At 37.1% G+C, this 72,089-nt stretch overlaps 2 protein-coding genes and 1 long non-coding RNA gene across 3 annotated transcripts; 1 reads left to right on the top strand and 2 right to left on the bottom strand.

Moving 5' to 3' along the window:
- Positions 1–1,142: 1,142 nt before the first annotated feature.
- On the bottom strand, positions 1,143–4,346 carry LOC135167948 (uncharacterized). Its single transcript, XM_064131686.1, has 5 exons — positions 4,271–4,346; positions 3,933–4,201; positions 3,750–3,886; positions 2,428–3,502; positions 1,143–1,301 (listed from the first exon to the last, which is right to left on the bottom strand). Exons 1-5 carry the CDS (start codon positions 4,344–4,346, stop codon positions 1,143–1,145), a joined length of 1,716 nt encoding a protein of 571 aa, XP_063987756.1.
- Positions 4,347–5,473: 1,127 nt separating this feature from the next.
- LOC135168173 (fatty acid synthase-like) lies at positions 5,474–41,716 on the bottom strand. The gene is made up of 13 exons (XM_064132114.1): positions 38,567–41,716; positions 37,498–37,516; positions 30,765–30,899; positions 30,179–30,429; positions 27,197–27,428; positions 24,358–25,070; positions 21,219–22,713; positions 17,727–18,122; positions 14,116–14,783; positions 11,784–13,085; positions 6,904–8,202; positions 5,989–6,495; positions 5,474–5,917 (listed from the first exon to the last, which is right to left on the bottom strand). The coding sequence occupies exons 1-13, from the start codon at positions 41,492–41,494 to the stop codon at positions 5,726–5,728; spliced, it is 10,137 nt and encodes a 3,378-aa protein (XP_063988184.1). The 5' UTR covers positions 41,495–41,716; the 3' UTR covers positions 5,474–5,725.
- Positions 41,717–41,796: 80 nt separating this feature from the next.
- LOC135168175 (uncharacterized) lies at positions 41,797–45,676 on the top strand. The gene is made up of 3 exons (XR_010300006.1): positions 41,797–41,923; positions 41,995–42,104; positions 42,189–45,676. It is a non-coding gene; the product is annotated as an uncharacterized LOC135168175 (long non-coding RNA).
- The last annotated feature ends 26,413 nt before the right edge of the window (positions 45,677–72,089 follow it).

Below are 72,089 nucleotides of genomic sequence, written 5' to 3' on the forward strand. Positions count from 1 at the left end.
TGATTGAGTCTAAATTATTGATGTGAGGAAAAGGATTAGCGTTAGCATGTGCAGCATCATTACAATTAGCAAAAGCAAAAGAGTGAGAAGGGAAATAATTTAGAATGTTATCTGTTGGATTCCTCGGAGGAGGGTATGGTGCTACTTGAACCCCAGGAGGAATCGGCGCTTCCGTTCCATGTTGAAGAGTCATGCCTAGGACTGCTGGAACTGATTGTGATGTGTTTGGTTCCCTTGAAGTACCCGGTTGCAGAGCCGACGAAAACATTATAGGGCAATGAGGTATCACTGTAGGTTGTGTTACATTTGAAAGTTGACTTGCATTAATTCTTGGAATGGTTGGATGAGGGAGTTCCCCAGAAAGATGTTGTACAGAATTGACAGGAACAGTTTGATTATTATCGGCTGTAAAATTTCCTGGGATCTCTGGGGTAGGGTTCTGGTGGACATCGACAACGATAGGAATTGCCTGATTTCCTGGTGTACAATTTTGAAGAATTCCATGGATATTATGAGTTGTTGAACTGCAGCGTCCCGTAATTGATTTTGGAATTCATTGCGAAGTTGATTGCCCAAATCTTCAATTTCTCGAGAACTCGGATTATGGTGGAGTATTTCGTCATCCAGTGGTGAATGAGGGTGATAGGGGGGGAACCAAAGGAGCATGACGCTCTTCCAAGGTGGCTCGTCTCCGCCTTCCTCTCCCCGACATAATTATTTAAATGAAGTGACTCACCAATAAAGGGAAAAAAATAATTTTCCACAGCTTGACGTCAAATTTAATAATTCCCAAGATTTGTTGACAGGAATCCAAAAGTAGGAAGTCCAGTTAACAGAGCCGGAAGGATAGAGAGATTTTCTAGGCTCGTAGGTTTTGATTAATCCCACTTCTGACACCAATGTTATATCCAGCGAAGAATAAAGAGGACACAGGTTGATAAATATTTGGGACGGTTTATTAGTTACAAAGAGTATTACGATGTGACACGTCAGAGCTCCGAAGAGAGACACACAAGACTGATATCATATCCAAAAGACAGTCGTGATTCTCCCGAAGTTCAGATCATAGACAAATGAATGAGCCTTCGAAGGGGGATACGTAACAATATATAAGGATTTAAAAGTAAGTAATCGCTTTATTGTTAATCATGTGAATCATAATTATTATTATTATCATTGTAGTGCTTTGTGGTACACGATGTTTTTTGTTTGATTACCTGGCGCAGAGATAAACAAATCTGATGGTTTTCCAACACGTGAACAGGCAACATACAATTGACCATGTGAGAAACATGGGTTTTCTAGATTAATACCACAAACACTTAATGATTGCCCCTGGGACTTGTTTATAGTCACATATAATACCACAAGTGGTTCAAAATTATCGAATATTTCCCGATAGATTCGTTGCAAACAAATGAAGGAGTCAAGTTTTTCAGGCTAAAAAATCACGAGTGCGAAGCACGAGTGATTTTTCCTGAAAAACTTGACGACTTCATTTGTATGCAGGGAACCTAGAGGGAAATATTCTATAATTTTGAAGCTCGAGTGGTATTCAGGGGATTATTTTTCCTATCCAAATTTCGGCCAAGAGAATTGTGCCATGACATGAAAAGAGGTTTATTTGGTTAGGTGTCGTTTGTTTATCAAAATTATCAAAAAATTATCGCATATAATACCACAAGAGCTCCGAAATTATCGGATATTTCCCGATAGGTTCGTTGCAAACAAATGAACGTGTCAAGTTTTCCAGTTTAAAAATCACGAGCGCGAAACGCGAGTGATTTTTCTGGAAAACTTAACAAGCTTATTTGTTTGCAGGGAACCTTGAGGGAAATATCAGATAATTTCGAAGTTCGAGTGGTATTCGGGGGATTATTTTTTGCATCCAAATCTTGGCCGATAGAATTGCACCATGAGACATAATTGTCAACGAATTGCCATTTAATCTGTCAGATACAATTGAGGGTTACTTCAACATTTGTTTTTTTTTTATATATATCAACATGCAAAATTTCCAGTGAAATTTCCAAGAATTTCCGCTGAAATACCGTGTTGGCTATACAAAATAACGTCGAATGGTGCAATCCTATTGGCCGAGATTTGGGTGGGAAAAATAATCGCTGATATTCGAGGTAGGCTATACAAAATATCAACAAATGGTGCAATTCTATTGGCTGAAATTTGGGTGTGAAAAATAATCATAGCAAAAGCAAGCCGCACTGGAAACTTTATTCTTTTCAACTCAAATGGCACGTCAGTCGGAATCATTGGTATGCGCGATATGAGAACATCTTCTCCTTTATACTTTCCTTTGAGTAGAGTTGCTTCTATCACTTTGTTTAGTAATTTTTTTATCGCTAACCGTGTACCGTTGCAAAGACGCGGTTGGTTGATATTTCGCAACATTATAACCACCGATCCAACCTTTAATTGAAGATTGTGAGGTGGCAATCCTGGCAAATCCAGCGAGTTTAAAAATTCCGGTGGATAGTTGAGTACATCATCTTGATTAGTAGTCGAATCAACTGATTTATATATCCTCAAATCGCCTGTTATTTGTTCTTGAATTTTGAAATTTAATTCATTTACATCTATGTTTTTTGCAGCCAGTATAGCTCGTTCGCTCAACCAATCATGGTTTCTGTAATTTTGAGAAACATCTGGAAACACCTTCTGAATAAGTTCATCTTTTGATCGGGTTAACTGACAAAAACTTTGAGGAAAGTTAATGCAGCCAGTCAACATGTCTATAGGAAATTTGCCATTACCAATGTCAATGCGTTGTTTCGAGAATATGTTTCCAGATTGGTCATTTTGCAACTCGACACGCATATTCTTGCTTAAATGAAGTACTTTGACATGTTTCCACAAATTGGAGGACTTTAGACATGCATTGAGTTCATCAGCTGGCGTTGATCGTGGAATCACTGGCAATGTTTGACGAAAATCTCCTGATAATAAAATCATTGCACCACCAAATCGGTTATTATTGCTCCGTAGATCTTTTAAGGTTCTGTCTAAAGCCTCCAAAGATTTTTTATGTGCCATCGTGCATTCATCCCAAACAATCAATTTACATTGCTGCAAAACCTTTGCCATTGCAGAGTTCTTCGAAACGTTGCAGGTTGGAGTTTCATTGCTTTGCATATTTAATGGCAATTTTAGTGCTGAATGGGCGGTTCGACCACCTTCAAGCAAAGTTGCTGCGATTCCCGATGAAGCGAGTGCAAGTGCAATTTTATTTTGTGTGCGAATTGTTGCTAATATTAATGAAATCAAAAAAGTTTTTCCTGTACCACCAGATGCATCTAAGAAGTAAATCCCTCCAGTTTCATCATTTGTTACTTTCATAAGAGTTTCAAATACATACTTCTGTTGTTCATTTAACAGTGGAAGATTTGTTTGAATTAATTCTTTCAAAGCGTTGAGATCATACAGTTTTTCTCGATGCAACTCTTGGTTAAAAGCGTCATGCATTGGACGATTGGGGCGGTCAGGCCTAATTGAATTAATAGTTTGTTTGACATTATCAAGCACATGTCCTCAATTGAAATCAATGCTTCATTGTAAATTTCTTCACTGATTTGTATATTTGGATTTCCCATTCTATTCCGTATTTGATACAAAATATCATCACACATATAATCTTTGTACTTGATCCACAAATCAATTGGGTTTGATGGGAAGCATGCAGATATGATTATAGAAAACAATGTTCGTATTTGATGAGCGTGTGATGATATTACAGCATCATTGAGAGTTTGATCCCAATGAGCGTCATTTTCAAGCAATTGCAAACGTTGACAGGCTTCTCTGTAGGATCCACACAATTCACCATCAACAGTTCGTAACTGTTGGAATGATGTTGGGCCACGTACATTGACTAATAGCAGTCATAAATAAAAACATTCATCATTGCTTGGATGTACTGAATAAATCCGGCCAATCGCATCGGTGGAATATACATCTGTATATCCTGGAACTGGTTTTCCTTGTTTCCTTCGTATAAATCTCCTTGAGGATTGATTCCAGGTATAATATTTTGGCATTTCAGAATATAGCAATGTTTGTGCGAAATCATCGTTTTGGCATGTCTCAACAAAACTGGTTAATGTAGTAGATGGTGGCTGAGCAGCTCTTTGTACTGCGTTCTGTGCTGTAAAATACACTACTCTTTGTCCATTTTCTAAATGCACAGCTAAGTGAACAACAGAAGGGTGTCTCTCATGAATAGGAAAAGAAAATATTCGCGAAACTGATTCATTACTACTGACATAGCGGCCCATTTGGTATTGGGTAACTTCATCATTGGAATTCTCTGCACCAATTCCAATCACAGCCATATCACTCCCTTTGGTTACATATTTGCAAATGTATTTAATAGATTTTATTGTTGCGAATTTAAAAGAAGGAAGAGCAAACAATATCTGGTTTGAGAAATAGTAGTGATTTATTTTTACTGTAATATAAAGACAACTCCTCTCTTTTATCGTCTAGGCTCAACTGACTAACAACTCTGTGTCTTCAACGTATTACGAGAATACTGTACACTCTCTCTTTTATCGACCCCAGATAACACGCGCTAAACTACCTCAATAGATTTCACTGAATGGCAAGATTCAACGTTGATGTGTGCTTTGAATGTCTTTGATAAAATGGGTGAATATGGAACAATCCAACGATTGATGCATTTTATCTCGCGTGCCGAAATTAATACAAAAGAAACGCGAGTTTCGGAACGCGACATTAAACTCCTCCAACTATGTATTCTGTGCTCCAACGCACACACGCAGATTGTTTTGATAGATATGATCTTTGACGTTAGGAACACACCTACATTGCTTAGACAACAGTGAGTGCTTGTAATTTAATATGAACTTTATACCATAGCAATAAATCTCAAATTGACTACGTTTTAGTTACAAATCATTTGTATGGGAAAAAGAAAAGGGCTATTTTTATGATTTTTCCAGCAATAATTCTAATTTTTCTCGCCGTAAAAACCATCCTTGAACTTCAACGAACATTTTAAAAAAAGATTTGGCCAAATTGGTCCAGGCGTTGTTGAGTTATGCGCTTACCAACACATTTTGCGATTCATTTTTATATTATAGATATAGATAACATGGAAACTTTGTTTCATGTGTCTATCGTAATATTTTTCCCTTGAAATTTTCCTTGACTTCATATCCTACCAATATAATTAATCTAATTCAAATGGATTCACTGGATAAGATTAATAATTCTCAGTGTATACTGGCGAACGAGTAGGAAAAGAAAATCTTAATAAGAAGATGATTATTCACAGTTGGTTAGTCCAGAACTGACGACACGTGCTTCTCACAGTCAGTCATCTGGTCGTCAAGAAGACCGGGTTATTAACTGCATGAAAAATGCAGAACATCGTGCAGTCAATATTAATTCAAAAACAGACTACATCCTGAAGAATTGAAAAATGTACTCATTGTAGTATTGGTCACATTTATTTCTTTATTTTCGCATTTTCATTGGCAATCAAAACAAGAAATAAATCGTTGACACTTATACTAGTTTCCAATTTATTAATTTATGAACGGAAGGCATGAATGAATGATCTATTCGAAAATGTGCAAACAACTTGCAACGTACTTGAAAACGAGAAACAATGTTCACTGGCGCTAAAACCAGGGAAATAAGGAAGTTCATGAAGTATGAATTAGTAAATAAAACTTTTTTTTTCTTCTTAACTAGCTGATTTGGCACGATTTTCATCGTAGATAGGCGCAAGGATTTTCCCATCTTCCATGATACTAGCTTTGAACGCTGCGGCATCTTCGAGTGGCTCTCCATTTATCGCACATACTACTTTTGGATTATCGAGTATTGTAACATGGTTTCCATCAAGCACATGACACTCCACCTTATCCCTTGTTATCTAAAAAACATAAATAAAAACAAATATAGCAGAAATCGATACTGAAATTTGAAGAAAATCAATAAGTATACCTTGCTGAGATCATAATCTGGAGGTAAATTCTTCAAAGTCTCAATCATCGGTTTCAAAAGAGTTATTGGAGTTCTGAGTGGTGGAAGACTAGAATGATCATAGTTCGCAAGGGCGAGTAGACGATTATAAATACAAGTGCAAATGTTTTTTCGTTGTTCAATGGAAATTCCCAAAGCATCAGCTTGTACACGTTCCATGAACAGATCCAACTTCTGCTCCCAAGTTTTGCACTTGTTGAGTTCTACCAGCAGAGTTCCGCTGTCATCAGGCGCAGCAATATCTGCTATACCAACGAGAATATTCGTTTGGAGCTCATCATTATTCTCCGATGCTAATTGTTGATCTTTGATGGCTTTCATGAATAGTGGAGAGCCATCAATGAGAATTAATTTTCCAGTGTAAGCTTCAGCTTCTAATCTTCTTGCTAATTCGATTGCAACGAGTGATCCGTATGAATATCCAACGAGGAGGAAGTTTCTCCTTCCTTGATTCCTTTCCAAAACGTACTGAAACATATTTCATGATGATAAATTGTTGAGAAAAATACGAAATAACCACAACTTTCAAATTATCCTGTATTTCGTGATAGAGTTTTTGCATCCAAACAAATGCATAAAGTTTGTCAGGTTTTTCCTGAAAGAAAATTCGAATTCGTTTGTAAGTAGGGAATCTATATAACTTCGAATATTGCTCTGAAGAGAGTTTTTCCATCGCAATTTCCGCCGAAAGAATTGCACTACGAGATAAAATCCATCTGTTAGTTTCAATAAGAAGATTTTCAGTACGAGTCAAGAAACAAAATAATACCCCAAAACATCTAAATACTAATATGAATTTCCCAAGTTTCTTCCGATTTTTCATTCGTTGTCGTACTCTAAGCATATACGAAGCACCAAAAGCACGAGAATACTTACTGGTAACAATTGATCAGCCATTTCCGGAATAGACTGGTATTCTGTATTCATATTATTCAGCTGCAAACTACTAGCTGGCGCTCTGATGTTGCTGGCAAGATTCGAAAATATAGCACCACACCCTTCAATACCTGGAATCATGAACACCTCCTGCCTTCCACTCTCCTCTTTTGTACATAACTGCACGCATAATTCCTCCATCGGTGCTTCCCCACCCAACAGTCTAACAAGCAATTTAATACCCATAGGTACCTCGCCTCCCATCCCCTTCATAGTTTTCTTCTTCAGTTCCAGATTCTTTGAATTCATTTCAATCAACTTGGCAAAATTTAGTCCGCGAATATCTTGCGCAGTTAGGAATACCTCAAATTCACGCTCCAAAGTTTGTCTGATTTCCACAGCCATCATGGAGTCCATACCAAGCTCAGCTAATGATGTATGTACACCAACTGACTTCAAGTCTTTAAGACCCATGATATTAAGTACAGTGCCGACGATATTGAGGGAGCCAGAGCCACCAGCTCTTTTTTCAGCCACAACCATACTTGCAACAATTGGAGAAGTTTGATTGAGGAAGCCATCGAGTTCATGAAGACAGGATGTTATTCTCTGCTGAAGGGTGCCACCAATCACAATCTCTTTATCGTTATCCTGCATATCTGCGACAAGACCTACGTCTCCAACAGTGCCCCACTGGATAGCAAGTGCTGGAAAACCCTCAGCCGCTCGTCTCTCGCAAATTCTCTCCATAACTGAATTGGACATTCCATAGTTTGTTTGTCCTATATTACCACGCCCACAAGAAACTGACGAAAAAACAACGAAATGTCGAAGTTTTGGACATAATCGTCTAGAAAGTTTGTCAAGACATCTTGTTGTCCAAGCTTTAGCTTTGAAGGACTCCTCAAACGTCTCTGGTGTTTGATTTTCCCAAAGGCCATCCTTGAGGACAACTGCGAGGTTGAAAATTCCATCTACCGGAGCTTGTTTCGATGCTATAGAGAGAATCTTCTCGCAGTCTTTTGGATTTGATGCGTCTTCTCCGGCGATTATAGTGATTTTTACACCATAACTTTGCCACAGCTTTATTCTCATTCGTTGATAGCCATCTTTGACTCCTGTCCGAGATGTGAGAATCAAATTTCTGGCGCCACGAAGAACCAACCAATCAGCCAACTCCAAACCGAAACCTCCAAGTCCTCCGAGGATTACATAGGAACGATCTTTGATGCACTGGTAGACGGGGAGGGCTGGCATAGGATGGTTCAAATTATTTTCATCTTGAATTTTGAGAATTACCTGTAATTACCAAAAACAATCGGGTTACAGTTGCCGAAAAATCAGTTGAAAACGGTGAATTTGATCGAGATACGCGGCAGCATATCGGCCAAGTAACTATTTTGAAAATCGCACATTGTCTCACTTCCTCCCTCACCAGGTCGAGGGCTCTCGCCTATGCATACACGAAGTAACTACCGCACCACTCGAGGGGCTATTCATTCAAAAATTAGACGACACAGTGATTGCTGATTTCATCTGATTTCGAGATGATTTCTTGAAATCGTCGATTTCATGTGATTGCCAGGGATTTTTTTCCGGTGATTTCACGATTTCACGATTTCAAATGATTCCATATGATTTCAAGTCTTTAATGCGAATGGGGCAGCAAGGGCGGTGAGGGCTGGTAGAGGAGATAAGTTGGATTCAATTAGATCTCCGGATAAAATACTAGCACTAGCAGCAGTTATATCCAAGTCATGTAATGACAAATACAAGGAGAAATATGGCAATCTTTTTCAATAAATCATTTATTCGACATAGTAAAATAAAGTATATCTCTGACATACTGAACTGAATTAAACTAAATGAAATAAAATCTTCACGTCTCAGTAAAGGACAAACAATTTAGAATTAAAAATATTTGACAACGTCTTTATATATTTTCTCATCAACTCGGAGACCATCTTTGAAAATGACTGGAGAGGAAATTGTTTGACGGTATTGACTAATATTTATATAGCCATGAGTAGTCATTGGCTGCATTTAAAAAATCTTTGTTTCTTTAAAATATACCAGGTACACAGTACACCTATTTCTTTAACATTACCCTGTACACGAGCATATGATCCTGAGAACTCTCGAGATTTTATTGTTCTCCCATCCAAATAAACAAAATCAACACCAATCCTAATAAACAAGTTTTATAATTCACTGATTTCATGTGATTTCATTTGCAGTCACCTGAAATCGATGAAATCCCAGAATTTCTCTGATTGCAATTAACTTCGACTGATTTCATGAGATTTCATGTGATTTCAAACATGATTTCAGCCCGAAGTGACACAGTGATTTTACGAATGAATAGCCCCTCGTCACCACTACTCCCTGATGGAAAGCCTCAAACAGAAATGAAAATGGAACTCAATAAACCAAAAGTGATACCACTTTTATCATATAGATCCCCTATACTCTTTTATCTAAATATTTTACATCTACCATGAATATTTAACAAAATATAGCCATTTGTAATTCGGCCGTTCCGATTTTTAGGGGATGTTCATTGCATTCTGCCCATTGAATCTGTGAGATTTGCTTTTCGACGCTGGCAGTGCCCGGAAGGGGGTTTGGTAGTTTATTATCTAGGGGTATCTAAGAATTATCTGGGCACCCGATATTTCACAAAGACAAAGTTGATGTTGTTTCCTATTTCAGTTATTTTAAAAGTTTTCACCATTAACCAAGTCTAAGGAATTTCGTATTCACTCAACAAACGCTATCTTCACAAAATAGTTACTTGGTTTTTTTAACAAAATTATTTTTGTTTTTTTGAGTAGAAAATTTTATCTATTAAAATTCTCTAAAAACTTTATTATGATTCTCTTACAGCAGCAGAAAATTCTGCTTGAAATTTTTCTTTAGTTTTCTGGAGATTCTGTGAAATATTTGCTTGGAAAGTACAAAGTATTGGGATTTACCAATACATCGTTTTTTATCAATGGATATAAGAAGACAATAATGAATGATCGAATCGAGGAATTCAATCTCTCTTGTCTGTCATCCAGACAATGGTCACACGATATCTTGTAGAGACCGTGGTAAGCAGTGCCCAACGTCTGAATATTGAACACTCTCAGCATGCGCTTGAATATCATATTAACCGGTTTCATATCTTTGCAACACGAAAAGACAATTAATTGTTTGACTGCGTAAATCTTGTATCAATATGATACAAGACAATATAAGTGTAGAAAACTGTGAGACTGCTCAGCTCAGCGAATTTCGACTTGAAAAGCTTGGACAGTTTCTATAGACTTCAAGAGAGTCAGAGTTCGAACGAGAGAAGACAAAGGCGAATCCCTGAGTCTAATACCCAATTCGTGATCGATTTTCATAACGCGTTATACCAACCCACTTGCCTAAAGAGTGTGTCTTTAAAGACCTATCCTAATTATACATTTTTGTAATCATCTGCGAGTATTCATTTCACTACCTCTTTCCCACCCGTCACGAGACACCCCTCCCATGTAAGTAAACATTAATGAGGTCACCGAACTACCTAGCCGGTCGGGTTATGATAGCCCAAGAAGAAGAAAAGATTAAACATCTTTGTGATTAGTCCGGAACGATTCGCATTAACGTAAGATCATCCAGGATTAGAGCAATCAATGATCTAATCCATAACTGCATGGAAAGAGTCAATAGATTGTTATTTCTTCATGTAAATATTCCCAAAGAATTTGTTCCATAAGCATGGAGCGACATAAATGTCCTATTTTTTTTTCACTCGGATCCTGCAATACAAACTGAAAATACTATAGTCGAAAAACGTAAAAATTTGGGGTCAATAATAAAGTTGAAATGAGCTCAAGCGAAAAATAAAGAAATTCATGGGATGCGATCATTTTTTAATAATGGACTCGCGTAGGAAATAATTTCACGAAAAAACCCAGTATTTTAATGAAAAAATGTAGTTAAATTTCTAGTAGGATTTTCTAACAAACTACCAACCAAAACATCATTATGCTACTAACTTACATATAGTTCCGGCTGCTTATAAAAACAAAATACGTCAACATATTGCATGAGAACAATCAAAAGAATTTAATTTCTTGCTCATAGAATGATTTGCCCAGAATTACAATCGTATGTTATTTTTTTTTCTCAAAATCACTCGATTGCAGCATGTTTTATCAAAATATCGTCACGATCATGTCGAGTATTAGACCCAGTTATCAAGGGGAATTCCGAGTCACTCCGAGGGGACCGAGTTATCAAAGGAAGAACATGTTGGATCTAAACTTTTACATACAAAAAATTTTCATTGAATACTCGAGCAATCAGGCCAAAGAATTCTATTGGGTTTCTATTGGAATTTTTCTTAATTTTTAGCCAATTGCATTGAATAGAAAATACTTTATAGCACAAATCGATAGAATTGGATTTTTCCGCATAAATTACCTGACAAAATGTCCTTAGTTCTACATTTTTGTTGACAGCAAGAATATCGAGCAAAAAAGGAATCTTCAATTACTGACAAGTTAATAAATATCTCAGTTGATTCAATTGCATAAAGAAATAGCATATTTCGATGCCAGTGCGATGGGGTGGTAACGAGTGGAAAGTTGACTGTCAATCACACGAATTAAAATACCCCGTCGCCCTTGTATCCGAACTATACTTTTTGTTAGTGATCTTACGTTCAGCGAGTGGCAAACTGTACTATTTCTTGACATGGGCTGAACGTAGCAGCAGTGACAAAAATTGTTTTTTTTTTTGACTGAACTAAATTGAATTCATTTTGTACTAAACCTCCGAATAATTATGAAAATTACGCCACTAGGTAATAATTCAATTATTTCTCTCCGCCAGTCAGCCCTTACCTTTCCGATATGTTTTCCAGCGGCCATGTATCTGAAAGCAGGTTCGATCTGGTCCCTTTCGAAAATGGTCATATTCAGAGGTTTAATAGCTCCGGTATTCAGGCCAGCCTGCATCATTCTATTGACTTCCATCTTTTTCTCCGGTGGTGCATTGAAAAGTCTATCAAGTAACACCCCATGGAAGCTAATTTCTTTGAGGAAAACAGCCATTCCCAGTGGACTATCATTAACCATATCGAATTTTCCAATCTCCAAGAACCGACCCCCATCAGCCAGGCACCTGAGTGATGCCTGAAGCTTATCATCAGCCAGTGAATTCAAGACAATATCCACTCCTTGTCCATCTGTATGCTCCATCACCATTTGCTCGAAGCTAGTGTCCCTGGAATTGCCAATATGATCATCCGGAATCTGTGGGAAAGTCTTCCTAATGAATGCCCTTTTTTCTGCAGTTCCGACAGTGGTAAATATCTCACAGCCCACCCAAAGAGCATGAGTGATAGCCGCTTGTCCAACTCCACCAGACCCAGCGTGAATCAACACTTTCATGTCCTTGTTGATCCCTCCGGTTGTGTAAAAAGCGTAATAGCAAGTGGCATAGACACAAGGAATCGTTGCAGCCTCTGACAATGTCCAGCATTGAGGAACCTCCCAGGTAAGTGTTGGATCATTAACTAAATAATTTGTTATTGCTCGATGAGTGTTCAACAGACCCATCACCCTGCGACCGTCTTGAGTTATTCCAGCAAATTCAAACCCAAGAACACACTCCGATGATGCTCGAGTCTTATCAGCAATGTCAGTCGATAGTTTGCCTGTAGCCATCATGATATCTCTGAAGTTCAATGATGAGTAGACAACACTTACGAGCTCTGGATTTTTATAGCCAGCAATTATGGGACCCTCCATCCAGGCGAAGGAGCCGAGGTCACCCTTGACCAGCTGATTCGCCCAAGCATGGTGGACTAGTCGAGGTTGTTGTGCAGGCAGATGATGATGTCTGTAGGATCCCCAAGTATTTTTTGATCGCAAAACGTTGATCACTAGGTCCAGTTTGATGTGATCGGCGTAGAGGGGATTTTGGATGGAGAATTCGGGGGATTTGGGGTCTTGGAGAAGAACTCCACGGATAATTTCACCACCAGGCTCCTTTCGAAGGCAATTGACGAGCCCCAGGAGGCCGTTTTCAAAGGTTCCGTCGCTTATGAGGAACACTCTGCTGGAACCAGAGGTCTCGTGCTCCACTTCAGCTTTGAGAGCTGCTTTCAGGCTATTCACCCAGCTAAATTCGTTGTTGTTTACCTGGGAAATTAATGAATTTTGATGATTTTATCATGATTAAGGTTGAAAAACATAATGAAAGTAGTTTATAATAAACTTTCTGTTTCTAAATTGACTACACATCATGTTTTTTGCATTTATTTTTGCAATTTCTCTTCTCCCAGCACAAAAGCACAAGGAGATTTCTCCCAACGTTCTAAAATATCCTCAGCGAATTTACAATTTGCACTTTCCCGCAGGATTAAGCCAAGAATTTTCAAGGGAAGGGAACATCTTAACTTATTGAACATATTATGGACATTTGTCCTTCCCTGAATGGGAAAATCCTACTCCCTTCCGCAGTAGATTCCGATAGTTTTTAAGGCCCACCCCAATTTAACTCAGAGACAGGAAGAACTTGGCATTCGCAAATCATTCCTCTGAATTTCGAGAGAATATTTTTGTTAAGGAGTTGCACGACACTGCGTATCAGTCCTTTTAATTTTACTAAAATTGCACACTGGCATCAGTTTACTACTTAAATACAAACTATTCATGATTAAAAAAGTACCATTGTTAGAGTGAAAAAAATTATAAACTAGCAATCGAATAAAGACGACAAATAATAATAAGTTGTAATTAATTTAAGTGAATTGAATTATTGGTTCAAACGTTTTGATTAACTGAAATATTCTAAACAGGAAGATTGTTAAAATGAAAAGGTTTAAAATAAGCTTGAGCATTCATGAATAAAAAAAATCGACAGAAAAACCTGGTACATTCAACAGAAAATGGCATTAGAATTCTATCAAACTTTGCTTGACGTTTTGCGTCCATTCTGTCAAATATTTGTAATAAAAATTCAATAGACTTTGATTTTTCTGGATGAATCTATTCTTTGAATTTATTTTATAAACATACTTGGGTATAAATTTCTTAATTATAATGTAACAAAAACCTCACGATTGATTTTTCCCATCGAGTAATATGTTAATAGACTTTCCTAGCAAATTGGATGAGATTTTCTATTCAATTTTTCGATACGTACTCTGATGCAATTGATTACACGTACCTGGATTATGATCGTATTCTTTGGTATTCTTTCAATCTTCCTGAGAAGGAAGAATTTTGTGTTGTTGACGAGTTTCTCCAGAATAATATTAAGTTGGTGACTCGCCAAGGAGAAATTGATATCGTCTGGAGCTGAAGATTCTAGAGTAATGACGAAGGCACCGTCTTTCAGACATGCTAGAAGATCGGTAAGGGCTGATCGTTTTTCAGGTGCTAGAAGATTTCTACCGGCCAGGATCATAGCATTGGTTTCAGCATTTAATTTCTTAACTTCGGTAATGCTGATGTTCTCGGGGAGTTCATCTTCTCCATAGGGATTTTCAGGGGTGACGATGCTCACATCTGCCTGAATCATTGGGAGATCTGCTAGGATGTCTGCGAGAATAGGAGACAGGAGATCGCCGACGGAATATTTTTCACCCGCTTGGAGGAACTCTAGAGTCTTTAGTTTGATTCCTTGGTGATTCTCAATGGAGAGATGAGTGGCCAGGTGAACTGCGTCCTTCATGGATATCTCCGCCCAATCTCGGTGGGCTACAAATTTGTAGGTTTCTAGGACTGGTTCACCTGCTGGTTTTCGTCGAGCAATGCTACTTGCTTTCAAGCCTCGGATTTGGACTCCACCGGAATGAATTACGTTGTGCTCAGTGCTAGTGTACACTTTGAACTCTGTACGGAGGATGATAATCACAGATTTATTAAAGGTTTGGAGTTTATAATTTTCATCTTGTCTGATAACATGTCGTCTACTGCGTGGTGAAAAGATCGTAATAATCATTTTTGAATTTTTTTGGGCCACAAAGTGGAAAAAGGTCGTACGCACCTCAACTAGAGAATATGAAAGCTAGATGATTTGAACTCTTTGAAATTAGGTGAATCCGACTTTGGAGAATATTTTTGTGGCGCACGCGATCTTGTCTCAGAAATGTGTCTCCATTGCTGGAAAAGGGGAAAACGATCGGTTTCACTGATTTCCCTTTTTATTACAAAAATTTCTGTGACGTACACGATTTGGGATAAAAAACGAATTTCACAAATACTCCGCTGCCTATTAGGACCCTCTCCTCCCCATTGAAGCCCGCCGTCAAAGAGTTATGGCCGACATCTTCTCATTACTCAATAACTCAAAATTTTTTATCATCGTAAGTCTGTTTTTTTCAATTTTTTGTAAAATTTAGTGAATTTTTGGAAAATTTTATTGGGAAACTAGGGAAATGCTTTCATAATTATGAAACTTCGTGAGTGCGAGTAATAATGAACCTTTAGAATCGTAAATTATTTTGTGTGAATATGATCAATCGATTCTCAGAAATTTGTTAAAACATGAAAAATGATAATACATCAGCAACAATCTGTTAAAGAACCGCTTCTCATATACTAAAGATATTTTTAATGTTTAGGTCTCCTTTTGTCGAGACACAGACATGTGGTATAGCTTTTGTCATCTCAATTCTTGCACTTAAAAAAATGTTTACGATTAAAATTATCATTTCTGTTTATCCCAATATTTAAGAGACATTTGTGGAAAAATTTTGAGAAATAAAATGTTCTCAATAATTGTGTGGAATGTGTGAAATTGATGACGAATGAATGAGTGAGTTCTTTGTTGTTTTAACTCTAGTGGACGTTAAGATTTGTTTAGACGTTAAGATTTTAAGGTAATTTGTGTTTTGTTTTAATATAAGGAATGCAAGGAAAAGGAGACGTGTGTGTCGAGTATGACAGGTTTGTTATAGTTATGTTATAGTTATGTTTCGAGTTCTAAGGATTTTTTCTAGGATAATGGTGAGTGTTGTCCGGCCATGTGGGGTTACTCATGGAACAGACCCTGCATTGTTGAAGGACTCAGGGAAGAAAACGCGTAATAAAAGAAAGGGACAGAAGACAGTGCTTTTTCGGGTGTGAGCTGCGGAATGAGATTTAGTTTAAGTTGTGATTTGACCGCGGACGCGTGAGGATACTCTTCTCATCCTCCTAAGATAATTTTTACTGTGTTTGACTTTATAATATTCTGTAACCTTCGTAAAATAAACTAGTCATTTATCCTTTCTTTTGATATTGATCCTACAATTGGGTCCCAATGATTCTCGAGAATCCAAATCGTCCAGATTTAATAATCCCTAGATGAGGTTTATATATTATTTACGTTCATATATTTATATCTAGCTCTTTGTAACCAACGACAATGACCGGGTGGGTTAAAGTGGGTTATCTCTGGAATCGTAATTTTTTCCTCAATTTAATTATCATTTCTGTTTAAAAAAAGTTGAAAAATAAGAACTTAACACGGTATGTTATGGGAGAAACAACATTTCCATTCCAGGCAAAGTTGAATTAAAAGTTGAATTTTTGCCCATTAGACAGAAGAAAATCAAAATATTTTTTGACACACCGTAAAATATGATCCACCGTTAGAGACAGGTTCTATTATTTGTTTACAAGAAAAAAATGTTTGAAAAAGTATCACTACTTCCTCAAATGTAATTTAGACGATATTAAATATGGATTAATTTTTTCCAATTTTACTAATGCAATTATTTGGCAAATTCGGTAAAATACCCATGAGGGTAGAGTTATATTCCAGGTGAAATGTTTATTTAAACAAAAACTAGTTCTTATGCCCTCAATAATGACTTTACCCACGGCCTTCATTTTAATTCCCATTCATAATTCATAATTCATAATTTTTCATAATTCAAAAAATTCATAATTTTTTTCCCCAGAATAATCATCTCACCCTACGAGATAATCGAATTGAAATTTTTAATCTGATGGTAAATTACGTGGTGACTTATCCGGTCACTGTGCGGAAGATCCTGAATTGGAATCCCGGCAGCATAATTCTTAGCCTTTTTTTAATTTCTCGATCCATTTTCCAGCGGAAGTCTCGCAAAACAGACGCCTATAGCTGGACAAGGTTTTTCCCAGGAGGTTTTCCCTTCGGTCCTTGGCGTAATTCGAATATTGGTGAGGGGGGGGGGGGGTCGACGAGAGAATAAAATGTAAAAACCCGAAAGAGTATACTCTGAGAAAAAAGCTAGATTTTGCCAAATACTCATTTACTTCAGAGAAGTATTTATTTTTTGCAATATTGTATTTCTTCAGTGAAGCCATTACACTAGCAATAGTCACTAGGTTTGAATTATGTTAATTAGATTAGTCGAGAACATGATTACGTTAGTAATAACCTTGTGTAAGCGACTTCAATAATTATGAGCATTAAAACAATCCTCTCAATTCGTCCGTTCAGACAATCAGAAATTTCGAAAAATGAAAATTCATTAACAGATTTCATTGAAAATTCTGTGCAACATAGTCACACTCGAGAGCAATAAGGTCGTCATTCTTGAAAGTTAATTAAGCTCCTTTAGGAATGACTGAATTCAAGAAATATAATTCTAAGAAATAAATACTTCTTTGTCAAGTAAATGAATATTTGACAAAAATAATTGTTTGTCTCAGAATACGTATCAATAAAGATAACAATATAGTTGTTGTGTTCTTATTTATGCGCAAAATGTTTGCGATTCTTCAACAGAATGACAAGCAAATAGTTTGCAAAGACTGTTCACAAAAAAAGTGAACTTGATAATTGGATAAATAGTGCATTACCTTTCTCATCATCCGGCATATCACGAATCTGCTGCAGATGTGTCTTAGTATCAATGGTAAGCTTTTGAATGGCAGTAGGTACGAGAAGATTACGCGTGTCCAATCCTAGAATCTTCATTTGCAGCATGTTATCCATGAATGCCACCCAATTATTCGCCCAGGCGAGTGTTCCTTTCAATCCATCAACACTGGCACTCTTGATGCCCTTGAACAATCCAGAGTACTGATAACCCCGGAGTTTGAGCTCTTTGTAAATGTCTTTCTTCTGCATGTCTTCCTCCACATCATCACTTAAACGAGGAAAAATTATTTGTTCTTGCTGAGGGTTTGGGGCGTGGTGAACGAACCCCGTGACAACTGCTGCTCCTCCTTCAACTACTTCAAATCTTCCAGTTCCTTGAAAAAACATGAATTCATTATGAATCGCTGATAATTGCCAGTTTAAAAAGTTGGTTGATGGCGTTATGAGCTGTGCGTCGCCCCATTTTCGGTTTTGAAATTTAAACTGCAGCAAGGGCTCAGCGAAATTTCGAAAAAAATTGATATCGTATTTTGAAGCAAGGAACGATGTAAAATGATCTGAAAGGTAAAAACAAACAGGCGACCAATGCTATTCGATGAAAGTGACTTCACTGATACTCGACTTGTTATCATTTTTTTCCTTGGTTTCTATCACTCTATTGGTCGTATGCTTCCAAATGAATCTGCACCAATTCGATTTCAACAATCAACAGATAGATATTCGCAATGTGAGTTGATTGTCGTGCTGACGTTTTCCTGTGGGTTTAGAAAGATATATTGAACCTATTAGTAACATGAACTTCAACGAAACAATAAATTTTGTAACAAACCACCCGACGGATTGCGCCCACCGTATGTGTGATGCTTTTATATCATAAAAGTAATGGCCATACTGAATAGCAACTTGCTCTATCAATTTTTTATTAATTTATTAAGCATAGACTACTGAGAATAGTAAAAAAAAAACCGGAAAAATGGTAATATCTTGCGATTTTTGCACGAACGGGTGCATATATTTTTATAACATTATATAGTGCCCACTGAGGCGAGTATTTGGAAAAGAAATTGGAATCTGTTGAGTGGTTCATGAGACCATCATTCGGCCGATGGTAGCTATCCAAAATAGCAGCTATAAGTGTAAAAAATTTCAGCTAGCTATTATTGAGAGTGTATGGTATGTGTGGACAAAAGTTAACCGTCTGTCTATAGCTCTGTTTAGTCCATGTCAGTATTTTATAGTTTTTTTCGCAGAAAAGTAACGAAATGTTTAGAATCGTTTTAATAAACAGAAACAAAGAAGGAAAGGAAAGAAATGAGAGAACAAGAGCCTCTTGTTGAATGGGTCCAGAGTCTGAAAACTTTGGTCACTAAGGGGTAGTTCCTCTAGAGACATCATAGAAGAAAGATATACCTTCTGCGTGCGATAATAAAGAGTTAAAATTTATAGCTAAATCGTTTGATATTATTTAATAAATCCCTATCCATAATCCAATAACTATTTCTATTTGTTGTTAATTTATGATGATTATTTTTCCCACCCAAATTTCAGCCAATAGAATTGCACCATTTGTTGATATTTTGTATAGCCTACCTCGAATATCAGCGATTATTTTTCCCATCCAAATATTGGCCAATAGGATTGCACCATTCGACGTTATTTTATATAGTCAACACGGTATTTCAGCGGAAATTCTTGGAAATTTCACTGGAAATTTTGCATGTTGATATATATAAAAAAAACAAATGTTGAAGTAACCCTCAATTGTATCTGACAGATTAAATGGCAATTCGTTGAAAATTATGTCTCATGGTGCAATTCTATCGGCCAACATTTGGATGGAAAAAATAATCCCCCGAATACCACTCGAACTTCGAAATTATCTGATATTTCCCTCAAGGTTCCCTACAAACAAATAAGCTCGTCAAGTTTTCCAGAAAAATCACTCGCGCTTCGCGCTCGTGATTTTTAAACTGGAAAACTTGACACGTTCATTTGTTTGCAACGAATCTATCGGGAAATATCCGATAATTTCGGAGCTCTTGTGGTATTATATGCGATAATTTTTTGAATATTTTGGTAAACAAACGACACTTAACCAAATAAACCTCTTTTCATGTCATGGCACAATTCTCTTGGCCGAAATTTGGATAGGAAAAATAATCCCCTGAATACCACTCGAGCTTCAAAATTATAGAATATTTCCCTCTAGGTTCCCTGCATACAAATGAAGTCGTCAAGTTTTTCAGGAAAAATCACTCGTGCTTCGCACTCGTGATTTTTTAGCCTGAAAAACTTGACTCCTTCATTTGTTTGCAACGAATCTATCGGGAAATATTCGATAATTTTGAACCACTTGTGGTATTATATGTGATTATTTTTTTCATCCCAATTTCAATCAACCAAATGGTGGCATTTCCCGTCACCTAGTACAAATAAAACGGTTTTACTTGGATTATTTTTGGGATATTTCCCTGTTTGTTGCTAAGCCATCAAAATATCCGATAAACAATTTGTACGAGTTTCAAACCCCACAACTGTCATCAGAAAAAATCAAGTTGAAAGACTTTACCTCGGCATGGGCACAGTTGAAAGAGAATCCTTGGACATTATTGATCAAAAAATTTTAAAAATGTTCCTAATAATACGGTGAAGAGAAAAGCCACAATTTGGAAACAATTCTCTGCATTTTGTGCAGACAGAAAATATACACTGGAAGCCACAACTACCAGTGAAAAACCATACCATGACGTGAAATGCGACACATTTAATTGCTGGAAATTGGAAGGAAAATAATAATCCAGCAAGCTACCCCTCGACCTTGAAAATTAATCAGATATTTTTGAAGCTTTACTATTTTTGAAGTATTCCTACTGATAAAAACTAAAAACGGTGATATTTCGAAATTTTACCCAAAGAAATGTAGATATTTCGAGTGATACAGATAGGATGTACTGAGACGAGTACTTCGAAAAAAATTGAAATGCTTGCAGTAGTTTTTTTTTTCAGATATTGAGGAAAAATGAAATTTACAAAAGTTGATATATTCCAGGAACTACTGGGCCGATCGAGCTGAAACGACGCATCAAAGTAAAAGTTAATGATACCTATCATAAGTTAAAAATTGTTAGCTACAGATGTTATCGTATTTTTGTACAATTCTCTCAAATTTAATCTTCAAAATTGCCAATTTTCCAGCACATACACGCCTACATCATATAAAAAACATCATTTTTTCGCGTTTCATAACATTCTCTATAATTCGCAATGGAAATTATACAATCGAAAAATCGGTCAAATACAAGGGTTTCATTCGAAAGCAAAAATCGTATATTTAATTTGTGCGACAGCGGATTATCCAGTTATAGAGAACATCCCGAAAATACTTCATATCGAACCTGAATCAAGTCGGTGTATTTTTCGTGAAGTTTGAACGTTAAATTGAGTATTATCAGTATTAAAAGATCTTTTACCTTTCTGAATCATCAACGTGAGTTCCAATGATTCCTTAGAGACTGTAGTAGCCCTCAGAAACTTGACATCTTCGAAGACAACAGGCACCTCAGTATACATCTCTCCCCTCATCATCCCAACAGTCTCCCAGATGAGTGCTAAATACCCAGTGGCAGGCAGGAGATTCCTTCCATCAATAACATGCCCCGCCATGTACTCATAATCTTCATCAGCAAGCGTCAGCTCGACAATTCTTTCTCCAGAGGTAATTTTCTCCTGCATTCTGTACGAAGTGACATACCAATCATCAGAATGTTCCCACTTAACAAGTGGGGATATCATGGGTGTCCCCCTGGACACCGGAAACTTGACCTCAGGATACAAATTACTGATAACTGGCTGCAATCCAATATCATAAATTTTGCCAATCGCCTGAAGGAAAACCTCAACATTGTCCTTATGTCCACGTTGGGTGAGAGCAATATTAGTCACACCAGCATCAAGTGATCTCTTCAGGATGGCTTGAAGAAGCCCATGGGGTGCGATTTCAATAGTTACAGCGTCCTTTGGAATCAGTGCAGATGTCTCTTCAAATAGAACCGAAGATAGAAGATTGTTCGTGTGATATTCAGCTGAAGAGAGTCGTGCCTGAGGTGAGCCCCACTGGGATCGTGGTACAGATGTACTGAACCACTTGGAACTCCTGGGTTTGGGATCTGGAATGACTTTTTGGAGGTATGCAAGCAATTTTGGACCAGCTGCGGCGATGTATCTACTATGATAAGCAATATTGCTGCATGGTACTTCACGTGCGAATATTTTATTTGCAGTTAGGTGAGCGACAAATGCTTTCATGGATTCTGCTGGCCCGCTGATGGTGCTACTCTCGGGGCCATTGTGGCAGGCTACCTCGATGTCAGATGGACAGAGATCCTTGATTTCTTCATAACCGAGACCAACGGCTGCCATTGAACCTTTTATGGTGTCTGTTTCGATCGATGCTAGACCTCGGGAATATGCTGAGAGAACCATTTGCTCGGCTGTGAAGCAACCGTCGGCATAAGCACAACCCAATTCTCCAACTGAGTGTCCAATTATTGCATCAGGGACTATTCCCAATGTTGTCAGCAAATCGACCAGACCAATCTGCACTGCAGCTATTCCAACGAAGGAATGCAGGATGTTGTCGAAGGTCGATTTATCGGGATTTGTTAGAATATCGTATATGTCGACTCCATGGGGTTTCAAAACTGCGTCACATTTCTTTATTGCATTTGCGAAAACTGGGAGACGAAGAAGGGATGAACCCATAGTTGCCCACTGGGAACCCATTCCTGAGAAAACAAACCAGATTGGTCGCTTGGCTCCTGGATAATGTTCGATGTCTCGGATCTTCTTCTCGGAATTGGTTGTCCCCAGGACGGTGTAGCCTCGGTAAAGATGACCTGAGATATCCTCGGTATGAATCTCGTGGAGCAGGCGAATGAATTCCACGTCTACAGGACGACTTTCCACCTTTATTCATTTGGATGAATTAGAACACGAAAAAAGTTCATGGATAAATGTCGTGAATCCACTGGACAATACGAGGGACTTCTAAGGAACTTCATATCAGTTTATGAACGTTTCTATTCAAATGAAAAATATTCTATGAAGGTTTTATTTTCAAGTTTTTAATTTTTATGTGTTCCAACATACGTAAATAGCTGGATGGGATCTTTGCCGATTAACGAATTAATGGGCTGATAAGTGAGACTCTTTACTTGTGTGTGCAACACAAATATCATAGACCATTCGTTAATGATTAAAGAAACCTTTGTGTGGGATGAAAAATTTATTTTTCGGGTATTCATTGATCTATTCTTTTCACTAAATTTATTATACTGCTAAATAGGAGAATAGGGGGATGTTTTGGGACCATCAACTATCGATTCAATCAGACAATCATTAAATAATGTCCGTTAGTGCATTTTTTTCTGTATCATCAAATCATTTATCGTTCGAAGCAGTAGTTTCTTTGCGTTGACTGACAGTAAACCAGTAATAAGGTGTCGGTTTTAGTTCACCTTCGCCCAGAAAAGGTCACTGGAATTTAATTTTTCTACATGACTTCAAAGTCTTTCTTCTTTTTTTCCTCATTGGAACAATTACAAAAATAAAGTTGGAAAATTTGATTCGAGGAAATCTGGTAGAAAATATTTCAATAGAATAAGTGATCTCGAATTCTAAACTTTTGCAACTAAGTATTTATATAAAAGTTGGTAATGGAATCAACTTATGAGATAAAAAGCTGCGAAAAATTTCCATGAAAAAACTGTAGAATTTTCTGTAGAATCACTGCCGATTTTTTATTATCTTATCGCAGGAAAATTAAATTTAAAAATTTAAAAACTTTGAACCGAGGAAATTTTAACAAAAATATGTGAATGGAGTAAGCTGTATGGAAACATCAAACTCAATTTACTTTTGCTACGGAATGTCTTCTATTGAAATTTTCCAGAGAAAATATTTTGTAAAGGCTAGTAGACTTCGATTTTCTCGGCAATTTATGCGATTGAAAAATTTACAAGGCAGTGCCCAACGACTGATCGCAAGTTCAAGAAAAATCGAATGCAACCATTCAGTAACTTTTCTAAATGCTCTTATTACACAAATTATTAAAAAAAACCTCAAAGACGAAAAAAGTGAAACCTTGGATTAAGTCATTGATCTGTCAGAGGCTAAAGGGAAATCATAATTTGATAATAACTTCAATAACAAATGTGAATCCTCGTACGACATTACTAAAGTATCGACAGAACTCACAGTGTGCGTCAATAGAATTCGAGCAAATCAATTCAATTTGTACGTTTCTCTGTATAAATACAGTGAACTTGTGTGCATTAACAAATTTGGAATCGTCTTCAGAGAATAACGAAAAGTGGTACGTCATAAGTTAAACCTATTGAAAACCTATTGAAACTCTGTCATAAGCTTTTGATTTCAAAAATTGTAGATTAAAAATATTATAACTGATATAAGCAATATAATATATTTAATGTAAATAGTCATGCAGTGTACGGGTTTTTCCTATGAAAAAAATTGCTAATTCCTGATATTATGAAAATTTGACATCACCCTCTGATATTTCTAGACTTTTTAATCGTGAAAATTACTTACATCTGTCAAGATACTATTAACAGCCTCTTCAGTCCTCCCAGACGCAACCACAAGTCTAGGAAGATCATCTTGTGGTGCTCCACCATTGATCTTCTCCTTCGGATTAGACTTGAGAAGAATATGAGCATTAGCACCACCAAACCCAAACGAGCTAACTCCCACGTATCCACCTTTCCACGGTGTTGGATCAGACACGACCACTATCCTTCCTTCGGCCAGAGACTTTACACCCTCCCGGGGACGTTTGTAGTGTAGATTCGGTGGAATCATACCAGTTTCATTGGCAATAACTACTTTAGCTATTTGACCCATTCCACTGGCAGGCTCAGCATGTCCGAGGTTCGACTTCACAGAGCCAATCATCAGGGGCTCTTTTCTCCCCTGACAAAAGACAGATTCAATAGCATTCAATTCTTCGGGATCTCCGACTTTTGTCCCAGTCCCATGGGCTTCGATGTACGATAATGATGATGGTAGGACTCTGCATTCTTCGTAGAACTCTTTCAGAAGAGCACTCTGCATAACACTTGATGGGAATGTTATTCCCTGCTCTTTGAATCCGTCGCAGTTGGTTTTTCCGTGGATAACCGTTGCATAAATACGTCTTGCATCCTTGGACTTTTGGAGGAATGCTACACTAACGGTTTCACTTCTAGTGTAACCGTTGGCATCAGCATCGAAAGACTTGCAACGACCATCCGGAGCCAGAACACCTAGAATATTTCAATAGGTTCAGACTGTTTCTGACTATTTCATTTCCCATAATCGAAATTTTTCTGAACTGAAAACAGTTTTCTGAGTTCTTCATCTTTTTAGAAAATTTCCTAATTATTCTGACAAATAGAAAATTCTATAATTCTGCGGAACATTTAGAACATCAGAAATTTACTGGTCTGTCGTAGTGTTTCAGGGTTTGATTGGAAAAGTTTTAAGAGTTTCAAATAGTTTTGTAGATGATTTGCGAATTTTCCAGTTTTTGTTTCGGTCGAGATATTTCTTTAATCGTTTGAAGTCTTTCCTGACAGTCCGAGTGAATGTGGTGACTCAAATATTTTCAAGCACCAGTGGTCACATTAGGAAATATTTGCGCTACCAGAGAATTTATAAGAAAAATTAGCAGACTATATAAGTATAAAGAAAATAGCCCTAGCAAAGAAAACAATAGCATTTAAATGCGTCAAGTTTTCACTTTAATTTTTTTCACATATAATACCACAAGTGGTTCAAAATTATCGAATATTTCCCGATAGATTCGTTGCAAACAAATGAAGGAGTCAAGTTTTTCAGGCTAAAAAATCACGAGTGCGAAGCACGAGTGATTTTTCCTGAAAAACTTGACGACTTCATTTGTATGCAGGGAACCTAGAGGGAAATATTCTATAATTTTGAAGCTCGAGTGGTATTCAGGGGATTATTTTTCCTATCCAAATTTCGGCCAAGAGAATTGTGCCATGACATGAAAAGAGGTTTATTTGGTTAGGTGTCGTTTGTTTACCAAAATTATCAAAAAATTATCGCATGTAATACCACAAGAGCTCCGAAATTATCGGATATTTCCCGATAGGTTCGTTGCAAACAAATGAACGTGTCAAGTTTTCCAGTTTAAAAATCACGAGCGCGAAGCGCGAGTGATTTTTCTGGAAAACTTGACGAGCTTATTTGTTTGCAGGGAACCTTGAGGGAAATATCAGATAATTTCGAAGTTCGAGTGGTATTCGGGGGATTATTTTTTGCATCCAAATCTTGGCCGATAGAATTGCACCATGAGACATAATTTTCAACGAATTGCCATTTAATCTGTCAGATACAATTGAGGGTTACTTCAACATTTGTTTTTTTTTATATATATCAACATGCAAAATTTCCAGTGAAATTTCCAAGAATATCCGCTGAAATACCGTGTTAACTATACAAAATAACGTCGAATGGTGCAATCCTATTGGCCAAGATTTGGATGGGAAAAATAATCGCTGATATTCGAGGTAGGCTATACAAAATACCAACAAATGGTGCAATTCTATTGGCTGAAATTTGGGTGGGAAAAATAATCACAAGAAAACTACAATTTTAAAAAATTAAAAAATTGTGCCCGAAAATTTCTATAAAATCATCCCACCAAACTGAATGATATTGAAATATCATAAAATTTTTGGAAATGGGAAAATTGTAAAATTTTCTAATTATTCTAACAAGTGAAAAATTCTGTAATTCTGCGGAACATCAGAAATTTACTAAACAACATCTATGGCAATTTTTCCAGGTTTTCTTGGAAAAGTTTTAACGTATTTGTCCAGATGGTTTTCGAATTTTCCAAATTTTTTTTCGGTTCAGACATTTCTTTAATTTTTTAAAACCTTCCCCGATGGTCTGAATGAATGCGCGACTCAAATATTATTAATCACCGGTATCCACATGAGGAAATATTTGCACTATCATGAAATCTATACGGGAAATTAGCGGATCCTATAAGTATAAAAAAATGATTGACAACAGTAATACAGAAAACCCAATCACGTAAATTTATCAAGTTTTTAATTTAATTTTCTTCACTAAAGAACTGCTACAAAAAAAATCTTTACCTGGAAATTTCTATAGAAATAATCTCAATAAAATGAATTATAGCGAAAAATCGAAATGAAGATAAATCGATTTTTCCGGTGATATGCTTTATGCAAAAAACTGATCGATAAAGAAAATCATGAAACAACTTATAAGTTTCTTAATAACGGCCACTTAAAAAATCGAAAATGGAAAATTAAAGATTATAAGGAATACAAAAAAATCATGAAATAGGATAAACTGTACTTTGTCTAGACTGGTTATATTTTTAAACTTTTACCTAAACGAGAAAACTGCAAGGACACATAAGGATGTAAACAGAGATTAGCACCACCGACGATCGCAGCATCACACTGGCCATTTCTGATCGCTCTGTATGCATGCTCCATGGCGAAGAGACTGGAACTGCAGGCAGAATCGACGGTGTAACTCGGTCCCGTTATTCCAAGCCAATAAGACACTCGATTCGCCAACATCGCTCTACTGCATCCAGTGATACCAAAACCATTCACCTGTGTATGACAACAAAAATTAATCCCCTGGAGAACATTTCATTGAAAAAGTTATCACGTGCGCCGAAAAATTTATTTAGATTATCATTGTCATTGTATTTCCAATTCTGGAGCCTTTATGGCAAAAAAAATTTAATTCAATCGAGAACATTTCAATTACAATTACACTTGACATTACGATTGACATTACAATTCTATAGTCAAGGGGTAAAACGGAGTAAGTTGCGTGATATTTCTCTTGCTTTTTTCATGATTATTTCAATAATTGCAGAGAAAGTTGCATTTTTTATAAGAGCCTTTTTGTTGGGAAAAAGTTCTCTAAAAAAGTCGGCAGGATAATTCATTCATTGCTTCCAAATTTTGAGATATTTATCAAAAACCAAGACTGAAGGTGAGTTGACTCTGGGTCGGCTATTTCCTTCATTATACTCGTTTCGAAATTTTATCTATATTGTTTTTCATTCGGTTCTTTCATGGTATTTCATAGTGACAAAACATCAGTTTTCACTATGAAATTCACTATGAAATCATATAGATAGATATTTTTTTTTACTAGAATCAAACTTTTCAAAGAGTCTGTTTAATATTGAAGAATAAATAAAAAAGGAGGAGAAATTATAAAATAATAATCACTAATGCTAACGCGAGATGGGGGAGAGTAAGTGCCAAATCTTTCAAGGATTCCACATAGGTAATTATAACGATTTTTTAATTTTTCATAGTCTAGTTAATTAAGGATTTTCGGTGTTATCCATCACATTGGCTTCGAAAAAATCGTCTCTATTATCAGAGACAATCAGTACTTGCTATGTACTCAAGACATCCACTAAAAAATTGTTTCAAACTAAATATCTTCTAAAAATAGTTTCAATAATAACAATATTCATAATAATTGCACACCGTGGAAAATAGAGAGGAGGGAGGCATAAATTTAATTTATAATATGTGATTTCCCAGAAAAATTTTTATCGTAAATATTGATCATTCCATTATAAAAATTCCATCATTCCATCCTCCATCATCGTTTTCTCAAATAGTTTTCAGGAAGTATTTTTTAAAACACCACCACCTCTAGCTATAATATAGAATGTATTGCATTACTTTTAGCAATGAACATAATCAGCCATAATCCAGAAAGGAATTATGCCATCATGTCAGACAATTCCCCTAAACACACTGTTAAATCCAACCCGTTAATTGCCAAAATCAATGAAAAATATTAGAATCTAACGAAAAATGAAACAGAGATAAAATTCCTATGGAACCCTTCACACTGTGGGTTTGAGGGAAATAAAGCTGCTGACAGGCTAGCGGCGAACCCGGTACACGGTTTACCTGATGAATTCCCCACTCCCTACTCCGATTATAGAAATCATTTTAAAACAGAGGAATCCTTTAGTGCCACAAACATGATTCTAGCACAAGCAGCGAACCATGAGAAAAAAATGTGCTAATTACTTCGAATTATACTATAGACGATCTCCACACCCTCGGTACAAGCAATGTAAATTACCCAGAGAATATATTGTCAGTGTCAATAGTATTAGAGCAAACTATTGTCATCTAGGAGCATCATTACACCGGGTTGGAATTACAAATGATCCGCGGTGCTCATGCGGAGCAGAATCTCAAAATTTTTACCACATTCCGTGGTACTGTCCAAATTTCCAAAGCCAAAGAAACAAATTGTTAATCAGGCTGAGGACGTCTGTCTGTACTCTTCCCTATCCAGCGAACAACTTTGTAAATGGAACCAACATTAAGTATAAAGAAATAATTTGTCAATATTTAAAGGAATGTAAGTTAAGAATTTAGTATTAGATCGACAGTGTAAATAAATCTTATATACAGATTTCTACACTTTACATAATAATAATAGAAAAAAGTATTTTTGAAATTCGTGGTTTATGTGCGGAGTATCGGAAGATGTAGCATTTCGCTCGGCCCTATGTTGACGTTGAATGGCCATTATTTATCGTAGTAATCACGCCTTTGTAATGTTTTCCTCTCTTCACTTACTTTGCGACATTTTGTGAAAAAGTTTTTTGAAAATGTTCACATTTTTCTCTAGTTTTCGAAAAATAAATAATATTTCGCAGTGAGAAAAAATCAGTTCAATCGTCATAATGTTCCAAAAAGAAAATATCCGGGTTGAAATTCATTTTACAATTTCACTCCACAATTCTATTACTTTCTATATATTTTTTAACTATAAATAAATATTCCATGGGAAGGATGTAATGGCTGGAATTAAGTGATTTTTATCAAACGGAGTCTGTTTAAGTTTTAAAGTGAAATTTTTCAGTATAAACAATCTTTTCTTTAGTAAAAAATGTACTTATTCATAGTTTTATAACTGAACATGAAAGCTTTCATTCATACACTGATTATATAATTAACACTTTATGTGTCCCTCTTTGAATTTCCGCGTTGAAACATTACGAAACATTAAATTTTTGAAAAAAATCCAAACGCTTGCGTTTGCAGAAAGATATTTTTCCTGCTGCAATTGTGTTAATATTTTATACTTTTTCTAGAACTATTGATAAAAAAACAATTTTTCACCGAAAAAATCATTTGTGTGAAGACCTAACAAATTGATTAATGACTAAAACCCGCAATGTTAACATAGCAGTTTTCTCTTTAAATTTCGTTCCGCGTGAAACTAAATATTATTTAATATGATACGAAGAATCAGTAAAAGATGCTCGAATATTCTTTAATAAAAAACGATGAAAATTGTTGTTCACCTGCAGCTTCTCATAGAACCACGTCTTCTCCGACTCCGAAAAACATGCGCCGATAAAAACCCCGGTCTTAGTCCCTCTCAACTGCTTCGGATTAACTCCAGCATCAACGATAGCTTCATAAGCATGCTCCAACAGCATCCTACACATTGGATCCATAGTATGTGCTTGTTTGAAATGCACCCCGAAGAAGAGAGCATCAAATTTTGAGACATTATTAATCTTTCCCGTTCTCTGGGGAATTTCTGGATGGTCTGTGAAAAATTTCAAGTAAAAATCCATTATTCGAATGGGTAATCAGAATAAAAGTCCGGTGAATAAATTGACTTATTGTAAAAAAAATAGAGTGACCGACTGAGAGTGTCATAGTGACTTGATTGAACTCTCAAACCGAATTATCGATGTAAAAATCGAAGAGAAAATGCATGCATACGTCATTAAAATCCTTGAACATTTACACTTCATTTGGATCATGTCATAAATGACCTGAAAGAGTGAACGATTCCGATTCGCGAAATTAATAATGAAGTGTCGTTATTGATCTTTCATGAGGATCAAATACAGTTAATCAAAAAGTTATTTTATTTACCTAATTTCCAACGACGTCCGTCATCAGTCACAAGATCAACTTTATTCATCAGGTTCTCGGTGAATAATCTCATATTATCAGACTCCGGAAATCTTCCAGATATTCCAGAGATTGCGATCTCTTCCCCCGGTTCCACTGGAGCCTTGAGGAAGGGATTGTAGTGACGATGTACTTCGTTCGTCGTCATTTTCCTTGATATTGCTGCTTTTCACAATGTAAACTTGAAAACACTATCAATTCACCCAGATGATTTGAATAATCAAATTATTATTGGTTCTAGTTGGAATGAAGGGGAACACTTTTTGAAAATTCGCACTTTTCACAGGTAATAGATGTTGATGGAATAAGTCAGAATTGTTTCAGGGCTTTGGTGGGGAGTTTTTGAATGATAATAGAAATTTGGTAATTTTCCCCAACAGACACCCTGAATGGGGGAGACTGACACAATAACTCGATTCAGTTTGTCACAGGGGTTTTTATAACAGCGGTTGCTCCCACTCTTTTCGATTCTTTCATCGAACGAACGATTGACCCTCTTGGGTCAACTCCATACCTTTTACGATTTCCACTCAACTTATTTGAATAGAAATGAAATTTCAATATGACCTTTATTTCATGAACAGTGAATCTATAGAACAGAACAGTTACTGCAGATTTTCGCAAATTTTAGGATAGATACGAAATTTGATTTCGTTTTTATGTTTGAAAAATATGAATGAACTCGATGTTTTATTCCTTCAGTTTTTATTCAATTGTGAAGTGGTCGATCATTTCCCATCAATTTTATTTTTTGGAGGTGTCAAAAAAATATTTTAAAATCGAAGGGACGACAGATGTTTTCCATAAGATGGGAGAAAAAAATCATAGAAAAAAATAGGACATTTGGTAGAAAATTATATTGAGTTTTCGGTCAAATTTATTTTGTTTTAGTGGCAATAATTAAATCTCGCTATTTTAGTTTTCGAGGAACTCAGTACTTATTTTGAAACATGCTTCACACTCTTCAGAAGGATTAGATTTCCAATGGACTTTGTATTAGGTTTTAACCGATTATATTCAAGCGTTCACTTGAAAATTCAGATTTTTTCTACAGAGACTCCATTTGGCTCAAAATTTCTCGATTTTTCCACCCCACTTAGCTTTTCTTCTTGTCGAGACAATTAAATAGAGAGAAGTAAAAAATTTGAGTGGAAAATATTTCATGGAAATAAGTTTCAATAAAATAATTTTTTTAAAACTACCTCTTGATATTTTCTATTCAGCATTTTATCAAATTAGCTAACTAATTGAAATCAAATAGAATTGGATAGCGAATTAATCAAGTTTTTCTTTTAAACGTTCAAAAAACAGTCAATATTTATCCCAACTGAGCTATTCGACTCCTAGCCACTTCTCCATTTCAGATTTCTTGTACACCTCTGCCGTCCTTCCTGTGGCTGTAATTTTTCCCATGTAAGACGCCAAATTTATGTAGCGTTCCACATCTTATGACGCCACCAAAAATTGTTGAATAGGATTTTAGATTAGGTGGGGAGGGAACAAGTTATTAATGATGAATAATTGATTTGTTGTTTTCTGTAAAAGTTGTTGATGCTCCATTCAAAAATATACATGTTGATTCCTATGGAAAATACATATTCTTTCACAGAAATTTTCAATAATTTTCAAGGGCCAAAATTTTAAAGGTGAGTTGAAAAGGAGATTTCAGCATAGTAGTAGCTTTGAGAGGAGTGTTGGTGTATTTAACTCAGGAGACAATGTTATAAACATTGAAATTTTACGAGAAGCTCAAAAGAGTTTGAAGTATTTTACAAAACGATCAACTGCAAATTCGTCAATTTAAGGAAATTCTCAATTACAACATGAATATCTGTTACCAAATTGCATTTTCAATGCATTAAAATTCACTGATTTCAGGTTACCATTGATTTCTAGTTAAAATGCAAATTTCTCAAAAATATCAATTTTCAGCTAAAACTCAATTCATAAACAATAAAATGGATAAACTAATTACAAAATCATTATTATTAAATGTTTTTAATTTGATGAACTAATGGAGTCATCGACTTTTTCAAATTATTATTTTAGAATTCCGACATTGAAAATTATAGTGCTTTTATCAGTGGATTGCCACCAACAATAATGAACAGGAAAGTGTGTTTAAGTGAAATTAGAAATCCCACGCGCCTCAATAGTGCAGTGGAAAAAGAAATAATCGGACAAGACAGAGATGTAGATATTCTTTCCAGGACATTGAACTTGATTACGATTCGACAACATATCGATTCCTAGTGCGTTGACAAAAAAAAACCGTTTTTTAATAGTGTGTTCCCAATGAATATTCTCCGATGTAGCTCAGTGTCAGGGGTTGCCGGATGTCGCATTACTCTGCATAAATTATGCATATGTTAATGGGGATTAAATGCTCGCTAGTTAGTAGAAAAAGTCATTTATCATGCTTTCTTTTTCTAATGAAAAATATTTTCCACTAACTGACTGGACCAATTTTACGTATTTTTGCAGAGTTGAATTTGTGATGGAAAAGTTGCTGGTTCATTTTGTTATATCCGGTTCAATAGAAATGTTATTAAAATCATTTTTTACGGTTAATATTAATTTTTGTTCTCTGAAGAATGAAAATCAGGAGGACATAGTAGATTATGGCATGAAGACGATAGATCGAAGATTGCGAGGAGTGTGAAGTTTGCAGCGCTCGGCGTGGCAAGTCTACGCAGAGGTCATAGGGGAGATATGCAGGGCCAATCACGAGAGATCAACCACGAAATATCCTAGCGGTAGCGCCGGAACTAATTTTGCAGCCGGACTTGTCGGTACGGTACCGAACGTTACGGCTGCAAAATCGGAGCAGAGGAAAAAGTCGGTAACACAGATAGGAAATAAAACCAACGTCATTCGATGGCTCATTAAATCTTTAATGAATTGACGATGGTTTGATTTCTTCATCTCAATTAGAGGAGAAGATATGAATTTTTGAATCGTGGGGGGTTATTGGATATTCTCGTTCGCCGCCCCCGAGAACTAATGCGCGTCAAGCTGCATTTTTTCAAAATTCATCCCTCTCCCCCTAATCCGGATTAAGAAACGAAACCATCGTCAATTCATTAAAAATTTAATGAGCCATCGAATGACGTTGGTTTTATTTCCTATCTGTGTTACCGACTTTTTCCTCTGCTCGGATTTTGTAGCTGTAACGTTCGGTACCGTACCGACAAGTCCGGCTGCAAAATTAGTTCCGGCGCCTCTGCTAGGACATTCCGTGGTTGATCTCTCGTGATTGGCCCTGCACCCTGCGTCCTCGCAATCTTCCATCTATCGTCCTCATGCCATAATCTACTATTTGCGAGTTACAAATTTTTACGTTTACGAACTTTTTCATTACGAAATGTCGAGTCGGAATTCCAAATTGGTTGGTTTTAATTGCGACGTGTATGAATTATCATATAATCTCAATGAAGAATGCACACACTGTCATCAGTCATGTAACATTCGTTGATATAAACAAAAAAAACGGAATTCAATGCAAAAATAAGAGTACAATTATGTGAATATGAATTGGATGACACTTCACAGCATGACGTATATTACAAATCTTTATTTATCAAAAATCAGTTTTTTCCACGATCAATATATTATAATTACTCTATTATGTACTTCGTGACTAAGATTAACAAAGAAATGCAATATAAACTAGTTGAAAATGTAAGGAAAAATTATTGTGCCATCAGTACAAATGTATTCCACCAGTGGCTTCATGAATGATCTTAACATTTTAATGAAACAGAAATTTCATTATTTACCTACTTCCTTATCCAAAAATAATGAAAAACGGTGGAAACAGTGTGAGCGCACTCTTTCACTCATTTTACTTAATCAAAGAATTACATTTGGACAGTGAATACTACTTGAATTTTCATGTAATTAAATTATAAGTACGTCTACGCCTCATCCGGTAGTATTACGTATGGCATGGAAAATACTCTGTTATGTGAAACATATATGTTCAATAAATACCACAATTTGTAAAAAAATAAAAATTACACTTTTATGGCAAGAAAAACTTAGAACAAACTTATTTGTTAACTGTCTTTTTGCTCATTTTGGATCGTGGTCAATGACAAGAAAAATCTCATGAACAAAAACTGCAGATAAATGAATTGGTAGTGTAATTACAACAGAAAAATGCATAAAAATCAGTGGTCTAGGAAGCTAACTTAAGATAATCTTTTCTGCATAAAAATTAATTATCCACGGAAAAGATTCTGGTTACGAATTTCCGTCTGAACCCTCTAGGTTCAGAAAATTTTTGGAAATTATCTCCATATGCTTTCATGTGAATTTGGTAAAAATGTTTGAACTTTTTAGTTTGGAAGGAAAATCTAGAAAAATTCTTTCATGAAAATAAAAATTCTTTTTGGATAATTTTCTTTGAATGCATGTTTCAGAAATAATTGCAAGCAACTTAACATGTAATATGCAACCATTCTGATATAGAAATAGTGTACGGACCTAGAAAAGTGATTAAGCCCTGGCTAAACACGAAATTTCATAAAAATAAAACTCATTAGTGGTCCGTGGGGTCTGCAAAGTGCACCCTCTTGCAGGGATTGTCCAGAGTCTCCATGAGACTCGGTGTGAAACTGAACTCTGAACTGCTCTCCTCATTGTCATTATTACAGAGAGAATCCAAACTGCTGGAACTATCGCTCATTCTGGATAGGATCGAAGCAACACCATCAATTCTCTGAATGTCCAGTGTAGAATTTATCACAGCAACGTAGATTCCCCTGCATCCAGCAAGACCCAAATATCTTGGATTATTTAAATCGATCAGAGCCCTTTCTGGATTTTTTGTGGTCGATCTGAAGGTCTCTGACGTTAGTTTTATCACCTCAACCGACGAAAAATGGACGATGAAGAGGTAAGGCTTTCTGAACGCTGTAAAAATCCAGAGAAATTAACCGATTAAGTCAGTGCGTTCATTACAATGTGAACTTGAAAATGATTCATGTGTACTTATATGTTACTTATTTCTTCTCAGAACTTTTCCTACATCTAGAATACAGAAATGTGCGCCATTGCAATAATTGTTATCAACGAATTTCGAAAAGGCTTGTTCATTTCTCAGATTTGTCTTTGACGTGTGAACGGAATGATTAACTTGGTGGAAAAAGGAAAATTCTATTGATCCACCTTACAGTTTCAATTGTGAAGTATCTAGTACAAGAATTAGTTGATAAAAACATACTGATAATACAATGTTAGCAATTAAAAAATATAGGAAGAGCTATTGTGGTATTCTCTCTTTAAAAAAATTGTACACCACCTTTATGATTTTAATCATAAAATACCTCTAAGCACTTCATTAAACTAAAATATGAAATCACATACTTTGGAAACTAGTTTGCTTAATTTTCTGCAGATTCACTGTGCTGAGAATTATTGCTGGCATGACAGCATTGTTTGTAGATTGATGTACGTACACTATATAATAATACTAATTACGATAATTATACTTGTAAATTGCACAAATTAAATTACATAAAAGTAATTGCTTGAACACCCAGAATCTTTACTTTTTAGGTTTGGCATGGGTTTCTGATAAAATCATGGAATAAAGTCAAATTTCTGGCGATTTTGAACAGGGGATTTTCCTGATATAGATAATTGATTGATTATAATTTATTTGTAAGGAATACTCGTAATTGAACACAAGTGTAATTTTTAAATTATTTTATCAATCTTTCTTCAGATGTAAGATATCAATTTTCTTTCCAGATAATAAAAATGTATGAACACTTAATTAAATATTTGATGTGGAAAGTGAGACTGGGAGTTCCACTCATAAAGTTATTAAATATTCCAAAACGTGCACTCAAATGAAATCAGTAGTAAAATGACAAAACCATATAAGTCATGTTGAGTATTGACAAGTTTTTCATTAATATCTCGAAATCTATGGAAGATAGCTAAATTTTTATCATAACCTCTTTTATGGAGCGAATTGAGTACTACAAAAAATCTAATTACAATATTATCGCTATCTCTTGTAAATTCGACGATATCGCGCAAAAACTTGACTCACAAATAAGTGAAATCTTTGTCGTTGATCTGCAGAAGCAAAAAATTACGTGACTGCAAAGAAAAAGGCCAAAGTATTCATCTTTAAATAAAATTATGTAAAATTTCTTACCAAAAGCAAAAGGCAAATGACTCCAAGTAGGATCAACCGCCCTGGTCCTCTTTCCATCCTCATTAACGAAAACTCCAAACTCGTTATAACACAGGAGCAGTTCTACTTGACTTCCAATTGATACATTCAGTACAGCAACAGGGAAGATCCCCAGCCTGGCTACACCAGCAAGTGCAGCCTTCACTGAGCTATCATCTTCCTCAGGGAAGTCATCAATTCCGTAATCCTTCAGATCAATCTGGAAGAACTTCTGGCAACCTACGATGAGATTATGTTTGGTAAAAATGGCACAACTGCAGGGCTCCTGGGTCTCCATTTCCCTGATTGGAATAAATTTCCCTTTAGTCTCATCAATTATCCACTGAAGTAGCACAACCTGAGATGCAGTGGCAGCGCACAATAGATTCCCTTCTACTTGATAAAGATGACAGCTTTCAGACCGATCAAGAATGCTGTTAGTGGTGATAGCAGGTCTTGAACAATCAGCAGCAAGAGCATTGCTCTTCAGTTGTCTCAGATCACAGGATACCAACTGCCTGTCCTCTCCAGCAATCATCAGTGCTAAACCCAGATGAGGATGTACCGTCAATTGATGAACTCGTTTGACCCCTCTGATAGCAGTGAGAACCTTGGAGATAGCAGGTCTGTACGAATACAATCCTTCCTCAGCACCAATCAGCAAGATTCCCTCCTCCTCAAGCTCTATCACACAGTTTAAATCTAGTCTATTTTTTTCTAGTCTCACCACACTTTGAACCATCGAGTTCTTAGCAGCTCCTCGAACTCCATTCTGACTTGCCATGGTCTTCAAAGCATTCAACCAGCTCTTCCTGTCAACTTGACTCAACGCCATGATGTCGAGTCTGTTGGTGGGCCAACAGGTGTTGAATGTATTAGACTCAACCCTGAAGATAAAGGGAATGTCAGACTTTGCAGTGCCTGGTACCTCAGCCTGATGAACATCCTCGATTACTGTGAAACCATTTTTGTCCGTCAACTCCATTCTGCTGATTGGTGACATTCCTGGACTAGGTTCGTGCTCATAGACATTAAGGCATGATCCCTCAAGTCTCACATATTTACGTTCCCAAGATATTTTTCCACGCCCTGGAACCTTCACCCAGCTCTCCATGCTGATGCCTTCATTCTTCCTAATGTTTTTCGCCTCCAATTCAGCGTGATCAGGCTCATCAATGGTCAATGTCTGGACGCTGCCACTGAGTGTAGATATACTCTCATCACTGGCTTTCCAATCCTTCCCCAAATGCTTTGTCAAACCTCCAGGAAGTCCACAATTGGCAGGTATGAGAAGCGAGCATTTCAAATGAGTCATTATCTGGCATTCACTGCAGATAGCAGACCTTTTTCCAAATTGAATAGGTTCTAAACAAGCTGCACATTTTCCAGCTCGCATTGATAATTCTACGTTGAACCTATGAGGTATATTATGTCTGACTCGTTGTAGTGACGTCTGTCTGGATAAAACCTCATCAGGTTGCTCATTATATTGATATTTCTTCGTATCCTGACTGGTACAGTCCACAGATTTGTACTCTCCAATTGGTGAAACTGGGCCTGTTGTAACTGCTGCTGCTTTCAACACCAGTAGCTGCTCAGTAAGAGCCTTCACCTTGGCACGTTCCCGAGTCAATTGATTCTCCAGCTCTCTGTACCCAACTGGCATACCTGAACCAGTTGGAATCACAGTATCCTTCTGCTTTGTCCTGAATATCCTGTCGCAAACGGTCTTCTTCTTCTTGCTGCACTCTTCGAGCTTAAGCTGCAGATAATCGATCAATTTTGTTTGCTGCTGTCTCGTTCCCTCTGACTTCATCTCATGTTCATTGTAAAACTGTCTCATCTCCTCCAGAACACTCTCCAATTCTGCTATTCTAATTCTTAGCTCTTGTCCTTGATCAATACTGCTCTGGAGATCTGCCATCAGGTCCTGATTGATGTCCTTGAGTTCGTGGAGGCGAGTCAAGTGATCAGTACTTTCTTCTTTAACGATCATAGCCTCTGCACGTGCTGATTCCAGGGCTCGCTGCAGCTCCCCAATGTCACATTCCAGTTCTCCACATTTAGATGTCAATGAAGCAACTTGCTGGCTCAATTCTTGCGCGAGTTTCTTATACTCATTCCTCTGGGTGAGTAAATTGTCTCTCTCGGTTTCGATATCGTTGGTCTCTGATTCCAATCGTTGCATCGTCTTTTCAGAAATTAATCTCTTTGACTTCTCCTCATTCTGCCCTATTTTGGCTTCTCTCAGCGTCTGCTCCAGGGTTTCCAGCTCCTTCTGCAGCCTCATTTTCTCCTGCACTAGGGTATTTTCTCGAGTCTCGTGGTCGCTAGTCAGTCGTTCGTAGTCTGTCAGTTGCTCTTCAAGAACTGTACAAGTTTCTTTCAATAAATCAATATTGACTTTGTCAGCCTTTGCCTCCTGTTCCAGGGCCTCCAATTTAGTCTCCAGTGTGCTCTTTACTTCATTATGTTTGGAGATGGCGAAAGTCAGACGTTTGTTCTCAGCATTCAAGCTGTCAACCCTATCCTGACTTGTTCGAGCTTGCTTTCTCGCAGCATCTAGCTCCCTTCGAAGAGTAGCAGAGGAGGATTGAAGCTCTTCAATCTGTTTATTTGCTTGGATCAAAGCTCGTTGAGCTGAATCTGCCTGCATCCTGGTCCTTGAAACATCTTTAGTGATCTCAGTGAGGGAAGACTTTGCTGATTCAAGTTCAACTAGTAATTTCTTTGTTTTCTCCTCCTCGTCCTGATATTTTTTATTCAATCGATCTGTCAGTCGTTGTTTCTCTTCTTGCAAGGTTTTTATCTTTTCTTCAGAGGTTTTGGCTTCTCTCAAGGCTATTCTTTTGTCCAGATTAGCATCCGATAGTTCCTTCTCTTTCTTCCAGAGAGATCGCTGGGCTTGACGAGCTGCTTCACGCTCTGTTGCTGCATTCTCCCTAACGGTTTCCAGCTGTTTCTCCAGCCGTTCAATTTGTTGCTCCAGCTCTGTCACTTTAAGAGAATTGTCTCTGGTGGTGGAAGCTCTACTAACCGCAGGAATTGAACTTGAAGAGCGTTTTAGAACTGCATTTTCAGACTCTAATTTAGCTACACTCTGCTGAAGACGTTGAAGAAGTTCCTCCAGAGTGTCGACCTTCCGTAGTTGCTCGTCTTCTTTGGCTTTGGATTCCTGAAGACGTTCCTGAAGAGCTGCTTTGTCTTTTGCGGTTTTCTCGAGGTCATCAGCAATGTTTTCACTCCTTCTGAGATTCAATAATGTGTCATTCAGATCGCTTTTCGTTGACTCCAGTTGATTCTTCATTTGTTCATTTTCCATCTGAACTTTATCAAGTTGTTCAGTTAATTGGGCGATCGTCTGTTCAGCAACGTGAATCCCGTCCATTTGATTCAACTTATCTTTTAACTGGTTCTTCAGAGTTGCTATCTCCTGGTCTCGTGCTGGGATCATTGCCTGCGTCGATCTCAGCTGTTCCTGGAGATCTTTCAGCTCTGATTGTGCAAGTTCCAATGCCATATTCAGTCTCGATAATTTACAGTGATTTGCGTCCCTCTCGTTCCTCAAACTACTCTCCAATTCGGTATTTTTAGCTATTTCCTGTTCCAGCTTGAGGCGTACCTCTGCTAACTGATTGTGAGCCCTTACCGATATCTCCTCCAGTTTATTTTCAACTCCCTGGACACTCTGACGACGTAGTTCGCGAGTCTTAGCTAATGACTGTTTGTATTGAGCCTGGAAGCTTCTCAATTTCTGTAACTCTGCTTCAGCAGTTTCTAGGTCACACTGGACACGCTGAAGTTTGGAGGACATTTCGTTGTTACTGGTACAAAGTTCTGTGATTCGAATGGTCTGAGTCTCAATATGTTTAGTCAATCTAGAGAGTTTGTCCTTCTCTGCAGCCTCCCATTTTTGCTTAGCACTTCTGATGAGACCCAGGGCAGTTTCTTCCAGATCCTTTCTCTCCTGTCTCTCCAGCTGTAGGGTTCGTTGGGCTGAGGCTAGCTCTGACTTCATGGATGTTAATTGACGTTCAAGCTTGTCCCTCTCTCGATTAGAAGCTTCTAGTTTGACAGTTCGTTCTTCCAGCTGAAGTTCGAGATTTGTTGTTAACTGTGAATCATATTTATTCTGCTGGTGAAGCTCTAGGAGCCTTTTCTGATGCTCATTCAGCTCCTCCATATTTCTCTCGAGTTTCTCAGCCAAATCTGACCTCTCACGTGTTAATGTTAATCTTGTATTTGTACTTATCTTGTCTTGAAGCTCCAACATTCTCCTCTGTTGCTCCTGAATCTCTTTCATTTTACATTCGAGCTGGACTGCCAGTTCAAACTTGTCGTTGGTTAGATGCATTAAGCTTGAGGAGGGATGAGGCTTATCTGCGAGTTCTAATAAATTTTTCGACAGCTCAATGCGTTCCTTTCGTGGAGTACGAACTGTAACTGCTAATTCTAATTTTTCTTTACCCATTTTTGTCGGTGTCTTTGGTAATGCCAACATTTTGCAAGGTGTAAACACGATACCGATACCGAAGTTGGTTATTGTTTATTCATTTATTTATTTTGGTATTATTTTTATTTTTGGGGCGGGTATACACTTTGGGTGGATTAGAGAAGAGTTTTTGACAATTTTTTGAGAAATTTTGATCGCGGTATTACATTTTTGGCGCAGGAGAGCTCAAGTGCAGCATCTGCTGTAACGGTTACACGATAAACTGAACAAACTCCATTTTGAAACGTTCAAATTCTGTCCTGTTGCTGTTGAGAGTATTGGGGGTAACGCTCTTCTCTGATTGGTTGAGGGGCAATATGGCGGGCGACAGATGCTCATTCGCCAAGAGGGGGACGAGCCGCATTTAGAGCATTTTTGAGGTTTTGTGAAGTATTTGCGTTCATAACCGCGAGACAGTTATTTTTTTCCGATTTTCCTGTGAGAATTTTGATGTGGTGTTTGAATATTAATTTGTTTAGTGTTCGATGGAATGAAATTATGTTTTTCAGGTCGTTAGTGCATATATATATGTATATGTGCAATGGTAAACAGTGACGGTGGACTGTAGTGAGGTATGAGCACGTGGGCGATCAGTTTCGTGATATTATTTCGCGTTTTGGTGAGAAAAAAAATTTAGTGATTCCGAATAATTAACTGAAGTTAGCTGTTTATTTTATTAGAACTTATATATTTTTTTTTACAGTCTAGAAGAGAGTTTGAAGGAGAAATTGGAAGGACAAATGCTGTTCTCCGGGAAATAATGCCATTGGAGCAGACGGTCGTGTCCGCCATATTTGGAGATTTTTAGCGGTTTTATTTGAATTCCCAGTCGCTGATAATTTGATCTAATCTGTGTTTTTTTAGCGGGCGATGTATTTATTTATGTTTAATTGAAGAAGTTGGCTCTTTTCCGTAATTTTTTATTTGTGACCTGTAGCAATTTCTCAAACATCGTTCAAAAAAATTTTAAAGTTTCAAATCCTTACCTTGCGAATTGAAAAAAATGAGAGATTTTAAATTTTAACGTTATGTCAGTTTTTTTATGATTCGTCATGTTTATTAACGTTACGGAAAACTTTGGAGGTAGGAGATATATTTTTTCGATAATTCAAATTTTCCAACTTTTACTGTCAAACAAAAGCAATTTAAATTCATGTTGCGGAGTTTTAATGTTTTATCAGCTCTATGTGACCCAAAAAGTCCAAAAATGCAATTTTGAGTTCTTCGCTAATGAATTTATAAAGTTAAATAATTTATTTTCTTTAAATGCAAGTATTGCTCACGTCTATTCAATTTTGAGAATCCATAAACTTTTTGTGATTTCAAACAGAAGAATTTCAGGTGGAAAATCTCTCTATTATTTATTATTTATCAGAAAAAAATCGCTAGTTTCAAAAAAAAATTTTTTTTCATGTTTTATCAGTCTGCTTACAAAAGTAAACAATTTATTGGTTTTTTTATTTTGTGCTTTGTGATCGACCAATATGGGATTTGAATTTCCACCTGTGAAGTTCAAATAACAAAAACTGTTAAATGACCGAATCAGCGACTGGCAAATGTTATTACTTTTTCTCAATAATATTAGTTTCGTTAATATTTGCGTTTATATGTGGAATGTACATGCTCTAGTGGTACGCGGGATTGAGTAATGCCTAAATAATGAGAAGTTTTATAACTTTTAAATTGTAATTTAATTTTTCCAGCCGACAGCGCAAATTTTATTGGCTTAAATATGATTTTCTGTCCGACTTCTGTGGAAATTTTCAAGCGATTCCCAGAAATTTCACTCCATATCTCGAGAACTTTCATACTAACAAGATTAAATTTGTTCCAGCATGCGCACTAGATAAAATTACTCTAATGTAGAATAAATTTTGATCACTTTAGATCCATTTTTGCTAAGTTCTGATATAGAAATAATGTAACAATGACTTACAGAACTTTTTTATTACACGGTAGAGTAATTTTCATCATAACTTTATCTCCGTACATGAAAATCAGTTAAGAGGATACCATGGGGAAGATAAAAAGTTTTTTTTCACGTCAAACGGGCATTGGAAAATTTTTGGTATGTGGAGAGGTACCGTAAAACATAAAAAAAAATGTTTGGACTAGGGGTAAAGGGGGTGGAACAAGGCTTAAAATTACAATTTCAGGTTCTTTTTTATTCAGCAATGTTTTTGGACGACTGATTTTATTAGATTTGGGTGCTTATCATCTAAAAATGTTCAAAATATCCCAGGGTACAAAGCAAAGGATCCGTTCTAGGCTTCGATCAACACATCCTATTTAACCTTTTTATTTCATCTAATTTATTATTTTCGGGATTTTTAACTTGACTCATCTAAAGGTTTCGCTTTTCTATCTGTTATTGGTATCTAAAAACTTACTATTCATAATTGAAAATATTCTTTCATCAATCAAAAGTTTTGCAACTAAAAAATTCTGTCAGAAAAGAAAAAACAGCAAAATCAACTTCAATAAAAGTTTTACCCTGACGATAATTGAATTCAGCACCCCTTGCGCCTGAAACATCCGCCTGATCCACTATGATCTGAACCGTAAGAAGCGTAGATATAATCAGAAATAAGTATCATCAAAAAATTTAATAGAAAATTGAAAAATCGTCAGAAGTCAGCGGAAAGTTCGAAGAAATCAAAGGTAATGTCTACAGCAGGCGCATTTTAGGATCTACATTTTCTATAAATAAGACACTAATCTATTCCCGTTTTCGTTTTTATGATTTGATTTTCCCAAGAAACTTAGTCAACATTCATTCCCATGTTTTGTTTCCCGCTATTGGCTTTCAGGGGAAGAGGTCTGGCAATTTATAGATGGGTCCGATGATAATGTGCCATCCCCAGAGTTTAAAAACCATAAAACTTTATGAAACAATCGGGATGACATCATTTTCTCTGACTCTAATGAGAATAAGAATAAATAGATGTTACGATGATGTTGAAAAGCCCAAAAATAATAAATTACATTGAAAAAGAAGTCCTTCTCAGGATCTATTGCTCACAAATCAAAACTGGTTTTTAGCTTTGTACTCTGGGCATTATGAGACCTTAACGGTAAAGGACATTATGAGACCTTAATGGTAAAGGACGTTATGGACCTTATGCACTTAAATGCAATAAAAATTGTGGTTCAAGAAAATTTCGGAATGAAAAAAAATCTACAATCGTAATTTTGACCCTTATTTGACCCCATCTATTCGTTTCCCAATGTCTATACGACGTGAGAAATCAATTCCTAATTTCGTAGATGTATCGCGTTAAGAAAATACCGACTTCAATATCAGAATAAATATATTGCAAGTCCATTTTCACGTTATATTGTACCATTAAAATGTAAGGCAGCTGCCTTAAATAATTAAATTTCTTTTATGGAAATAATTATGAATCTATTCATTTTTATTAAGATCTTTCATTTATGTTAATTTTCAATTAGTCCAATCCATCATTTCTCTGAGCAAAGACGGCGAGATATCTTATACTTGATGTATAAATCGTTACCTCCAACATAACTATTGCACATAAAAATTTCCAACTATGGATTGAATAGTCGTTTACTATAGCTTAAAGAGTACTTGCATTTATTAATGAATTTCAAAGGAGGCTAATCACTGAATTATTGACATGCTTTCCATGACATTTCCAAGAATTTTTATTCGAGTACAAGACCCAGTGGTTTTATGATTTTATGGAAGTCGTTATTTGAGAGCAAGAACATCAAGTTGCTCAATAAAAAACACATAATAATAGTTCATGTTGGATTTATTTTAAAATTTAATAACACTGGCCATTCAGTAGCGTAATGAACGCATTCCTATGATCAGACATTCATTGCTCCGTCGAATAATATGAACGATGCGAAAACAAATACAAAAGTTTTCTTTATATATCTAGATGATTGTTACGATATCATATATTACATTAACGTTGCTCGACCCTTTGAGTAAATTGAAAGATTATCCAAAACTACACAAAATTTTTCGAAAACTCGATCACACTTGGAATCGCTGTTCTACTTTGAATTTAATTATCTTCTCTCTTTTTCAAATGAAAAAGTTGAAAAATCGAAATTTAACAGTGTCTTATGAGGAAATAAATATTTCTGTTGTAGTTAAAGATTGAAATCTGAATTTTCGATGATGAAATGGAAAAAAAATGAAGAAATTTTCTAAAATTTCGTAACAAATAATCTACCGTTTGGAAGACATATTCTATTATTTGTTTATAAAAATGAAATGTTTTTAAAAATATCAATACTTTCCGAAATTTAATTTAGATAATAGACATTCTGTATTATTTTTTCGAATTATCTTCATGCAATTGGTTGGCAAATTTGGTAACTAAAAATATTCAAAAGCAGCGCATCCGGTCGGTAAAATACCGACCTGTTAATATTACAGTATGAAATACGATTGGATGTCAGAACGAGAGAAATTCATTCATTCCCACACGATGAACATTTTATTATTTTTATTTAATCAAATCTCATAAACGGATATCATTTAGTAATTTTTCCTCCGTTTTTTTTTGTTTCACTTGCAATATATCTAGAATGTTATGAAACCCAAAAAAATGATATTTTTCATATCATGTTTGCGTTTATTCCTTTTGTAAAAAGGACATACACCTCAAATCTCGAATCGAATCGAACATATCGAAATTCCGTTACACTTATTCGTAATTGGTAGATACATTCACAGCGGCAAAATTTGAATTTCACAAGTACACAAGTATCAAGTAAATCAAGTCAAAGGATGAGTTAATTAGTAGAAAATAAAAACTTAGTTAGAAAATGGAAATGAAACAAGTTACTCATCAAATGTAAATATCTATATCTTATCGAAACTCCTGTATTTTCCAAGTCGTTTTACAGCTTCAAGACATTTAAAATTTTGCATGTTGCCTACAAGTGGGAAATAGATCAGCTGTGAATATATCAGCAATTTTTAAAGATCCATGTTTACGAAATGATGACGTGTTCAACGTCATACGCGATTACTTCAGGATCATTTTGGTATAATTATTTTGAATTTAAATATTACATTGACTTTTTATATCCATATAAATCAACTGCTCTACTCATACAGTAGTTAAAATAAGGTGCGCTCACCGCAAATGTGACTTAAATAAAAAATATCATAACAATTAAGATTAACTAAATCGCGCGCGGTGGCGCGCGGCTATGTCTCGTGTTACTAATAGATCAAATATATCTTTCTGCACCCCCCGACGAATGTCAGTATCACGACTAACTCACGTCGCTAATATTTACTTTTTCATTTTCGAAATCGAATCGGTGCTGTTGAGAGTACATGGTATGTGTGGAAAAAAATTAATCGTCTGTCTATAGCTGTGTTCAGTCCATGTCAGTATTTTATAGTTTTTTTTCTCAGAACAGTAACGAAATGTTAAGAATAGTTTTAATAAACAGAAACAGAGAAGGAAAGGCAAGAAATGAGAGAACAAGGGCCTTTGATGAATGGGTCCAGAGTGATAACTTTGGTCACTAAGGGGTAGTTCCTCTGGAGACATCATAGGAGAAAGACAACGGTTCTGCGTGCAATAATAAAGAATTAAAGTTTATAGCGAAATCGTTTGGTATTATTCAGTAAATCGATATCCATAATCCAATCGGTGCGGATCTACTGAGAAATATACCATCAATCGAATTGATAAAAATGAAAAAAAATAACGCATAGAATATCGGTCACATCACTTCTGTCGAATAGCGTTGGTCGCCTGCTAGTTTCAAAGATACCATCCAAGTGACGGAAAGTTTGATACCTTCCCCGACTATATCTTCCAAACTTTCTGAGAAACTTCGTTAACGGCATTGCTTAAATTGGAATCAGCGGTTAATCCACAGCTAAAAAACTCACTTTATTTTGATAATCAATAATGTGATTGTAGATCCAAGAAGGTGGATTGGAGTCTTGAGTAAAAAAAAAATTGTCCAACTTCCCGAAGATCCAATTGAAGAAACTAGAAAAAAATTGTCTTTTGATAATCAATAGTTTTACCTGGAGAGAAAAATTCTTTAAAAATTACGTGTTTGTTCCATATTCTGCCAGTCAACACAGTACTCCGTAAAAGATACGGAACAGTAACACATTTTTTCACTGAACTTTTCACACTTTTTCTGGTACATTTTGGACTTTTTTCTGGAACTTCACTGAGAAAGTGCGTGATTGTTTCGTAATTTTAATCGAATATTTTTTTCATCCCAATTGCAACCAATCAAATGGTGGGATTTCCCGTCACGTGGTACAAGTAAAACGGTTTTACTTCAGATATTTTTCGAATATTTTCCTATTTGTTGCTGAGTAATGAAACTATCCGATAAACAATTTGTACGCGTTTCAAACGCCAAAACTATCATTAGAAAAAATCAATTTCAAAGACTTTACCTCGACATGAGCAGATTTGGAGGAGAATCCTGGGAGATTATTGATGAAAAAAATTGAAAAAATGTTCCTAATAATACAGTGAAGACAAACGCCACAATTTGGAAACAATTCTCAGCATTTTGTGCAGACAGAACATATACGCTGGACGCCACAACTACCAGTGAAAAACCATACCATATGACGTGAAATACCACACATTTAATTGCTTGAAATTGGAATGAAAAAAATAATCCAGCCAAATACCCCTCGACCTTCAAAATTAATCGGATATTTCCCTCCAGTTTTCCTGCAAAACTTATCCCTCTCGTTATTATGTAACGAAACTCTCGGGAAATATTCGATAATTTTGAAGGTCTTGGGATATTACTACTATTTTTTTGACTGGTAGATTACGGAAGTGGTACGTAATTTTTCCAGACTTTTTCTCGACTGTAGCTCAATAAAAAACTTATCTGGAATTCACTGGAGGTTGTAAATCAGATAATATTGCGTTTTTTTCCAAAATGAAGAAATTACTAGCTGTCAATGCGCCCCACGTTCTCAATCAGGAATTCAATGTTTAATTATAATATTCATCATTCCAACGCCGGATATGCGTGTTTAAAATGAGAGAAAGTGTGAATATATCAGGATAAAACCGCAGTGCAGTGAGATCACGATCATATAAGCGCGAGAAAACGAATTGGCTTTGATCACAACGGCTGTGCAGGACAGAATTTAAATGTCAGGGACGCAAGAATAATTCCTGCTGTTCAATGTTTTGTTTCAGATTTAATCTCAAACTCGAAACTTCACGATGAAAATACCACCAAAACTTCCCTACCAAGTGTGTTTACAATTTTCTCAGGTCGATGTAATTTCTACAATGGATTTAGTAAGAATTAGAGAGATGAGTTGAGAAGCATATCAATTGTGAAAGGCAGAATGTTTAGTTTTATGGAGTGGAGTGCGATGTCGACGCTCCCCGGTGATCTTTCGCTAAATGAACGCCCAGGTATTCAGTAAACCATTGAATTTGAAATGTTAAATCACATTGTGTTCTTTCAAAAATTTATGATCATGCAATGGGGGATCGACTTTCTGCTATTCCCAAGGCCTAAGAAAAATTGCAACTCGTCCAGAGAACACTAGGAAATTCGGAACAAAACGTGATCTATCGCCAATTTTGAGGTGTCACGGAGAAACATCTCATCCCGAATTAGTGGGTTAGTCCAGGTAGTATTAAACAGAACGGCCGATCATTGGAGCGAGGTCGGCATGGAGTTGGCCGATGATCGGGCGATCATGGGAACGTGTAACCCCGTGACGTTGAACGACACTGATGTCCGGCTCATATCGGTGCCAATCGTCCGCCAAACATTGTCGGCTCGATTCAGCAATGGCTCAATAAAATTGCTCCCATTGCGAGGGAATTGAACAATATTCAATTATCCACTAATAATTGATTACGACTGAGGTAATTACAACAGTAAAATAAAATAAACAGGAAAATCAAAATTAAATATGTATGATCGATCATTGGCGATGGATTTGCCAAAAATTAATGTTGAAATTAATAAGAACAATACAAACGGTCTCTATCATAAAACGAGAATGTTGTCAAAATTTCTAGGTGATATCTCTATCTTTGCGACGGCTTGAGCGCGTAAAACGCGGTGTTTTGGAAAAAAAAGAAAAGTGAAAATAGAAGATATTTCGGAATCTTTATACCGACGACTATATGGGTTTTCAATAATCTAGATAGAAGCTATTACGGCGAACATTTAAAAACCATAAAAGTTGAACCGACCCACTAGTTTTGCAAATATTTATATTAGAATATGGGTGTAAATGATCAAATTATTTGAGACCCAGTGAAATATTAGGAGTGTGAATAAGTCTTTCCCGTTTTTTTCAAATTTTGAGCCTTTATTGTGAAAAAATGGTTACAAATGAATTATTGAAAGTATTGGCCATCGTCTTCTTGCGTTTGACACGAATCTTCATCAAGCAAAGTCGCCAATTCTTGATCTTCAAAGATTTGCGGCCGCCCGGAACGCTCCTTGTCTTCCACGTCGAAATCACCACTTTTGAAGCGTCGAAACCATCCGCGAACACTTGAATCATCGACACAACCTTCTCCATAAGCTTCCTGAAGCAATCGATGCGCCTCGGCAGCAGATTTCTTCAAATTGAACCAATAAAGTGAAACTTCCCGCAAATGACGTCGACTCGGCTCAAATTTCGACATTTTCACGATATCAAAAATTTATGATGCGAAAAAATTTCAACTAATGTGTTAGTGTGGAATTGTTGACAGATGAATAAGCTTTGATTATGACATATGTAACCATTGAATACTCGCACAGTATTGGTGGCGGCATCTCTTACAAAAAACGGGAAAGACTTATTCACACACCTAATATTACTATACTTTTAATATTATTATACTTTTTTAGAATATTCTTTATTAGCACGAGGAAGGCACGTCTTAACTAGAGGACCGTTGTCCAGAGACTGAAAACTATATCAAAGGGAAAACGCTCTCAGGGAAAAGAAAAAACAATTTTATGACTTAAATGAACACAGTCCTGTTGTTGAAATTTCAGCATATGTTTAGGATTAAACCGTCTCGAAAGCGGAGTACAACCGATCGTAAATTAGTCCCTTAGTAGAGCTGTCTCCCAGAGAACTAGAAAGAGGTGTCGAGTGATTTTTGTAGGAGAATGAAAGAGCTGTACTCAAATATTCCAACAATTTACAACAAATGTTTGAAAATGAAATGTCTTTTTTTTCGGGAACTATTGGTCCTATCGGGCCGGTTCTGACGGGAGAGTTAATCCTAGATAGGGGAATACAGAAAAAACTCATCTCAAAATAAAAGATTTAAAACGTAATTTACGTGATTCTTAAGTATTCTTAAGCCGTAATTAAGATTTACGATTTTGAAAACGTAAATCACATCTCAAAATAACGTGTCCGTAGAGAAAAATTCTGTCGGTTTTCGGGGATTTCTCCGGGTACAAAATTCACTCTTTCAAAATTTTATTTTCTCATTTAACAAAGGATAGTTCCTTTGATTTTTAAATTTCCCTTGGTTGTAAAATCAAGGAAAATGTTCACAGTTCTTCCTTAGTTTTTATAACATTTGGATATTTCCAAAATACATCTGCTGACTAGAAGGGGTCATAAAAAGGAAATATTTCAGGGGATGGAAATTATATTACCCTCTCCGGGGCAACTGAGTCTAACTTGTAATATCTCTTTAGTATCTTGTAGATATTCATTGGGTCAAGTGCGTTCTGTCTGTCAAGTCTTAGAGACATTCAAAATTAAAATCATTTCCGAGAGTTAACAAATGTATTTGCTTATTTAATACCATAATCCAATGAATTTTTAAAAAATTACGTATTTGTGCCATAATCTGTTAATCAAAACAGTACTGAGTATAAATTACAAAATAGTTACGCATTATTCCACTGAACGTTTCTTACTTTTTCTGGAGCGTTTTGGACTTTTTCCTGAAAGTTCATTGAAAGAGTCCGTAAGTGTTCCGTAATTTTTATCAAATAGCGTTTTGACTGGTAGATTACGGCACAGTCATGTAATTTTTTAACGCTAGAACTACCGACGATTGACGTATACCTACTTCTACCGGATGTGTCAAAATGACTTGTTTCTTAAATTACTAAAAAATATATAAGAAAAGTCAGCAATTTTTACGTTTTTATATATTTTGTAATTTTATGAATAAAACTTGAATATCATCTTTTCATAATAGTAATATAATAGCAGCAATTTTTTGAATAATTATGCATAAAAATTGAAAACATTTTTTACAAAATACAGATATTTTAGCAGAACATTTACCACAGACTCGTTTATGGCATGTGCCACAAATGTTGTTCGTTTTATTATTAGTACAATGTGCTATTTGACACCGTTTACGTTTCATCGAAATATGTGTCTGATATTGTGACGATATAGATGATGATATTCCTTCTACTTGATCTGTAGATCTACCGGTTAGTTCTTTGTAGTCAATTGCAAGTTCTTCGGATAACTGGAATAAAAAGCCTTTTCTTGAAATATTTTCTCCTGTCGTTTCTTTTTATAATATCCATGCATTTATTCCGGCAAGATCTAAAATATTGTAAAACACTTGTAATGGCCATCTTCGGGATCCGGCTATCACAGTATATTTCCGAGCCATTTGATCCGTAACATCTACGCCAAATTTGGTATTGTTATAAAATGTAATCGTTTGAGGTAAACGTTTTTCATCTTTTTCAATTTTCACTGGCTTATGTTTTAAATTGAGCTCTAATACTTTTTTATTGGGTTTACTCTTATATATGGTCAAAGTATATTTTTCTGCTTTATAAAGCACTGTCGAGAAGCGAGACATGTTATCCTTTTTTGATTTTGCAAGTTTAGGTAGTTCTCTCTTATTTTGTCTTATAGTGCCAACTAGGGAAGTTCTTTTAGTTATTAGTTTTGTTTCCACGTTACAACAGAACAGCACCGAAAACCTTGTTCCGTGCGGGGTCAAAATGACCCATCTCGGTATATGTAGGTATACTGCATACTATTTTACAACATAATAATCAAAAAAAAGAAAACTGTTTTCCAGAATTAATTATTTGAATGTTTTAGAAAAAGTCGTACAAAATTTTCAGAAACAAAATGTACCTGAAATGAGTTATAATTATAAGAAATGTCAAACAAGTCATTTTGACCCCCTTGGTAGTTCTTGTATTAAGAACTTTTCGTTCCGGATACACTAGGAGATTGTAAACGTAAATTACGATTTTGAAGTTGTAAATTACGAGTTTCTATGTCGTAAATTACGTTCTTTTTCGGAAGGTAAAATACGAGTTCCAACCTCGTGATTTACACTGTTTTCGGGTCATTTACGAGACTTGAAACACATAAAATCGTTGATTGATAAAATCGTAAATGCTATCGAACACAAAAAACTTTTTTTGCCAACATGAAATTTCAACGTTTCAGATGACACTGAATCATCTGTCGCCAACTTTCAGGGACATTTTTTCAATAAACTTTCAAGACCGTTTGGAAAATATTAGGAAAGACGCTTATTAACCCAATCGCAAATTTTCAAGTGTCAAATTACACGAAATTTCTGCAATTGCAGAACGCTAATGGAAAATTTGAGAAGTTTGACAGTTGCAAATTTTTTATTTGTTTAGTAAGCGTTTTTCGCAATTGTCTTCAAATTTGTTTGGAAAAATGTCTCCGAAAGTTGGTTTTAAGAAGCGTAAATCCCGAAGTTGGACCTCGTATTTTACGTCCTAAGAAAGAACGTAATTTACGAAGCTGGATCTCATGATTTCCGTTTTTCAAAATCGTAATTTACGTGTTAAAATATAATCTAAATTACTTTTCAAATCTCGTATGTTACGATTAATTCTTTCTGTGTGTATAGCTCCATATGGAGCCCATGCTGTTGGATTTTTCATAAAATAAATAAATAGAAAGCAAAAATCAATCTCATTCTCTTCTGAGTGTTTATGCTTTAAAATGAAAAACATTTTTATGGACTGGAACTCCGAGAAGTGTGAGGCATGGTGTTTAAGTTTGATTGGAAGTATGTAGACAAAGTGGAATGAATAGGACTCTCTGAGAGTACGTGACCAAAAGGTCCAGGGTGTTGTTTCTCTTTGTAAATCTAGTTAGTTCCCCTGAGGAATCGCTACAGAGCGGATGTGTCTTCCAAGCACAATTATTTGGGTTACGTAATAAAGTAGAGAAATAGTTTCAATTATTTCCAGAATTATTATTTCAAATAACCCATTTCCAATACATGCTAAATGTTTAAAACTGAGGCATTAACTTCGATAAATTCCGAATCCTTTGAAAATTTAATTTCTTCTAATCTCAAATCAGCAGAACGGCTCGCCCCCCGGCCTCTGATTAGAAATTGTTGTATACCCACTATCATCTTGAGTAGTTTCGCAGAAACCTTACTTCTGTTAACCAGATGCTCCATGCAAAATCTCCTCCCCAATTATTTTATTTCTATAATCCGTACAATTTTCAATCCCTCACGTTCCTACTTAATTGCACTCTTCCGTCCAAATCCTACATAAAGTTCCCCAAAAGACCTTCCCAATACCCCAGAACCTGGCCTCCCTCATTTCTCCCCACCTCCCAATTTCAACCGTCAAAGGACATTCCCTCGCTAATTTTGACCAATCAAAGGTCTTGGCTTTTCCCCTTTCAGTTCCTCCAACCCGCCGACTCACTCACTGAGTATTTTGAAAAACCGAGTTCTAACACTAAGCCTGTAGAATGGTTGTAACCCTCGAATTGAGTTGGTCAGCTAGAGCTAAACTTTGTATTTCTTGAGTCTCAAAATGAAGATTTTGAAAAGAGTAAATCCTTTTACTTCTCTGGAATCCGACAAAATGATCCCCTTTTCTTTACCCTACCCCGTACTAAGAAAATTTGGAATTGTATTAACTTTTCACTAGATTCGTGAATTTATAAATTGGCCAAATTTATAAATTGCATTTAATGTCGCTCTCTTAAAAATTATCAATAAACGATCCATGAAGTTTCAATCTTGTTGTAGTACTGTTGCTGGAGTGAATCAGAGCATTGAATAAATAATATACCTTTTTTCTAATCATGTAACGGACGATTCTGTAATGAAGCCATCATCAGATATACCAATGATTCAAAAATTGTATTGTCATAACAGTTTTTGGAAAAATATAGTAGAAGATTTTTATACTTAATAATTTTCTCTCCCTGAAATTTGGAACTATAAAAACTTGGCAGTGGTAAGCCTACATTATAAAAACTTTAACTACCAGCCTGCGGCGTTGCACGGGTAATTTCTTTCTTCTGCGTCTCATTTTTTATTCGCCAATTATCAATTGTTGAGAATTTCTCCAAAATTTTTGGGGAAACCCCAACCTCCGTTGATTTTATTTTTAAACTGTATCTTTTCCTTTGTTATTTTTTAACACAGTATTGCCTCGAAATTATGTGAACGGCTCCAGGCAAATTCATGAATATTTTAGGAGACTTTTGGTAAATTCTAGAAAATTGAGAAAATCTTAGAACTTTGAACTGATTCCCTTTGTCGATAAAATAGTGAATGAGTGAGATTTGCCATTTAGAGCTTTATTAATTTGAGCTGTACGTTTATATATTAATCCTCTCGCTTTAAAATGCATTTTCCTTAATATCCACTAGATATTTGTTTTTTTTTAATTCAATATTCTTTGGTTTTAAATTTCCAGTACTATAAAACGGCATGCACTCTGCCCGGAGAGAAAGATTTAAATAAAAATGTGCGGTTTTAGAAAAAATGAGACAGCCCGTATAATGGGTTATTTACACTATCCTTAACGTTACACTAATTCGATTTAGATTTGGAAATTACAGTCATACAAATATTTACAAATAAATTTGATATATTTTTTTCGGAGTTGCATCTGCAAATTTTTCAATCATAAAAGGTCACGTACAGTTCGATTTACTTAGCTTGTCAACAAACTCCGATCATTGGTCTCAATATTTGGGATAATGTCAAAGGACGTGATGAAATGTTCGTCTTGCTGTTCCGCAGGAGCAGCTGGGATCATTATAATCAATAATTATTCCAAATCTTGCGAGGGCGACTGCTAAGTGGTAATGGTTGCCTGTAATATGATTGATAGTAACTATTCCTGGAAGTTTCGTAATTTTCATCTGAATCATCTGCGAAGAATTACAATACTGTCACTTAAAGTTTCTTAGTCGATTCCGTGATCGGAAAGTGATTTCAGAATTCCCTAATTTTTACTGATTATTTTTCCCATCCAAATCTTGGCCAATAGGATTGCACCATTCGACGTTATTTTGTATAGTCAACACGGTATTTCAGCGGATATTCTTGGAAATTTCACTGGAAATTTTGCATGTTGATATATATAAAAAAAAACAAATGTTGAAGTAACCCTCAATTGTATCTGACAGATTAAATGGCAATTTGTTGAAAATTATGTCTCATGGTGCAATTCTATCGGCCAAGATTTGGATGCAAAAAATAATCCCCCGAATACCACTCGAACTTCGAAATTATCTGATATTTCCCTCAAGGTTCCCTGCAAACAAATAAGCTCGTCAAGTTTTCCAGAAAAATCACTCGCGCTTCGCGCTCGTGATTTTTAAACTGGAAAACTTGACACGTTCATTTGTTTGCAACGAACCTATCGGGAAATATCCGATAATTTCGGAGCTCTTGTGGTATTACATGCGATAATTTTTTGAATATTTTGATAAACAAACGACACCTAACCAAATAAACCTCTTTTCATGTCATGGCACAATTCTCTTGGCCGAAATTTGGATAGGAAAAATAATCCCCTGAACACCACTCGAGCTTCAAAATTATAGAATATTTCCCTCTAGGTTCCCTGCATACAAATGAAGTCGTCAAGTTTTTCAGGAAAAATCACTCGTGCTTCGCACTCGTGATTTTTTAGCCTGAAAAACTTGACTCCTTCATTTGTTTGCAACGAATCTATCGGGAAATATTCGATAATTTTGAACCACTTGTGGTATTATATGTGAATATTGTACATTCTTCGTGTACATATTAAAGAATTAAAATAATAATGTTTGCATATATATTCAATTTAAATTAAATTGTTTATGGTATTTTAATGAAAGTCCAAGTTTATATGAAAAAGATCGGTAATGCAACATGTTATACTGCTTCTTTTCATAGAGAATTCTGAGTTTACGTTCATTTTATAATCAAATTATTGCATGGGATTTCCCGTTGACGTTAAAAATTCCGGCTCATTACATTTTTTATGTGCGATACCGCAAGAGACCGAGTAACCGAGTGGTACCCTTTTTCCCTGCGCAGAAAACTCTCACGACAGAATTTAGCAATAGTGATACTGTGACATCCATCCAGCGGCACTTCTCGGGGCTAAATTACTCTTTCAAATCACGGTATCTATTGATGGTTTTTCAATTTGCGGAAAATAATAAAAAATTCATGTGGTTATTTTTTTCATCCCAATTTCAACCAATCAAATGGTGGTATCTCCCGTGACGTGGTATAAGTAAAACGGTTTCACTTCGGATATTTTTCGGATATTTCCCTGTTTGTTGCTAAGCAATAAAAATATCTGATAAACCATTTGTACGCGTTTGAAACCCCAAGACTGTCATTAGAAAAAGGCAGGTTCATATACTTTACCTCGACATGATCACATTTGGAGGAGAATCTTTGGACATTATTGATGAAAAAATTTGAAAAAATGTTCCTAATAATCCAGTGAAGACAAAAGCCACAATTTGGAAACAATTCTCAGCATTTTGTGCAGACAGAAAATATACGCTGGAAGCCACAACTACCAGTGAAAAACCATACCATATGACATGAAATGCCACACATTTAATTGCTTGAAATTGGAATGAAAAAAATAATCCAGCCAAATACCCCTCGACCTTTACAATTAATCGGATATTCCCCTCCAGTTTCCTTGCGTAGCACCGATCGGGATAAGTTTCGCAGAAAAACCCTCGTGCTTCGCGCTCGAGATTTTTAATCTGTATAACGTATCTCTCTCGCTATTGCGCAACGAAACTCTCGGGAAATATCCGATAATTTTGAAGGTCTTGGCGTATTATTACTGAAAATGTAACGTTAAAATTGGTCAATGCAGCGTAACGATCAAACCGCAAAATGTGAGCGTAAAATTGATTCCATGGTTTTTAATAGTTGACTAATGGTTGGGGATGATACATGCAATGAAAATAATAGGAAAAAATGATATTTACCGAGGGGATATTTCTTAATAGAACAATTTCAAATGTGTCTTTCTTTCCGTCTCTTTTCAATCATAAAAATATATTTCCTGTAACTGTTCTTTTATGTTATCCTATTTATAAAAGCAGAAGCACATAAATGAAGTTCGTCCGAGTCGAAATTGCGTAAGGTGTTTCCCATTGGCCGATTAAATGAATGAAGTTTCGCGTTAGTCGAAAAGGCGAAAACGTTCGTGTTCCTAAGAGCATCCATTGTGGATCAAGTTATCTCACGATGGTTTTCCAAAAAAGTCGCATGGTCAGAATGGATGCAGAAACGGCGCGCGTAGCGCGCAGCCGTTCTCGTATTATATATAATGTAATGCATTGAGAAAATGCATGAAATTAAGATGTTCTTTCAATTGTTTAGGTGTTCCGCAAGTTAGTGATTGAGTGAGAATTACTAAATGATAACCCGGTTGAAGCCTTGAGACAATGTCGAGATATTTCACAAACGTCTGTTGACACTCTTAGAAATGGGATAGTTATAATAATTCAAACTTGTGAATGTTATTTTATTTTTTTTTTATTTTATACGCTCGAGAGGCACAACTGTTCTGGTTCGTTTCCTTAGAGGAACTTACTAAAAGGACTAAAGGGCCACAACACCCTGGACCTGATGACTCACATTAACAATGGTCCCTGTTTAGAAGTGTATAGGCATATGATACGAAACTTTCACACATTCGTTGGAATTGTGTATATGCTGCGTACGCGAAATTAGACGGATGTGCCTTGAAATAATAAAGGGAATGCTGCACTTGTGAGATATAAAGTTTATTGCACCAAGTTCGCATTGTGGACAATAGATTAGAAGAGACTGATTCTTCCTTCGAATGTTCGAATGCAACTAACTCAAAACTAATTTTACAAACCCATTCAGGGTCTCGCCTACTTCTTCTGGGAAGAGGGATCAACATTACGTTTTAAATTTTTTTGTTATTTGGTTGTATAAACCCATCCAAACTAAAGTAGTTAATGGTCAGGTTATGGTGTTACCTGACCCTCGGTTTCAAACGGGACTTTATGGTATGGTCTAAGTGAAGAACGCATGCAGCCAACAAGTCTTTTACAATATATCCTAGGAGACGAGCTTTGGAATTTTACAATTTAATAATTATTGCTTCAAATGCCACGATAATGAATATATAAAGAAATCACATGCACACATACAGGGTCTCAACAGTCCCACTCATGCACCTCTGTTTAGACCGAAGAAAACAGAGCATACACATCATACCCCAAACTTCTCAAAATTGTCACCCATAAAAAGGTTTTCCAATCTCAAGTGGCACCAAGAGAATAAAATAAATACAAATCGTACAAAGACCTATTCAATCCAACTGTAAATTAATTTTTGATAAACAGTTTGAAATGTAAACTCCAATACACTAATGAATAAATAAATTGGGTGGTGCTACATGGTATGACTGTCGGGGTTTCTGACATACCCGTCCCAGTACCTACGCAGTATACCCCAGCCCAATTCCCTACGCGCACTTGCCTCTAATTTATAAGCTCTTTATATCCATCTCCACATACTCATAACTAACTGCACATGCATTGGGTGAGTTTTCTGGTGACGAAAAAATCCTTCATCACCGGGATTCGAACCTACGCCCTGGGACGCTTTGGTTATAGGACTAACGCGCTGATATCGAGCCCAAAGACCCACTCGTGTTTACACGATTTGATAATCTTGAGTTCGCAGTAATTTGAATAGTGGACTGTATAATTCTTGATATGATAAAGCGTAGATATACTTAATCATATCTACGATTCTGATGTTTTGCTGATTTCGAACCTGATGTGTCCCCTGATTACTTAATAACGACCACCTGACGAGGCTCCTGAGACTGGAGCAGCAGCGGGTGTGTTGATGCACTGTGAATGTGACTACGTTGCACGGATAAAAAAATCTGCGAATTTTTATAGCGTGATTCTGATAAAAATTACTGTACTGCCTCACAATCTCGGCGCAAACTCTGTAACAGAGAGAAATTACTATGCTGTCTTGTAAAATTTCTTAATCAGCTTAGGAAAATTTCGATATCGACCTTGTAAAAATTCAAAGTCTAGGGAGTCACGAGGAGCCGGACGTTAAACGGCTGATGGAACAGGTCTCATGACGGAGTCCAATGTCGGCAATAATCGGATATTTTCGGGGCTCATCGTTAATCAATCGCAATGAGTTAACGAAAAATCGTGGTGCGACACAGCAAAAAATGGAGGAAGACTCAATAAAATATATTTATCTAAATCGGAATTTTTGAAGAATTCCGCTCAATTTTTCGTTCAAACTCAAATAAAAAATGATAGATCTTTAAATTTTATAGTGGTGCCTCGTAAATTTGATGAAGCCACATGTCATTACTTACAAAATGTATTACAAAATTTATGGTATTACTAGGAATTTTTATGTGTGAATAAAACACATTCCAGTATTCTAGTGGTTTGCACCTCGATTCTAGCGCCCAGTACAGTATTTTTTCCACGATTTTTCTCCCCCCGTGCGACTGGAAGCCGCGTTAGTCGTGTAGCGGGACCTCCTAATTATGACGATCTCATAAAAATCAAAAATAATTTTTGGAAAAAATGGGCAAGTCCACGTTTCAATGTATTGTGTTTTGCACGGTTTCGTTAACTTCACTGATTTCAAAAAATGCTAAAAATAAAAAAAATCCAAGTGTATAAATACACTTATTGACGAAGCCAGTAGTCACAGTACCTTGATCCTTCTATCCTTGGCCAGTCCTTTTGTTTCTCCTGGCCCTCCCTTATCTCCTCTAGCTCGTCTTGCCGTCTCTTTCCTATTTCTCTCGCTCTCTCTCTCTCTCTACCAATATTCTGGATCTTCGAATTTCCTCAACCTGAGAATCTGAGATTAGTCGAACATTGTTAAATATCGTGAAATTAACTGACGCCTAAATATCGAATCGTAAATGTCGAACAAGTGAAGTAACCTCTAAAGGATTTTCTGGAGCCCTTGTAGCCCTTGACCCAAGCCGCGCCAGGTGAAGACCTTCAACAGTATTGTCTTAGTTGTTAGAAAGATCGTTCATTATTCATTTAAATATCTATTAAGTCGAGTATTTATTATCCTAAAAAAGGCCTGTCTCAACATCAGTTCCAATAAAAATTAAGGAGTGTGAAAAATGACGGATGACAATGCTTCCATTCGAAAGCAAAAATAATATTAAGAAATCCACCATAATTTTCAATATTCGTTCTATTTGGAATTTCCGGAGTAATTTTCGAACAGAGCACAAATATGACTTCACTTGAGGAAGGGGGGGGGGATAAAGAGACTTATTGCCTTAAGTATTAATTGCACTCAATTTTTTATTCATCAATAAATATAATTTATAGTTTTTTAAAACCCTAATTATCAGCATTATTTATCCACAGAAAATTTTCAGATATAAACTATATGGGACTTCTTCGCACCATCAAGACGTGTAATATGGTACATTAACGTGCCCTAAAGTAATTCTAAATAATAAAATAATGATAACATAGAACGTCCCAGAGATGTTAATTACTCAATAAAATATGATATCACTAAATTGTTGTTGGCCAGGAAGAATCAGCAATTTTAATTACTCATCATCATGTACATACCGTCATAGCCGTAATATATACCGTTGCACATCCGCCAATGTGAACATAACGTGTTACAAGAGTGCGCGAGGACTCAGGACGATTTAAGTGTATCGGAGACGTATTGGCCTTTTTAGTTTTCATGGTTTATGATGGGTTCAGTAGCCCATGGGGCTCTTTAGCCCGCCCTCCCTGCCGCCGTCGCTTGCCTACCGACCATAGTCGTTTGGTTTAATTTACATAATTCAAGATGTCGTAAAATTTCAAGATTTTTCTTATTTTCGTATTTTTTCCGTATTTTTACTATTTTGCACTTAGGCTCTTAAGTATATAAGAATGTTCCGTATTTATTGAATATTTCTGTTGGTCAGTAACAACCAAATATTGATAGGTACACCCCCCCCCCCACCCCCACTCGCCCTCTGCCACTTTTTCGAATTCAACTTTTATAAAATTGAACAATAAATTGACACAGAAAATTCAAAGACTCTCAAATAGTCGATGAAGAATGAACTTTTTCTTCTTCAGGTGACGCAGTTAAATAAAAATTAATAACTAAATGAGCCGTTCGAGGTATTATTAAAAAATATTATATATGACTGATATTTTTGAAGTATAATTTTTTTCATTTACCATTTCTGTGAATTTTATTTCTTATTTTATAGTCAGTTCATGAAATCTAAGATTGGAATCTTACATTTTCTAAAGATCTTTTAAAATTTTCTAAAAGTGAATTTTCTAAAATTTTGGGGATGTTCATTTTCTAAAGATTACGGCTAAAGGAATGTCGTTTTTGGATGATATTGTTATGTATCCGGCTTTCAAACTGTCTTTGATGGAGTATTCAGTGAGGCCCTTGCACCATGCAAAAAATATAATTGTGAAGACCCCGCAGGTTTGGAATAACCACATGTCCGAAATTTCCATTTAAAAATTCACTTGATATTTCTAGCAAAAGAATATTTGTTTGGCAAGATTATATTTTTATCTGTGTGTGGTGACGACAGTCTTTTTTTTTAATAACAAGAGTTTTCCTGGAGCAAGAAAAAGTAAATCCACGAATTAGAGAAAACTAATCGTAAAATACGGGATTTAAAATGTAATTTACGTGATTTTTAAACACGTAAATTACGACTTTGGAAACGTAAAATAGGGGATCCGACCTTGTAAATTACGTCTTTTGGAGATGTAAAATACGAAGTCCAACCTCGTGATTTTCGTTTCTTTTCTCGTCATTTACGAGATTACAATCATGTAAAATCTTTGATTGGTAAAAGCGTAAATGCAGTCGAAAAAAATAACTTTCTTTGCTAATATGATATCTTCACGTTTCACATGATTCTGAATTATATGGGTACAACTTTCTGAGAATTGTTCAATAAATTTTCAAGGTAATTGCGAAAATATTGCGAAAGACGAACGAATTTTTATTATTCAACCAATACAAACTTTGCAAGTGGCATATTGCTCAACATTTCCATTAGCGTTCTGTAACTGCAAAGATTCAGAGTAATTTGACAGTTGCACATTTTTTTACTAATTTAATAAGCGTCTTTCGCAATATTTTCACGAAAAAATGTCTCGGAAAGTTGACCCCAAATAATTCAGAATCATCTGAAACGTAAAAATTTTATGCGGCGTATTTTATGCCCGAAAAACGTAATTTACGAGTTCGAATCTCGTAATTTGGGTTTTGAAAATCGTCATTTATTAGGAGTGTGAATAAGTCTTTCCCGTTTTTTTCAAAATTTGAGCCTTTATTGTGAAAAAATGGTTACAAATGAATTATTGAAAGTATTGGCCATCGTCTCCTTGCGTTTGACACGAATCTTCATCAAGCAAAGTCGCCAATTCTTGATCTTCAAAGATTTGCGGCCGCCCGGAACGCTCCTTGTCTTCCACGTCGAAATCACCACTTTTGAAGCGTCGAAACCATCCGCGAACACTTGAATCATCGACACAACCTTCTCCATAAGCTTCCTGAAGCAATCGATGCGCCTCGGCAGCAGATTTCTTCAAATTGAACCAATAAAGTGAAACTTCCCGCAAATAACGTCGACTCGGCTCAAATTTCAACATTTTCACGATATCAAAAATTTATGATGCGAAAAAATTTCAACTAATGTGTTAGTGTGGAATTGTTGGCAGATGAATAAGCTTTGATTATGACATATGTAACCATTGAATACTCGCACAGTATTGGTGGCGGCATCTCTTACAAAAAACGGGAAAGACTTATTCACACACCTAATATTTTTTGCTGAAATCATAATTTACGTTTTTTTGCATTGCACGTTACGAGATAGAAACTCGTAATCTACGTTTCAAAAATCGTAATTTACGTTTTGAAATTCGTAACTTACATTTCCAAACTCATAATTTGCGTTTTTTAGACGGAATTTATGTTTTCAAAATCATAATTTACGTGTGTAAAAATCACGTAAATTACATTTCCCATCTCGTATTTTAGGATTACTTTTTTCTGTGTGTACTCACTCTTGATAATTGATAAACTGCCATAGCCAGTTATTTATTGTGTTCTGTTTCTATCTGCGAGGAAAACTCAACAATATTAATCGCATGCTATGTGGAAAACCATTGTATCCATGATCTTAGATTCTCTGTCATTCATGCCATCAATAATTTTCTCAAAGATTGTAAACTAAAAATTTAAGAAATCAGGACAGTCCAGGCATTCATTCTATATGTTTTCAATTTATGGCTCATAAACTTTATAAATAAGTTTCAAATGCTTGATAAAAAGAAATGGGATGAAAATGTTATTGGTGACGAAAACGAGGTAATTCTCTACAATTAATTTCCAAGATGTTACCAAGGCGAGACCGTAATCATCGAGATGCGCGGTATCGATCAAGAAAAAGTTTTGAGTCTGAATTTGTTAGGAGGTGAATAATGAAATCAATCTTCTTCTTCTGGAGTTTGAAATTCCAGAGGTCTGAGTGGATACACTATCAACCTAACTGTTGCACGCTCAATAACGTCCTTGTGCAACTAGTTCAGAAGGTTTTTGAAACGGTTGGAGTGAGTGAGGATGTGATGGGTGAATATTGGAAGACTTGGATTTATCGGATCTAAACACTTCACTTGTTTTCACTACCTTTCCGTTTATTCAAAAAAGGGCACAGTTGTTACTAGATGGAACTAGTAAGAGGTTTTAAAATTCAACTAACTAACAATTTCGCAATATTAGTCTTATATGTTAAATAGTGGTGGCAATGCCCAACGAATGAGACTAAAGTTAGAAGTTTTCCCATTGGTGGAAAAATGCAAAGGAGGTGGGAAATAACTATCTTTGAGAAATTGGGAGGTTTTTTTCGGTTACGAGAGAGGTGGAAGGGAGCGGTAGCCTTGGGTTCGCTAGGGTAGGTGCAGCCCGTGATGAAGGATGATCGAGACGAACCGAGTGGTGCAAATAAACATTATTGCGGTTCGTCATGAAGGTATTGGATAGTTATAAACGACCCAAAAACGCAGAAATATTTGGATAAATGAGTATTAAAATCTGGGAAGAAAATTGAAAATGTGGACGAAGGGTCTTTTATAGCTGTTTCACGAGGAATTTAATTATTTCTAGATTTGGAGAAAATATCAATACCGTAACAAAACGATTGAGAGAGCACCTGCACTGAGGATTAAAAATAGTGAATATAATTTCGATTTATGAATTGATGAACGCGAAATAATTTCTGGGACAGCTAATTTGGGAAAAATAGGAATGAAAGGAAAATTATAAGAAATACCGAAAATTGAAGAAAACAATTGTTAATAATGATCTCCAGGTAGGGGCAATGAATTATTAGACGTCTTTCACAGTTTGCCAATGGACAGTTGAGAAAATACGCGCGTAGCAATTCGCAATATTCACAGTCTTACGTAGTAGACTGAAACACCCCAACCCCCAACATTGCGTGTAGCGCCCTGCCTCTTCTGGGGTGAGGTACTACGAGGCTGCTGGCGTCACTCAAACCCCCAGAACTGAGCCTCTACTTTAGTCACTCCCCTTTGGTCACACGATTTCACGTTATAAAATTGTCAGAATCAATTCGTGGCGTTGGCAGCACTGACCCATCCGAGTGGGAACCCTAAAGATCCGTACAATATTGACGTATTACTAACAGTGAATTTGAATGTGTTACGAACATCCAAATGAGTGAAATTGAAACTCGACTTTATTCAATTGAATTCTAAATCCAATTCAACAGAACAAAGTCCTTAATATATAAAAACTTGTTTTTTAATGTTAAAAAAATCTATGAAATCTGCAGAAAAAAAAAAAACTTTTAACAAAATGTATCAACAAAAAGTTTTATGTAGTGGTTCACTCTGAAATTAAAAAAAATAAATAGATCTAAAAAAGAACGACAAACAATGGCTTTGTATGGTGAAAAAAAATGTTCTATTGATAGTATTTCCTCTATGTCCTTGTCAATTGTTTTCTTCGTCATACAGATCTTTTTTTACGGCTCTTTTTTATTTCTATTTATTTTTTAAAAAGTTTCGGGGCAAACCACTACACAGAACTTCTTTTTGCCGCATTTCTTACAAAAATTTAATTTCGTTTTTTTTTTCAATATGGAAATTACATTCATGCTGACATTTTTGGTGTTTCTAAATTATTTATTTATAGTGACGATTTAACCCTCAATGGGGATTATTTACATTGCCATTATCTTAGACATTTACCTTTCATATGTACACTCTTGTTTTATTTTTTCTTCTATACATAATTTTCGCTATTATAGATTTGTAATTTGCAATGTTTTTTAAATTGGCACATTTCTCTAAATTTGTGGTCCAGTATTTTGTATCGGTAAATATTTTTCTTATAAAAGGTGTAGTGCAGTTTGATTTTTCTTATTTGTTCAGTAGATCTGTATATCATAGTATATGGCCTGCGTCTTGGACTTCAGCTTCACATGGACAACTCAGATCATTAATTATACTAACTCTCACGTGGTTGATAGTTACAATGGCCTCTCTTTTGAGATTGCAATTTATCGATCTTAGCTTCGCAGTCCTTTTAAACTACGTATTTTAAGTCTATGCCTTCGGCTTGACCCTTCGGAGATTACCCTTCGTAATCCTCACATGCATATGTGCCCAATCCCCCCCTCGACACCCCTTTAGCCCCCCCCATAACGTCGTCGGACCAGGACAGCATCTACAGCGCCTCTCGTGCCGGGTTAGCGTTTCCGTGATTATCACGGGGACTCCTCAGTACGCTTTTGTTTTCCAAAGCGTGTATATGTGCTTGATCACCTGAACGTTGTTGTAACGTTCGTAGAGTCATGACACCGAAAATAGTGATTAAACTCTAGGTAAGTACACGCCCTAGGCGAATAATTTTTCTGTTTTAGGTCGGACGAACAGCCTGTAAAGATACGATCAAATGTGAAGCGAGAGTGGGTGGAAATGGCGGTTAACCACGGGCAACGCCCGGACCCCCCCTCACCACACGTCTCGCAAGTTGGTCCCGTCGAGCGGGAACTAACCTCAAACAGCCTGTAAAGCTGAGGGACTGCGGGTTTCGCCCCGGTCCCTAACCTACAAACCTCCAATGTCGGCCAATCGACAAAGCGGAGGGACCGCGGGTTTCGCCCCGGTCCCTAACCTTGGAAGCTCCTAGTGGCGGTCTTTTCCGGCAATGGTATGCAGGCAGCGTTGACAGCCGGCTCCCTTGTTTGTATGTTGCAGATGGCAGAGGCACTGATGATCTCCCTGAAAGAGCTAGTAGGGGTAGCAGCAGACACAGAGGAAGAGGATGGAGTTTTGGATCGGTTGAAATTATCCGCAGTCTCGAGTCTGCCGGTTGGGTGGCAAGAGCGTCAAATACGCAAATTGTTCTTTGCCGAGCTCTTTGGTGAGGATGGTGTGGTGGACACCTTACTCCTGTGGAAAATCGAGTTCGCACTCCCCACAGTGGAGGTGGCTAGAGCATTTGATCCGGAAGCATCGGGGCTGAGTGACGACGAATTTCACAACTGCAAGGCTACGATGCTCCGCTGGCCCTTCTGTAGAGCCTTGATCATTAGCCCGCCAGTATTAGTGAATCGGATCTGGGGCTCCAAGATTGAAGCCCAACAATTCCTACACCTTTTAAAACCGGTGAGGCATCTGTTTGTCTCCGCCTTTGAGGCGGACAAAACCTTGAAGCAGGGGAGGCTGAAAAGAGAGCGACCTCCCTCAGGGGAAGGGCAGGAGGAGGATGACCCTCCAGTCAAGCGCTCGAGTCTAGCGGCCTTGGAGAAGCGGATGACTTCGCTTTTCGCGACACTGCTGGACAAGCTAGAGGAGAAGGACATTCAGCCCAGGGAGGACTCGGGGGACGCGAGGCAGGACAAGGAGAACCTTTCAGACTCCCCGTCGGAAGTTGAGGAGGATATGTCAGAGGAGGAGGAGCCCTCAACCCTGCACCCTTTGTTCCAAGAAGCAACAGTGGAAAATACTGGTGATAGTGTCTTTCTGGACCCACAGGTAAAGGAATGTGATCCCCTAATTCCCGAGCCAGATTCTGCGCTTAAAGCTCAGGGTATCAGTTGCCAGAAACTGAATTCCGCGGCGTGGAATCGAATCCGGTACAAGGAGGTGCAGAAGAGACTTCAGGCAGCCCCAGTGTTTGACACGCTCAAGATCAACAGTGAGCTACGCTCCATCGCCCCAAAAACATCTACCCAGAGCTTGCTTGGGAGATTTGATTCAATGACGGGCACCTTTGCCCACGGCTTGTTGTTACAGCGGAAGAGGTTATCGGAAGCTCTTGATTCGCTGCTGAAGAAGCACCCTCAAGTAAAAAATGACGTAAAGGCATTATTTGACAAGGATTCAGGGGTTCAATCAGTCTCCGACGACTTACTCCATTTCACCTGTGCACGAAGGGCGGAAATATTCGAGCTCAGAAGAAATCCATTCAAAGCTCTCGACCCTGGCCTGGCAGCGAAATTGGCAGAGATTCCCCCGTCGGAATCACATCTGTTCCAGCAGAAGCAGCTGTCAGAATTTCTGACTCAGAATGGAGGTGTGAAAAAGATTTTTGCACAAAGCAAAGAGTTTTTTCGGGAACAACTTCCAAGTTTTCCCCTCAAGGAAGCGAGCAATAATTACAGAGCCCGGAACAATACAACCTTCACGCCCTACGCGAGTAGGGGTCGACCGAGACCTGCTCACCCGCCCTCTCGCAAGTCAGGAGTTCCAGGAGGAGGAAAAGGCCGTCCGCCCAAAGCAGAGGCTCCCAAAAGACACCAGCGCCGGAGAGCATGACTACAGACTGATAGGGGGCCAGCTAAAAGATTTCATTCCGGTCTGGAGGGAGGCAGGAGCCCCAAAACACATCCTAAATGTCTTAAACGGATATGCAATTCCGTTCATCAAAAAACCTCCGACCGTGCCCTTCTCGGCCGACAGCATCAGAAAATACGCAACCAAAGCGACCCCCCAGATGACGAAAGAAATCGAGTTGTTACTACATCAGGGGATCCTGGAAGAGGCCACCTGGGATTCCGGTTTCTTGTCACCAATGTTTTTGATTCCCGAGCCGGGGGGGGGGGGGGGAGTATCGCCAGATTTTCAACCTTCGGGGTTTAAACGAATATCTCCTACCTCCCAAGTTTCGATTGGTGAATCAACGGAAAGTCCCATCATTCTTACATCAAAACGATTTTTTAGCCAAGATAGACCTCTCTCAGGCATACTTGCATGTTCCCATAAAACCGAGTCATCGGCGTTATCTCTGCCTATCCTTCAAGGGTCAACTCTACAATGCCACGTGTCTCCCTTTCGGCTTATCGACAGCCCCAGTGGCTTTCTCCAGGGTATCGAACTGGACAGCTCACACCCTTCGTCAGAAGAATATGAGGGTCCTGGTTTATCTAGACGATTTTTTGCTGGCAAATCAGGACGCCCGGATACTTCAGGAGCGGATTCTCTGGGTTCAGGATTTTCTCCACTCCTTGGGGTGGGTTATCAACATCCAAAAGTTGATCGTCCAGCCTTGCAACAGAATCGAATTCTTGGGAATTATCTGGGACACAAGGGTCAATTTAATGATCCTCCCAGAAGACAAAAAGGAACGCATACTAAAGCTATTGGAGAGTGTGATGAAGTCGAGGTCATGGAATTGGAAAAAAGGATCGTCTCTCCTGGGGATGCTGAATTTTGCGGCAATAGTGACACTCTTAGGACGCCTTTTTTGTCGCCAGCTACAACGAGGGGCGCGCCGATTATCACGAGTCTCTCCGAGAAGAAAATACCCTCTTCTGTCATTAGCGTGCATCGACTGTCAGTGGTGGAAAAGGAACATCAACCGGAGCCGACCTACTTTCCAGGCGGAATCGAACCTGTTTCTCTCAACAGATGCCTCCCAGGCAGGTTGGGGATTTCAAATGAACGAGGTTCATTACTCGGGGGAATGGTCACCATCCCAGTCGGATTGGCATATCAACAGAAAAGAACTGTTCACAGTGATGATCGCAGTCAGGATACTAGGGGATCGGCTACAGGGCGAAACGGTGATGCTGCAATCAGACAACAGGACGACACTGGCCTACATCAGGAATCAGGGAGGAACGCGGTCGCAGGTATTGTTGAGCCTGGTGAAGGACCTCCTGCTTTGGCTAGAGAGATACAGGATCACCTTGATCCCGTTCTTCCTCCCGGGAATGTACAACACCTGGGCGGACAGGCTATCCAGAAATCTTCCCCTGCCAGACTGGCACTTGAGTCCGGCGATTCGGAAAACGGTATTTCAAAAGTGGGGGACACCGGAGATAGATCTGTTTGCAACCTGCCACTCCAAGGTAGTACCGACTTACGTATCAATCAATGCGAGCGACCAGAACGCAGCATTCATGAACGCTTTCAGCAGGCCGTGGGTAGTGAACCTAGCGTGGGTGTTCGCACCCCCGCCTCTAATTCCAAAGGTACTACAACACTTGAACTCAGCCAAGGGAGTCTTTTTGCTGGTGGTCCCGCGGTGGGACAAGACCTTCTGGAGGAACACCTTGAGACGCAGAAGCCTGGATGCCCCGTTCCAACTTCTGGATCTCAAGACACATCTGATAGACCTATCAACGGGGGCTCCCCCTCAGAAAGTCGACCACCTCTTTTTAGAGGTTTGGAAGGTACGGGGTGAAGTAATTCAATAAGAGGTTTGGCAGAATCCGAGATTAAACTTCTAGGCGCGGCTTGGAGGAACACTTCCTGGAAAACGTACTCTTCAATCTGGAGTCAGTGGCGGGCCTGGTGCAAGGAAAAGGGGATCAAATCGGACAATCCCTCGGCACAGCAAGTGGTGGCTTATCTGGGCTACCTATTCAGAGAGAGGAAATTAGCCTATAGCTCCATCCTCACGCAGAAATCAGCAATTTGTTCCCTAGCTAAAGGAGGGGCCAAGGAAAGTTTGAGCGCCGATCCGTTGGTCAAAGCCATCCTGAAGGCGATCGGAATTCAGCGAGCGAGAGAGGTAAAACCTTCCAAGATAACCATCTGGAACGTGGAAAGGATGACAACCTGGTTCTCAGACCACCCGCCTAGGAAAGAAAATTTTTTCCAGACCTCACGTTTTGTGGCTCTCCTTCTGCTGCTGGCGTCGGGGAGGAGAATACATGATCTAACCCTTCTGTCAATCGATCCGGACTTCTACACAGTGGAAGACGACAAAATTATTTTTTGGCCGAAATTTGGATCCAAGACGGATTCGACGAATTATCGCCAATCTGGTTGGCAGATTTCACGATCGGAAGACCGATCATTCAACCTGGTGGAGTGGATTAAGATTTTGGTGAGCCTGTCAGAGGAGAGACGTAGGGCTAGGAAAGAACTCACAGCCCTTTTTATTACAACGAGAGGGGTAGTAAAAGCGGCATCCAGGTCGATAATCGCGGGCTGGATTGGCACGGCCCTCTCGGAGGCTGGCATTCAGGCTAGTCCAGGGTTAACACGTTCAGCGGTAGCTTTGCATAATTTTCAAAGTACAAGGAACATGGAAGAAGTGCTGCAAAGGTGTAACTGGAAGGGCCCTGATAACTTCATTAAGCATTATTATAAGATTATTGAAAAACCAAATAGTCCAGGACCAAAGAATTCTATGTCACGCTGCTTTAAGCCAATCTAATATATCATTACTGTCAGATGGACTTTATTATCATTAAGTGTTCAAAAATGATTAAACATTTATTTCTAAGAATATCTGTCTCTTTGAAGTCACAGTACAGCTTTATGGTGCCGGCAGATTCTAAACATCTCTCCGAAGGGTCAAGCCGAAGGCACAGACTTAAAATAGAACCGTTTTCCACCCCGAAGGGAAGAAAACGTATATTTTGAGTCTTGCCGAGGCTTGACCCGGAGCAAGGGCTTGCCGTCATTCGGAATAGCTACTGAGGAGTCCCCGTGATAATCACGGAAACGCTAACCCGGCACGAGAGGCGCTGTAGATGTTGTCCTGGTCGGACGACGTTATGGGGAGGCTAAAGGGGTGTCGAGGGGGGGATTGAGCACATATGCATGTGAGGATTACGAAGGGTAATGTCCGAAGGGTCAAGCCTCGGCAAGACTCAAAATATACGTTTTCTTCCCTTCGGGGTGGAAAACGGTTCTATTAAACAATTCTGTCCCTTTTTTTTCTTTGCATTTGTCGCCTCATCTACAATCCTGTTTTCTGTACTTGCAAGTTCTTCGCTTTTGAAGAAGCTCTTCAGGTCAGTGACATTCTTAGTTTCCTAGTCTACTATTCCACTACTACTACTC

This window comes from Diachasmimorpha longicaudata, chromosome 12 (genome assembly GCF_034640455.1).
Source record: "Diachasmimorpha longicaudata isolate KC_UGA_2023 chromosome 12, iyDiaLong2, whole genome shotgun sequence".
NCBI classification, from domain to species: domain Eukaryota; kingdom Metazoa; phylum Arthropoda; class Insecta; order Hymenoptera; family Braconidae; genus Diachasmimorpha; species Diachasmimorpha longicaudata.

What these genes read in the sequence shown, in the direction of transcription:
- LOC135167948 (XM_064131686.1), bottom strand. Translation starts at nt 4,346, where the DNA reads ATGGCTGTGATTGGAATTGGTGCAGAGAATTCCAATGATGAAGTTACC. An exon ending in AATGGGCCGCTATGTCAGTA is followed by an intron (nt 4,202 to 4,270) that starts GTAATGAATCAG and finishes TTGTTCACTTAG; the next exon opens with CTGTGCATTTAGAAAATGGA. An exon ending in ATCAAACTCTCAATGATGCT is followed by an intron (nt 3,503 to 3,749) that starts GTAATATCATCA and finishes TAATTCAATTAG; the next exon opens with GCCTGACCGCCCCAATCGTC.
- LOC135168173 (XM_064132114.1), bottom strand. Translation starts at nt 41,494, where the DNA reads ATGTTGGCATTACCAAAGACACCGACAAAAATGGGTAAAGAAAAATTA. An exon ending in CTTGCAGTTTTCTCGTTTAG is followed by an intron (nt 25,071 to 27,196) that starts GTAAAAGTTTAA and finishes GAAATATTCTAG; the next exon opens with GTGTTCTGGCTCCGGATGGT. An exon ending in TATGCCGGATGATGAGAAAG is followed by an intron (nt 14,784 to 17,726) that starts GTAATGCACTAT and finishes TCCTCCGTACAG; the next exon opens with AGTTCAAAGTGTACACTAGC.